The following is a 72089-nucleotide window of genomic DNA, read 5'->3' on the forward strand; positions in this document are numbered from 1 at the left end:
GACAAGGAACGGGACATGGCTAGCTTGGTATCCAACCTTGTGCAAATGGGGAGTTTGCGGTTGTGCAAATGGACTGTTTGCGGTGCGTTAAACGGGGAGTTTGGTCTGTCATTGTGAAGCGGGCGTAACCCTTACACTACCTGATCGATACAACATCATACCTGATGTTTTAAAGCACGTTATTCCAAACAATTTAGGTGTCAGACCTTCCGGCATTCGCTAACCGTGGACTTCCGGGTTCTCGGAGCGCGGCCACTCCCCCTCCTATGACGTGGTCGTTCCCAGGGTTCATAGAGAGTCCGCGTCAACACCACAGTGCTGGATCAACTCGAAAGCTCCCGCGAACTTCAAACTGAATATTTACTTCTACTGTGTATCGGACCCGGACTGTTTAATCATTTACCCTCCTTCTCCTCTCCTACGACCTCGGACTGTTTTTGGATATTCTCTTGCCTGCTGCAACCTCGATTCTCTGTGGAATCTCTATCACCAATTTGGATTATCACTCCTTCATAAGTTAAGTAAACCAGATTGGCTCTAACTTAATATATATCCATCCTAAATCTAAGTGGTTCGCTATCTGCTCCACATCAACTCATAATCTTGTTTCCAACACCTACTTATTAATTATCTGCATCCTAATTTGGAACTTCTCGCTGGTTGTGCTAAATTTACCTTATCCTAAAACAACTTCAAACACCGCTGCTGGTTATAACCTGCCAGGAATTAAAGAGACAGTTCAATTTGATTATCTTTTTTTATTTAAAGTAATAAACATTATCAAACTCAGAAATCTGCAGTTGTTTCCATCTTATCAACAATTGAGCGTTACATTAGGAATGTTAGGTGATTTATGCCCTTTATGGATTAAAACCAGACTCTGCATCAACTATGTAATTTTCCATGGGAGTTTTGCCATGGATCCCCCTCCGGCATGCCACAGTCCAGGTGTTAGTCCCCTTGAAACAACTTTTCCATCACTATTGTGGCCAGAAAGAGTCCCTGTGGGTTTTAAAATTTGCCTGCCTATTGAAGTCTATGGCGGTTCGTCCGGTTCGTGAACATTTGCGGAAATTCGCGTTCACCATTTGCGAACGGAAAATTCTATGTTCGCGACATCTCTACTTATCACTGATATTTTGTCAGGCTGTGGCAATGCTCATGCAAAGAACCATACAAAGAACCAAGTAAAGCAGAACTTTTCCATATACTGTATGGCTCTTTTTAATGTTGCAAGCCAGATGAGTGATCAAGGGACCATTTTGTTAGCTTGAGCACAAATGCGTTTCAACTAGGACGAACTAATCAAATTCCTTTAAATCTCTGCATGAACAAACTGATTGTCTGGGATTTACCTGTAGAGTATTCATTGAGTAAGACTCCACAGGAAAGTCCTGGACAGATCAGTGAAATACATTTGATTCATTCATACCTACCACAATAATTTAAATGGATGCCAATTCCCAATCTAATCTGATGTTCCATACAGAGAGTTCATAGATGACTGAACCTTGCTACATTAATGATTCAGTAGAAGTGGGTGTCTTTAAGTGTATAATCACTGAGTACTAGATACATTGTATGGGATGGGGGGGGGGGGGTACTTCCATCTTAGAGTTTTTAGAGGGGATCTGGTCTCCAACAACAAAAGTTTATAACATTATTATTTCTAAAAATCCCTCATTTATACATTAATATTTCATATACAAATATACAATCTACTGGCAGAGTGAGACTGCGGGGGCATAATCTGCTTTATTAAAGGGACAGCATAGTCACCAAAACAACTAACTTAATGAAGCAGTTTTTGTATGTAGATCATGTCCATGCAGTCTAACTGCTTAATTTTCTGTCATTTAGGAGTTAAATCAAATTTTGTTTCTGTTTATGCAACCCTAGTCACTCCTCCCCTGGCTGTGATTGACATAGCTTGCATGAAAACAAATTTGTTTTATTATGAATCAGATTCAACGTTGTGTCTTCTCCTCTGTGAATTGAACTTTAATTACATACAGGAGGCTCCTGCAGGAACTAGCAATCTATTAACAGAGCAGGAGACATTCTAAGTTATACAGAGTGTGCAGGGCCGTCTTTAACATTGATTGGACCCTGGGCAAGCATTTGTTTGGGGCCCCTGCATCCTGTCATCCCTCGCCCTCCCCCGAAACTTTCACTCTCTGGCATGCAATCACGCCCTCCACCCCAACACAGTGGCAGAACTAATGTAGACAGGGCCCTGGTGCAAGACATTGTTTTGAGCCACCCCTCTAGCGCAGGAGCAGAGAAAAGATAGATCCTCATCTGTTGTACAATTCCCACGATGCTATGCCAGCTGGGGATCTACCATTTGACCATTCTTGCAGGGCTGTATTTGTGAGCAGTGTTTGTGCATTTGAATGTGAGCATGTTGTTGTATACAGTATGTGTGTGCACGTAGGGTGTAGTATTGGTGTTTAAGTGTAGGGATGTGTTTCTATATACTTTTTGAGTTTGAATTCAGGGGTGTGTTTGTATGTAATGTTTGCAGGGGTGTGGTTGCATGTTGTGTTTGATTGCCTTGATGAATGATATACATTGACAGATATACATACACATTAGCACACTGATACATGCAAACATCTGGACACATGCACACACTGACAAAGACTGGCGTATAGACACACAGCCACATACATAAATACACGTGCACACACAGAGATAAAGACACTGGCACATCCACACACAGAGATACACACTTACACACCGACACAGATATATACACAAATACATGTGTATTTGTGTGCAGTGTTGGTGTAGGAATGCTGAGATGTATGCATTGGCACACAGATGCACTCTCACACAAACAGTGATACACACAGGAACACACATACACATGCAGTGGTGTATTTGTGTGCATTGTTAATGTTGGAATGCAGGGTTGTATTTGTGTGCAATGTTAGATGGGATGTATGCATTGCCACACGCACAGATACACACTTACACACACAGCGTCAGATACACACACACATAGTGTCAGATACACACTTACACACACAGTGTCAGATACACACACACAGTGTCAGATACACACACACACACACACACACACACACACAGTCAGATACAAACACTGGCACAAACACAGCCAGATACACACACACAGTGAGATACACACACACACACACACAGTGAGATACACACTCAGATACACACACACACACATACAGTCAGATATACACACAGTCAGATATACACACAGTGAGATATACACACACACAGATACACAGTCAGATACACATACACATACAGTGAGATACACATACATACACACACACAATGAGAAACACACACACAGTCAGATGTACACACACACACAGATACACATACAGTCAGATAAACATACATACACACACAGAGTCAGATACACACACAGCCAGCCAGATACACATACAGCCAGATACACATACACACACACAGTCATATGAATTCACATAGTTTAGTCACCCTCCTTACCTTTACAGAAGTGTGGCTTCCCTGTAGTCCAGTGGGAGCATGATGGCTGAGATTGATGGGAGTCTTCTTCTTGGTCTGTACCTCCTCCTTCTCTCCATGTATGTCTAATCCTCCCCAGCGGCACTCTGTTAAATGGGAGGAAGTGACCTCACAACACTTCCTCCCAGCAGGCCGGAAGACAGGGGCTCGGTCAGGAGCTCTCTTAAAGGGCCGGGGCCCCTGATTACATCACCTGCTGCAGCCCACTGGGATATTTCTCAGTATCCCGGTGGGCTGTTCAGACCTGGCTGCGGACAGGGGGCCCACAGGGCAGCTGCTTTGGGGCCCCCAGGAGCAACTGGGCCCTGGGCAGCTGCCCTGTTTGCCCCTTGTTAAAGACGGCCCTGAGAGTGTGCAATAAAAGAAGTGTAAATATTACATGACTCTTTACAGGAAGTGTTAAGGAAGATTGAGTAAGTCACCTGCAGGGAGGTGTGACTAGGGCTGTATAAACAAAGTGATTTAACTCTCATAAATGGCAGAGATGGCATGTTATCACCTTTATTTTTGCTGCTTCTTCATTCTATTATATAAAGGAACGGATGACGACTTATCCTGAGTAATGTTCAAAACAGTTCCTTGGAAACTCAATTTCTGATTGCCAAGGCATCTTGACAAGAATTTATCAATCTCACCATTCACACTTCCTTTCTACCCATGGTTTTGACTATAATGTAACCAGCGAAACATGTCCACATGTATTAGAACCATTAATGAAATGGCTAGATATGTCAAATGTCATAGTAAATGGAATATTTTCATTTTCTGGAGTGATTTTAGTATTTTTGCGGCCAATGCTTTGCTTGGGTCCATTATCACTGTAATGCAATTGCCTTTTTTTCCCCATGTTTTTACGTTTGCATTCTTCTAAAAGAGGTTCTGTTAAGTGTAATGTTTGGAAACTAGAAGAAAGACTTTTTGCTTTAGTGTCCTCACAATGTATTTTCGTTTCATCTCTGAAGTGGTTGAATTTGCTAAATACACAAAGACGTTGAAGGCGTTGAGCATCATTGTGAGAAGATTCCTTTTTTTGAAGTCCCTCATAAAAATTGTTAGAATAAATGATTTTGTCTACATTTTTTTTTTGTCCTGGCTTAAAAGGCAAAGGATTTATACCCAGTGTCTAGCGCTGTAAAGTCTGTATTTGTGTTAAGGGCTCATGATAGTACAGAAGATACAAACACTGATAAGTGTAGGATGGTATTAAAAGAGCAAGTCGGTTGTGGTGTGCCGGAACCGACGATGAGGTAGGCCTGTAAATAAAGAGGGCCCACCAAGAAGAAATGTAAAGAGAAAAGGAGTTAATAATGAGGAGTGGGTGGGAGGGTGATGCAGCGCTGACCTCGAACGATATGGAGCCAGGTAAGGGGTGTCCCTTAAGTAGGGAAGAGGTGTGTCATACGCCCCTCCCACAATTACAGGCCAAAAGGCCTTAATACTTGTGTTAAGGGCTCATGATAGTACAGAAGATACAAACACTGATAAGTGTAGGATGGTATTAAAAGAGCAAGTCGGTTGTGGTGTGCCGGAACCGACGATGAGGTAGGCCTGTAAATAAAGAGGGCAAAAGTAGAAAATCAAATTTATTACATACCAGCAATATACATACTTTAACCAGACATGTCTTGAAAGGCATTTCTTACTTCTTGTACCGGGTTAGGTATGTATCTAGAGTAAGCCGCCGATGATTTCCAGCGCCCTAGTGACTTGATAACATGAACTGGAATGTTTGCACTGGATGCTGTGGAGGCCGCTCCTATGCGGAAGGAGTGGCCCGAATAGTTAGCTGATTTGAGGCCCAGCTGTGTAAGTAAAGACCTGACGTGTGTCACAAAGGTGGTGGTAGTGAGTACCGAACCTTGTAGACTGAAAGTGGTTGAGAAGGTGGTTCGTTGTTATGCTGGGTATATGAGTCCAGTAGTTTGATGGGGCTCCACCTGTTGTGAGTAGGATAGTACTTAACCTCTACTGAAAGTGCATGTTGACTGGTTTTGGAGTGAGGCAGAGTCAAGATATAATAGTCCATGTGTTTTGTTAAGTGTGAATGAAGTAGGATGTGAGTGGACTGTGTTGTGCTGATGGCGGTAAATTCTCTTGGTCTCAAGAAACCATAAACAAGGCTACGTATATGGCGGTTTTAACGATGAGGTTTGTGTTGTTGGCAAAGGGTTTAAATCTAGTGAATTGTATAAGTCTTTAAAAATATGGAAATCTATGGGTAGCCTCTGGGCCGTACGTGGTGGTTCGGATCTCTGAATACCCCTAAGGATGTTCTTAATTGGTAGGAGGACACTTGATTTGTCTGGTTGTAAAGTTAGCATGTGATGTTGGATGCCTGTCAGATATGGTTTGATTGTGTTGTATGATAGTTTGAGTTTGAGGTGGCAAAAAGAAGCAAAGCCCAACCAGGATGTCACGATGAAAGGTTGTAAGATGTTGTGTTCAGAAAGGAATCTTTAAATCAAATGAAAGCTCTATCGTAAGTTTCCCGGGTATTAGTAGACAGTGCTAATTGGGACAATGTTCTGCTATGTTGCATAATAGCATCTAGTCCATTACTAGATGGTGGAATAGTGGGGTGTTCGTGGCTGTGAGTGCGGCTGACGGGAGTATTTGACGAAAAGCCTGGCAATTAAAGCGAGACAAATTGTCAGCAGCAGTGTTACATACACCTGGAACATGAATACAAAACAAGAGAAAATTATGACATGCAGCCAGCCAAGTGAGTTTCCTCAAGAATCTCATAATAGTCAGTGATTTGGATCGGCCTTGTTTATAATGTGACAAGTTACTTGGTTGTCTGAGTAGCAACGTACAGACGAACCTGCCCATAAATGCACCCATGCCACGGCAACCGTCACGATGGGATATATCTCAAACAGAGCTGAGGTAGTGGAAAAACCCTCCAGGTCCTGAAACTTCTGAAAGCCAGCTGCCCCAAAGCCATTTGTTCCTGAAAAATTGCTGCAAAACCTGTGGTAGACGCCGCGTCTGACCAAATGGTAGGTGAGGAGTCAGACAATTATGGAAGGAACATGCTTTTACCATTCAAGGTGGTTAAAAATTTTCTCCACATAATTACGCCTGCCGTGGCTTGGGTATCCAGGGGTGACCTGTGTCCATCATGTCTAAAAGTGGGAAACATGTAAAGGAGTTGTGAGATGAAAGCCCGGCCTTGAGGTATGATGCGAATGGCAAAATTCAGTGACCCAAGCAGAGACTGTAATTCTTGCGGTTGCAAGTACCGAGTTGTATGTAGAGATTATGTTGATCAGAATGTTTTCTACCTTGGGCGTAGCAGGCTAGCTAGCATGGTGGCTGAGTCTAGTATGATACCCAGGAATGTGATGAAGGTATCTGGTCCTTCAGTCTTGGTGGAGGAGACTGGGACACCCACCTGTTCAAACAGACTGATGGTTTCTTTTAGGCTACTGGGAGGGGAAATATTCTCCTCGACCAGTAAGAAATCATCCAGATAATGTATAACTGTAGGGCATCTGGCTATATTTAATAAAACCAGCATAGGGTTTCGGCGAATACGTCGAAAATGGCCGGACTACTTTGGAACCTAAATGTTAAAACGTGAGCAAAATAGTAGTTCCCTGCCCACTTGATACCATGCAGGTGACACAGTGTAGGGTGGATAGGCAGTAACTTGAAAGCATTGTGATATCAGTCTTACTGAGCCATGCTCTGGCCCCTGCCTGCATGATAGCCGTAATGGCGTGATCTATGGTGGAATATTGCAGTGAAAATTCCTCAGAGGGTATGAGGGAGTTCAGACTAGGAGTGGCAGAGGTATGAGGTGTTGATAGATCAATGATAAGTCTCTGTTTGTGAGAAGATTTCCCCGTGACAATACCGATTGGGTTTGTCCGCTATGTGGTGAACGGAGGGGACTGGAAGGGCCCCCATAGGAAGTCCTCTGCCACTTCCTGGCTATGAGTGTCTCCACCGCTGTAGGGTTTGTTGTGCGGATTGTAAATTGGACATTCCAGGATTCCGGAAGGCATGTGTATGAGGCCTGTGTGAATCCTTCTGATAGACCCGAGATAATGAATTCCACCAAATGTCTAGATGGATGATGTGGCAGTAATGTCGTAAGTACAGAAATGTTTATTGATGTTAAGTATAGTTTTGGGATACATTTTATTTGGACACAGATTTAGCATGTGCCCTGAAACAGATGGCTGGAGAAAGTGATTGCAACTCAACCAGTGCTGGAGGGGTCACAGCGGCCGACCCAGCCATGGTAAGGGGTGTAGTGACCGATTCCCCAGGGGTGATACTGGCAGGCTAACTAGGCCTGAAAGGCGAAAAATTCCTCTTGTTTTGTGACAGGTGAGGCCCTGCTAGTTGCCAAGTGGCTATGAGAGGCTCTGTCTATGAGTTGGCGCGAGGGGTTATTGAGGCCACCCGTCGTAGTGGCAGGAATCGTAGGCCTCTCGGTGATAGTAAAAGAAAACAGGGGGAGGGAGTGACAGGTGAGGCCCTCTCTATAATATTGCGAGGCGGCTAACTCACGTGTGGCCCGATGGCGTTTGCCTCCGAAACGTTGAGGCGGGGTGTTGGCCTCGCGGACCACTAAACGATAGGCAGAAATGCCAAGAAGGGAGGTACCTATTTGGGCCTATACCCCTAACTTGCCAGTACTCTATGGCCTAGAAGAATGAAACGTATGTGAACTACAACGTGAGCAGGCTTACGTACCTGGTAGTATGTATGAAGTTTTGAGATTCGACAGGTATGAAAACCTGGATAAACCTAAAAAGGGATAGAGTGAGAATGGATCCTGTGAGACCTGTGTAATCTGTATAGGCTGGGATTAGGGCTTCTAGCAGTATGTGTGGGAGGTGTAAAATCTATGAGTATGATAGTGACATGACTGCCCATGCTTGGTGACAAGCGTTACGCTGAGTCCGATACCTGGCAGCAGGGGATTGGCCGTGTAATGTGTATATATGGAAGGTGATCAGATGATATGTATGTCACTAAACTGATCTGGGAATGCAAGGGACTTTTTAATGTGAAGTGACAATATGCAGAATCATAAATGTTGCTGTAAAGTGACGTATGAATGTATGAACCAGAACGTGTGATTCAAAAACCGAAAGTCTTGTGAGACGTATATGCCGTGTTCTTGAATACTCGTGTTACGTCGTCTGAGTGTGTCAAGAAAAGGCCTGAGTTTGTAAATGCCATGTGAAATTATGTGAAATGACAATCTATGCAGAAAATGTTGTAACGTGACGTATGAGTGGTTGAACCAATGCGTGTGATTCAACCCGAAACCCTCTGTGGAAGGTAGGACCGTGTTCTTATATACTCGTGGTATATCGTATGAGCATGATAAGAAATGGCCTGAATAGTTAGTGCCATGTAATCGTAATGTACATGGTTGTAATAACATCATATCTCCATTATACTCTTTGAAAATAGGACCGTGTCCTTGAACTCGTGGTATGTCGTACGAGCATGACAGAAAAAGGAGCCGTAATGTAGGCTAACCATAACAGTAATATACATGTAATATCTGCATTGTAAAATAAAATAACTATTATTATTAAAACCATATATATATAATAAGCAAACTGAAACAAAATAGACAACCTAAGATCGTGTAAAATAAGTATTTGAAAGTTTAACCGATTACTGTGCAGGAAACGTATGATTGGTTGGATCAGTACGTGTGATTCAACCCGAGTATGCATGAAAAGGAATTAAATCCTTGTGTCATGGTTAACAACAATGAAATGAGGCCTGTAACGTAGGCTGATTTAATTGTAATGAAATGGATAATTAGATAAAAAAAAAAAACTCCAGTAAGCGTGGGAGTCCAATGTCTATACAGAAATGTTAGCTGGTTTCATACCCTTGATGTAATAAGTGATACCTTAAAAATAGCATGAAAATGGTCTGTCTATTTAACCAAGCAACTTTTTAACCAAATGTAAATACATGAAATGATGAAATGTAACTCACGAAAAAGATCTATGTGAATACATAGCAGAATAACCGAATCTTAGTATGAAGGGAAACAGAAGTTAGCATGAATAGCTTAACCGTATGCATTTTAATGCGAACAGCAATCGTGCATAGAATATACTATGAATAAGTGCGGACCAGAAAACACAAACCGAAATGACAATCGTTTAAATGAAGCAAGGTTGGTTTTTACATTAAAAGCAATAATGTCTGAGAAGCCTGTAGTACACTGAATGACCGGTAGGGATCAGTGTGTAGGCGAAAATGCAGTGGTTCGATGGTTTGTACATGAAATGCAATAATGTCTGAGAAGCCTGTAGTACACCGAATGACCGGTAGGGGTCAGTGTGTAGGCGAAAATGCAGTGGTTCGTTGGTTTGTACATGAAATGCGATAATGTCTAAGAAGCCTGTAGTACACCCAAAGACCGGTAGGGGGTTTAAACGAATGATATGCATGAACATGCAATGGTTTTAGAACAGACTTAGACAAAATGCAGCCGTAAAGTGAGGACCTGACCCGTGCATGGTGCCATGGGACTGATGCCTGGCATAACGGGTAGGTTGGCTTACAGTTTGTGAGTCACTTAGACACCATCCACGGTGATGGATTGAAGAAGGTGGTAGGCCAGAAAAGCCTGTGGCTGGATTCCTGACACAGCTCTGCTTAAAAAACCTCATGGAGTAATCAGGTAAAATGGCGTCTGGATGACCCGGAAGTGGAAATGATGCAGCGCTGACCTCGAACGATATGGAGCCAGGTAAGGGGTGTCCCTTAAGTAGGGAAGAGGTGTGTCATACGCCCCTCCCACAATTACAGGCCAAAAGGCCTTAATACTTACAAGAGAGCATCCCACTGATATTTTCTCATGTTGAACAGTATTGGAATAAAGCTGATATTCGGATACTTCTTCAACAGATACAGGATGTGTGTCTGCTGTATGGTATTGCATCAAATGAAAAGGTTTATTTCTAGTTTGTTATAATCCTTACTAAACTATGTCCGTTCTGCACTCGACACAACATTTGCAAAACTGCTGTATGTTATATCCGTACCCGTATCAGTTTGAATTATATCATTTGAATAGTTTGTGTGAAGGTTTTCTGCTCTCGTGTAGGTTTGATCACAAGAGCCATCATCATGGTGCATCAATTCCGGCCAATCTATTTTTTCTGGAAACATTATTGGTAGACAGGAAATGTCATTACCGAAAAAGCCTGATTCAGAAAGTGTTTTAAACTCACTGTCACATGGATTTCCATTACAGGAAATTAATTTGCGCTGCTGTTCTTCTGCAAAAGATAACCCATCATTTATCATCCTATGGGATTCATTTATCTTCGAGTTTGATGCTTCCTCCACTAATGGCCTTTCTCCTAAAATATCAAGGAATAATTTATGGATTGATGGATTATGGATTACATTCAAGCTGCATTCCTCATCTACTTCATATTCACTTCCGTTGGTATTCTCATCATCTTCCAGAGGTAATATCTCAAAATATCTTTCAACAGATGTGTACTCTGGAGTAAGCACAAATGGTCGCCAATCTTGGCTTCCACAATTGGATTGGAGATTCTTTAAATCTCTGCAGCTGTAAAAAAATAAAATGTAAAGATCAACAAAGCATTAACAAAAATAATGGGTTAAAATAATTTAAGACCATTACGGGTACGTTTCAGACTGATTCCTTGGATTACAGTCCTTGATGGAGATTACATACATATATGATGATTCACATTGATCACCTTCAACGGCCAACATCTGTGAAACCTGTATCCACTGAACAAAATTATAAACGCAACACTTTTGTTTTTGCCCCCATTTTTTTTTCTATGTACACAAAAGGCCCATTTCTCTCAAATATTGTTCACAAATCTGTCTGAATCTGTGTTAGTGAGCACTTCTCCTTTGCCAAGATAATCCATCCACCTCACAGGTGTGGCATATCAAGATGCTGATTAGACAGCATGATTATTGCACAGGTGTGCCTTAGGCTGGCCACAATAAAACACCACGCTAAAATGTGCAGTTTTATAACACAGCACAATGCCACAGATGCCGCAAGTTTTGAGGGAGATTGCAATTGGCATGCTGACTGCAGGAATATCCACCTGAGCTGTTGCCCGTGAATTGAAAGTTAATTTCTCCACCATAAGCCGCCTCCAAAGGCATTTCAGAGAATTTGGCAGTACATCCAACCAGCCTTACAACCGCAGACCACGTGTAACCACACCAGCCCATGACTTCCACATCCAGCATCTTCACCTCCAAGATCGTCTGAGACCAGCCACCTGGACAGCTGCTGCAACAATCGGTTTGCATAACCAAAGAATTTCCGCACAAACTGTTAGAAACCATCTCAGGGAAGCTCATCTGCATGCTCGTTGTCCTCATCGGGGTCTCGACCTGACTGCAGTTCGTCGTCGTAACCGACCGACTTGAGTGGGCAAATGCTCACATTCAAAGGTGTCTGGCACTTTGGAGAGATGTTCCCTTTACGGATGAATACTTATTTTTCACTGTACATGGCAGATGGCAGACAGCTTGTATGGTGTTGTGTGGGTGAGCGGTTCGCTGATTTCAAAGTTGTGGATCGAGTGGCCCATGGTGGCGGTGGGGTTATGGTATGGGCAGGCGTATGTTATTGTCACAGGTGGCGGTACGAAGACAGGGACCCCTAAGTGCCTGATGATGATGATGATGGGAGTGTCAGCGTGGAAAGGACTATCAGGGCCTGGTGCAGGGTAACCACACGGCCCCCTGGTGTTCAGCACCCGCGTTAGTGCGGCCACATACCAGGACCCTTATGTGGCTTCTGCGGTTCCAGGAGCAGATGAAAATATGCAGACCTTCCAGGATATGGATAGGGAGACTCTGCAGCAGATATGTATCCAGTACAGAAACAAGGCAAGACTAGAACAGGCACCAAACAAGATAACAAGACAAGACTAGAAGAACCCAGAACTGGAGCAGGACAGAAAGCAAAACCCAGAACATGTACACAAGACATGAGGGAAACATGAACATGGCAGGACAGGACAGGACTGTACATAAACTGGGAATACAAGACAAAAAATAAAACAAGTCAAGAGATACAAGGCAAAACAAGAGGAGACATAACGAAGTACTATATATGTAAAACATTGGAGATTTAGACATACATAAATGGCCAAGATGTATGCTGCCCACCACTGCGCCAAAGTACTCCAATTACAGTGGGTCCTAACTGCCTGGATATGCATGACTAAATAAACATAAATAAAACACACACACTAGTTACCTGCAAAGAAAGGGGCAGAGGACATGAAACCAATGCCTGCAGGAACCGACTGAAAAAATAGGATTAATGGCAAAGGAACGGGTGTGGCAACAAAAAACTGTATTGTAAAGAATTGTAAAAATAAAGTACTGGATACCAGAGGCCAAGGCCAGATATCTCCGCAGAACAGAAACAGGATGTGACAGTTATGGACGATGAACACAGGTGCATTTTATTGATGGCATTTTGAATGCACAGAGATACAGTGACGAGATCCTGAGGCCCATTGTTGTGCCATTCATCCACAACCATCACCTCATGTTGCAGCATGATAATGCACGGCCCCATGTTGCAAGGATCTGTACACAATTCCTGGAAGCTGAAAATATCCCAGTTCTTGCATGGCCGGCATACTCACCGGACATGTCACCCATTGAGCATGTTTGGGATGCTCTGGATTGGCGTATCCAACAGGATGTTCCAGGTCCTGACAATATCCAGATACTTCCCACAGCCCTTGAAGAGGAGTGGACCAACATTTCACAGGCCACAATCAACAACCTGATCAACTCTAAGAGAAGGAGATGTGTTGCACTGCGTGAGGCAAATGGTGGTCACTCCAGATACTGACTGGTTTTCGGACCCTCCCAATACAGTAAAACTGCACATTTAAGAGTGGATTTTTATTGTGGCCAGCCTAAGGCACACCTGTGCAAAAATTATGCAGTCTAATCAGCATCTTGGGAAAAAAAAATATGGCTACAAAGTGTTGCGTTTATAATATTTTCTACAAAGTCATGTTTCAGATTATTACGATCTCTGTAACTCTTCTACTAACTTGCTTTTATTGTTTGAAGCAATATAAAAAGTTCTATTAGGGATACATGATAGTAAGTGCTTCAACAGGGCTCCGTAAGTTCTTCTATTTTGTGTGCCTGACACGTATACTTAATGCCCCCAACTTTTAGACAGGACTGCCCATTATGGTTGTTGTCAAGGATGTTCTAATCTTAATCTCATACCTCATGTGAGTTCCACGAATTATTAAAGTCTATTATTGAAAATTAATCTAGTTTCTTGCATTATTTTATAATAAATCACCAGATATTTATCCAGATAGACATGGATAGATGAATGGATCAATAGCAATATGATATCAAATGAAACCCTATATCTCTTTAAAACAATATATATAACAACATGTGGGTGCACTAACTGAGCAATTGGGAAATTATGGCTGAACAAACCCATGGCCAAAAAAAAACAATTGCTTTTGTCCTTAAAGGGTACCTGTCATGCCACTGTGCACTTTCCAGAATTAAATTCTTCATTACATTTCCTCTATACCTTATGCTAGCGAAATCACTAGCAAATGTATAGGTTTCTTCAGAAAACACTTAAAAACGCACACGATCCTAGCTTTCCTCCAGACAGATTATCATCATAGACTATATGACAATGTCTGTCTGCAAAAGAACGCATCTCTTAGCGTTGTTAGGCCTTGCTTCAGTGGTTTCTGCACGTGGCTTTCCACACAGTGGCAGTCCAGAGCGAAGGATTTATACCCACGAAAGGGGATTAATGGAACCACTAAGAAGGAGGTGAGTATGCCAAAAACTGTAACAAGCTCCATAGAAGGTGAATGATAAACTGCAATGTTTGGTAAGAACACAGCACAAGGAAAAAGGGTCTAAATAAAGTAAACATTTCAAACACAGGTACACTGTAAATAGAAAACAAACAAAAATATACTGTGTCCCTCAGGGATAAATCATTATAGAATGTAAGAATTCTAATTACTTTTAAACTAGTTCTTACCAAAATGGATTTGCATCTTGTTCTTTTCTTGTTTGTGCAAAGGCAACAGGACCAATGTTTGAAAATGCAAGCTAGAGATCACGAGATAAGATAAAGCAGAAATTAGCATTGGACTGGAGTGACCTGCAAATACTTTATTCAACAGCAAATCTCTAATCTAACTCCAATGGTTCATCAAAAATGACAAATGATCTCCTAGAAAAACAATGTTTATATTATAAAGATGATACCACACAATGGGCACCATCCCTACAAGAAAATTGTAAATTATTTATCATGCTACAATTGCAGTGACCTGCCAAGTTTGTTGTAGTATGTTCTAATAATGTAAATTGAAAAATCAATAGCTGAATTATATATTGCGTTTACAGTTGGCCAACTTATCTTTGTTAACATACATTTGCAAAAAGTGACATTATCTCAGGTATGAAATGGGCAGATTTCACAGACATGAAGTGAGATAAAGTGCTGACAAAAATGGGATTGAAGTTATATGGATGGATGTGTACAAACCTGCCCTATGTATGGGTGTGTACAAACCTGCGATGTGAATATGTTCGTGCCCAGTTTACTTTTTTTGGGATCCGGAACGCTATCCCACCATCGTTTTTTATATCTGTAAATGAAGAAGTTAAGATGATATAAAGAAAAACCAAAAAATTATATATTTTAGAAGGAAAAATGAATACTGTATGCCTCATCGGAAAAAAGAAAACCCTTAAATTCTCTAAGAAAATAAATCAACTCTGTACTGAGTTACCCAGCTAACAGCATGTATGCCACTCTGGAAGAGAATATTATATAAACACATTAATTATTGATAAATAGAGCCAGTCCTGGCATGATTAGACTTGCACACAAACGCGTTTTAACTGGTACGAACGAATCAAATGACTTAACACATGCACGAATGAATCGATCCATCTGGGATGTATCGTGGAGTCCTATTCAATTAATGAGACTTCACAGGTAAATCCTGGAAGGATCAATTTGTTCTAGTGCAGATTAAAAGGCCTTTAATTTATACATACCAGCTGTAACACATTTGTGCAGAAGTCTGTTGATTAACTCACATGCTAATTTAGGCAATCAATAGCAGCTGCAATCCATGTTTACTTATTCCTAAATGTAACAAACAGGTATTTGAGAGGTATAAAAAATAAAATGAAATGTATAAATCCACATCTCTTTATCCTGGAGCTGGGTACCTCCATCTTAGGTCCCTGTCAATCATTGATCGTTATAAACTCGGTCCTGTGCACCTGGCAGTCAGCATAGAGAAAACGAGAAAAAATAAATGTTTCTATTTATCGTCCTCATTGTGATTGTGATGACATTTTCTATCGTTAAAGTAGCACTCCAGGCACCATAACCACAGCCTATTTGAGAATTGACAACTTACAGCTTCCTGTGTAGCCAGAACCTCTTGCGCTGAATTCTACTGAGCTAAGCTTTGCCATGCCGGGTTGGCACATTGACTGAGATCATCAGCTCAGCACTCTCAGCACAAGGTTGGTTGGGAAATAATTTACAAATTAAGTAGTGGTTATAGTGGTTGGAGTCTTCCTTTCCTTTAATATGAATTAAACAACAAACAAACAAACAAACAAACAAAACAGGGCATCTAATGAAAAATGGTTAACACAAGTTTAGGTGACATTCCAAATTTCCATTCAATGGTATAAATTTCACCGAAGTGACAGATCCCTTTTATGAAAGACCCTGTGTCACTTATTAACACAGAGTTTCCACAATGGATAAATCTTTATTGGATTCATTACTGGTGGTGGATTCATTATGCAATTATTTTGAGGATTGTTTCAGAAAAAAAAAAGAAATGCCAATCAATTTTGTTACGTATAGGCATTAGAATTATCTGGTTTAATTTCAAATTACAGTAATTCCTGGTAAAATATTTTTCTAAATAATCTTTTTCCCTATCTCGTCACATAACTGTAAACATACATAAATATGAAATATGATTATGACGATTAAATTCAGCAACAATTATTTTCTGCCGGTCTTCTTACTAGAGAACTTAGGTTTCATAAAATAACTTACATCTGGAAAGATAAATATAAGTATTTTATAGGATATACTTACCTGGAAATGCAAAAAAAGCTCAACAAAATTGTCAGGAAAATCGCAACACTGGGACCTACAGCAACCATGACTTCTTTTTGATATATAGGTAAACTGTAATCTGTAGACAAAAAATTAATTTCTGTTATAATCTGACAGACTAATATTCAGTACATATATATAAAGTTTCAAGGATTCCTTGCACTCTATGCTCCATGCTATTATGCCGGATGCTGCAAGTCAAGGGCTTCAATATCCAGATAGTTCAAATATATATAGGCTAGCACTCACGGTCTTTCAAAGATAAAAATTCCTTACTTTATTGAAAAACTTTATTGAAAGTTCAGGACTTTCTTCAGGATCAAAGACAAACTAGTGACATAAAAAACATATATTTATAGCAAAAATAATTAGAACAATTGATCTTACCACCTGGACCGTGCAGTTTTTGCGGCGATCGCCCGTGTGCAGTGTGCATGCGTGAACGTCGTCTGTGTGCGGACCGTGATGACGTACCCAGTGTTATTATTATTATGATATTTATAGAGCGCCGTCAAATTCTGCAGCGCTTTACAATGGGTGGACCAACAGACATGTAGTTGTAACCAGACAAGTTGGACACACAGGAACAGAGGGGTTAAGGGCCCTGCTCAATGAGCTTACATGCTAGAGGGAGTGGGGTAAAATTACACAAAAAGGTAAGGATAGTGTTGCCGTGGTTACTACTAATACAAGCCATCACCAGGGAAACCCATGTATACCAGAGGCTGAAGATTAATAAAAGTGCATATTATACTCAATGCATATTATGCTCAATCAGCTTAATGTTACAAAGTGCAAATGTGCCCATACAGTATATGTCCATAAACACTTTTAGACTTAATACCGTGCATGGAAAATAGTAATTGCCATGTAAGTGATAAGTGCCATGTGCAATATGGTTCAGGTAGGGGATGGATAAGGATAGTGAGTAATAAAGTGACATATTCATTTAAGACATAAAGTGTATCAAATGCCTAAACTCGCTAATTATGGCGATCATATATGATAAGTAATAATCACATAGGGATGTGCATAATATTATTAAAAAGTGATCTTGCTGGCAAAATTAAGTGAATTACAAAAAAAACAAAAAACTAACGTGTTAAGTGAAAATGAATAAGTGATAAAAAAATGTATGATATATCCCAGTAAAGTGATGGGTATCAAAGTGGCAAAATGCTAAACTTGTACAAATATACATTATTAATAATTAAAAACAAATGAAGCAAGAGGTTAGAGAAATGAATGATATGATAGGCTCTCATTCGGTCCTTTAGGAGCCATTGTGTCCAACTCGAATATCCAAAATGTCTCTGTTGAGCAATATTTTCCCCCGATCCCCGCCACGCTTAGGTGGTGGTATATAGTCAATAGTGACAAATTTAAGTGAAGATAATGGATGTTGTTTTTCTAAAAAGTGCTTCGTCCCCAGTTTGTCGGTGTGGCCGTCCCTATAGGCTGTTCTTATGCTCAACCTATGGCCCTGGATTCTTTCATATAGGGGAGTTTTGCCAATGTAGGTTAAGTCACATGGGCATGAGATTTTATAAATCACATAGGGCGTTTTGCATGTAATTGTATGTCTAATGTCGTATTTCTTATTTTTGTGGAGATGGGGGAATGTTCGGGCCGGCGCCATATGGCCGCACATTACACACCCATCTTACACTGCCCCTGTTACGTGTCCAGGTATGATCTTCATAACTGTTTACTGGATCCATGTGTACCAATAAATCACACAGGCTTTTATTTCTCCTATGACAAATCAATGGAGGTTCTTTAAAAACCTTTGGCGATGTGTCATCACATGACAAAATTTTCCAGCTAATTTTTACTATAGTGGACACCTTTGGGGTAGTTTGGTTGTAGGTCATTGGAAAAACCATCCTTGGTGTATCCTTTGCCTTCCTAGGGGCGCCCGCATTCTTTGCTTCTTGTAGCGCTCTTTCTAAAAGTTGGCTGTTGTATCCATGTTTAAGGAATTTCTCTGTCATTTGTTAAAGCTGGTTTTCCATTGCTTTTTAATTTCATAACCCAAAGATATTGTGCTTTTGGTAATGAGTTCTTGAGTGCAACCGGATGTGCAATATGGTGTTACGGCCAGTTGGCTCGGTAAAAAGACTGTATGTGACCACCTGTTCCACCACCGATATTTCTAGATCCAGGTATTGTATTTTGTCCATACTAATTTGAGTCATCATCCTAATAGGGGTTGGGAGGTGGTTGACATACTCTACCATGGCATGTGCTTCCAATTGGCTTCCTCTCCAGAATATCAAGAGGTCATCTATATACCTGTAATATCTGAATATATTTTGTTTAAATTTGGTTAGTATGTGCTGCCCCCATTGATGTACCGGAGATCGGTAAGAACCACTGTTGTTCAAATCGGAAATAACTGTTATTCAATGTAAGAGCCAACATCTCCAATACAAATTCTATTGGTGGACCTTTATATACTGTAGATGTTGTCAGTATGCTTCTCATTGTCTTTATTCCCTGTTCATTGGGGATGACTGTATAGAGGCTGTTGACGTCCATGGTGATGAGGACAGGTGTGGCAATTCCAAATTCCAACTGTGTCATTTTGGATATGAGTGTAGAAGTATCCTTTACGCACGTATATAAGCTTTCTATCGATTCTTTGAACAGATGGTCCAGCCATTTTGCAAGGGGTTCAAGTATTCCTCCAATTGCTAATACTATTGGACGGCCTGGGGGTGTGTGGAATTTTTGTGGAGTTTTGGTATACTATATATCATTAGGGTACGTGTTTTTTTCTTTGATAAATACTGATACAACTGTGTGTCAATATATCCTGCTTGTACTCCTATAGCTAGTACATCCTCTATCTTCCATTCAATTTCCCTGGTAGGGTCTCCCGGTAGTGGCTGGTATGTATTCACATCTTGTAGTTGAGTCCTCAATTCATGTACATAATTGGAATAATCCATGATTACATTGCCTACACCTTTATCCACCTGAGTTTACACTGTTGTTTGGAGATATAAGGGGATTATTACTTATTATCACATTATCTTATATGATCGCTATAATTAGGGAGTTTAGGCATTTGATACACTTTATGTCTTAAATGCATACAGTTGCAAGAAAAAGTATGTGAACCCTTTGGAATGATATGGATTTCTGCACAAATTGGTCATAAAATGTGATCTGATCATCATCTAAGTCACAACAATAGACAATCACCTTCTTCTTAAACTAATAACACACAAAAAATGAAATGTTGCCATGTTTTTTTTGAACACACATGTAAACATTCACAGTGCAGGTGGAAAAAGTATGTGAACCCCTAGACTAATAACATCTCCAAGAGCTGATTGGAGTGAGATGTCAGCCAACTGGAGTCCAATCAATGAGATGAGATTGGATGTGTTGGTTACAGCTGCCTTGCCCTATAAAAACACACACCAGTTCTGGGTTTGCTTTTCACAAGAAGCATTGCCTGATGTGAATCATGCCTCGCACAAAAGAGCTCTCAGAAGACCTACGATTAAGAATTGTTGACTTGCATAAAGCTGGAAAGGGTTATACAAATATCTCCAAAAGCCTTGCTGTTCATCAGTCCACGGTAAGACACATTGTCTATAAATGGAGAAAGTTCAGCACTGCTACTACTCTCCCTAGGAATGGCCGTCCTGTAAAGATGACTGCAAGAGCACAGTGCAGACTGCTCAATGAGGTGAAGAAGAATCCTAGAGTGTCAGCTAAAGACTTACAAAGGTCACTGGCAAATTTCAACATCCCTGTTAGCGAATCTACAATACGTAAAACACTAAACAAGAATGGATTTCATGGGAGGATACCACAGAGGAAGCCACTGCTGTCCCAAAAAAACATTGCTGCACGTTTACAGTTTGCACAAGAGCACCTGGATGTTCCACAGCAGTACTGGCAAAATATTCTGTGGACAGATGAAACCAAAGTTGAGTTGTTTGGAAGAAACACACAACACTATGTGTGGCAAAAAAGAGGCACAGCACACCAACATCAAAACCTCATCCCAACTGTGAAGTATGGTGGTGGGGGCATCATGGTTTGGGGCTGCTTTGCTGCGTCAGGGCCTGGACGGATTGCTATCATCGAAGGAAAAATGAATTCCCAAGTTTATCAAGACATTTTGCAGGAGAACTTAAGGCCATCTGTCTACCAGCTGAAGCTCAACAGAAGATGGGTGTTGCAACAGGACAATGACCCAAAGCATAGAAGTGAATCAACAACAGAATGGCTTAAATAGAAGAAAATATGCCTTCTGAAGTGGCCCAGTCAGAGTCCTGACCTCAACCCGATTGAGATGCTGTGGCATGACCTCAAGAAAGCGATTCACACCAGACATCCCAAGAATATTGCTGAACTGAAACAGTTCTGTAAAGAGAAATGGTCAAGAATTACTCCTGACCGTTGTGCACATCTGATCTGCAACTACAGGAAATGTTTGGTTGAAGTTATTGCTGCCAAAGGAGGTTCAACCAGTTATTAAATCCAGGGGTTCACATACTTTTTCCACCTGCACTGTGAATGTTTACATGGTGTGTTCAATAAAAACATGGCAACATTTCATTCTTTGTGTGTTATTAGTTTAAGCAGACTGTGATTGTCTATTGTTGTGACTTAGATGATGATCAGATCACATTTTATGACCAATTTGTGCAGAAATCCATATCATTCCAAAGGGTTCACATACTTTTTCTTGCAACTGCATATCACTTTATTACTCTCTATCCTCATCCATCCCCTACCTGAACCATATTGCACACGGCACTTATCACTTTCACGACAATTACTATTTTCCATGCACGGTATTAAGTCTAAAGGTGTTTATGGACATATACTGTATGGGCATATTTGCACTTTGTAACATTAAGCCGAATCAGTATAAAATGCACATCTTTAGCCTCTTGTATACACGGGTTTCCCTGGTGATGGCTTGTAATACAAGTTACCACGACAACACTGGGTACATTATCACGGGACACACACAGACGGCGTTAACGCATGAAGACTACATGTGAATCAGAATAGCTGCCTTAAAAAAACCCCTCAAAAGCAGGTGATAAAAAAGCTTTTGGAAATCCTGTTTTTGATTCTATATGAATTCAAGAACCACAAACATTCTAAACACCAGATGTCTTAAAGGGATTAACCCTTAATATTACAAAAATTAAATGAAAGAAAAACTTTAAATGAAAAAATTACTTTTAAAGTGTTTGCTCATTTCAAATATGCCCATAAATATAGTCATAATCAGAGACAGATCAGCTATATCCCTAAAACTGAACATAATCAGAGACAGATAAAAGTGCTGATGATAGACATATGAATAATGTATATAATCCAAATAAAAAATAATCAAAATTATAAAAAATAAAAAATGTTTAATGCATCTAAAAATAAACATAAAAATAAAAATGTATTGGAGATTAAATAAATGTTAAAAAAAAAAACAAATATAATTTTTGGGATATAACCATAAACTGTCTCTTGGTTCTTATTTAAATATTTTTATGGGTATCCAACCTAGAGTCCGTTTTGGCCTTATCATTCACTTCGACTGGAAGCATAATACAGATGACAACTCTATCATAAGCAAATGTGATTATTACATAGTAATTCGATAAGTATCACTAACGTAAAACAGACAATATTTATTTTTAAGTCAGATGGTCTGCCATTATGTAGAATGGCTAGCCTGTGTTCTCTGAATCTACATTTCAGTGGTCTGATGGTTTGTCCCACATACTGCAATCCACAAGTGCATGTCATCAAATATACGACAAACGAAGAGTTACAATTGATCCGGTCAGTGACCGTAATAACCTCCTCACTACTATCAGGTTTAAATGCAGAGATATTATGACACAGAAAACCACATGTTAGACATCTACCATGGCCACAACGGAAATTTCCAATGATGGAATCCTTCTTTGCTGCACACATGGTGCCAGACTTAAATTTGGAGGGAGCTAGTATGATGCTAAATTTAAGCCAGGGATCAAGTTTAAGGATCGGCCAATATTTATGAAGGATGGTGATAATATCATCGTACCTTTGATTGAAGTTGGTCGAAAAAATGGGAGATATGCCAGAGCCAACTTCCTTCGTACTGATAGTGTACTTAGCCCTCTTGTTACAGGAAACTCTAGATTTCAATAATAAGCTGAAAATGGCTTCATGGTATCTGGTATGACAAATTGGTTCGGGTATGCATGGCTCAGATCTAGTTTGGGTAGGATTAATGAGATCCTCTCTCTGCATCATCCCAGCTTTCAAATATGCTCTGTGGATGGGCCCTGATGGATATGCTTTCTCCACAAAATGCTGGCAGAGCGAGAAGGAATCTCTCTCATAATCTGCCAGGGTGTGAAGAGTGAACATTTTCGACGTATCCTGATGAACTGCCTCAAAGGTACGTTTGTAATCCATGTTGGGTGGTGTCCACTTCCTGCGTGAAGAAAGCCATTTACATCTACTTTCTTTTGATACGTTTTGGTGTAAATGCCTCCTACGACCCCCCTCAAAGGGAGATCCAGAAAGTCCATCTCACTTTTGTGCTTTCTGAACGTGAAGGACAAGCCCTATTCATTGCGATTTAGGAAGGAGATAAATTAATCTATTTCCTCCCATTCCCCCTTTCAGATAATAAATATGTTGCCGATAAACCTACGATAGAAGGTGAGTCACTCCATCCAATACGGGTTATCCAAAATCACTATCATCGTGTTCCCCTTAGTATGCAGATAAAAAATTTCATTAAAGGGAAAATAATTGTGTTTCAAAATAAAATCAGTAAATCTCAAAATAAAATCAGCTTGCTGTTCTGGAGGTAGGGGGGTCTGATGAGAGGTAATAGTCAAGGGCCCGCAGACCTAGCCAGCCTATATCCTGAATTAAAGTTAGAACATGCCCTGTATCCCTAATATAGGAAGGCAAATGAGGGACATACCTCTGTAGATGGAAGTCCACCCATTTAGAGATAGGGGATGTGAGAGAACATATACAGGAGATAATGGGGAGGCCAGGAGGGTTTTCCAGGGATTTGTGAACCTTGGGGAGGTAGTAAAAAATGGGAATATCACCAGGGACAGACAACAATTTTCCTTTTTATTTGTCCAGAGAGCCACTATTAAAGACCAAATCAATCAAATCTCTTTGGTTTTTTCTTCTTCACATTTTCTTGTGGGGTCAGTGTTTAAAACCTGATAATACTCCACATTCCCCAGAATATTCAACGCCTCCTTCAAGTAATCTTCTTTATTAAGTATTACGATTCCACCTCCTTTGTCCGCCACTTTGATGACTAAATCATTATTATTCTTTATTGGATCCGCATTCTTTAGTCTTCTCCAGATTATTACATAGAATTCTCAAATCTCTCAGGACCAACTCATAAAATGTTTGTATATAATGCCCCTTATCTGCTTGTGGGTAATATGTGGATGGTGGTTTTAGGCCTGAAGAGATATTGGCATTTACTACATCATACGCATCTACTTCGAATTTGGCTTTGTCTTGTTCATCTAGGAGGGAAATAAGATGAAAAAATCATGCGGGTTAAGGAATAACTTAGGGCAATCCTCGTTGCCATTAGTATCCTTTATATTGAACGATCTAGTCACTGTGAGTGTTCTCACTAAGTTATTTAAATCTTTAAAGAGTTCTTATCAGATGCAAATTTCAATCCTTTATTTAATAAGGATATTTCACCTGACTTCAATGTATATGAGGAAAGATTAAAAATGCCCTTGGTTAAACACACCTCATTTTGGATGGGTTGTTTACCTCGTCCTCGTTTTCCCCTATGAGCGCTTCCCTCTTTCTGTTGATGATTTTCGTAAAAAGCGGGAATGTTTTGGAAGTTTGGGCTATAGTTGCCCCTAAAAAATCCTCATTATCTTCCAAAGTATGTTTGTTCCAAGATTTTCTCAACTTAGGTCTAGCCCCAAGCTCCGAAAAGGATTCATCCACATCATTATGGGTAGAATTCTGTTGGTTTATGGGTTAATGGATGGGAATAAGATAAGGGTTATCTCTAACGTCTCTGTTAGAGCGAACATTGGGGGATCTCAGCTAATCTCTAACATATTTGTTAGAGTGAGCAGTGGGGAGTCTCATTTTTTGTTTGTATTGAGGTTCTCATCTTTTATTTTGTATTGAGGTATACATATATTCACACTTTTTTAATATATATATATATTTTATTTATTTTTTTATATATATATATATATATTTTTTTTTTTTATTATTTATTTTTTTTTTTTTTTTTTTCATTCCCTCCCAACTTGCATTTTCAGTCAATCACTTTCTGGATTGATAAGAACGCACTTGCATGAACTTCAGATGTCTGTCTTTTTTTAGAAAATATTTTTAATTCGTACATTTTTATTGCACTACATACATAATACCTTTACAATGGGTTAAATCCAGCATGGAGTGTCCTTTTAAATTCAGATTCACTGCAATCCAAATCCAAACCAATATTCAGAATGTGACATTTTGAACTGCTCTGTTATGAACATTCTTAAAATGTTAATTCTTGGAATGAATTTACATAGCTGTTATTTCTGTTTCCCAGCTGATCACACCAATTATGAAACTAATTGAAAATGGAAATATTTTGCATTTCAATGTGGCTACAATTCTCATAATAATCCATCAAGGACCAATTCCATTAAATATAATAATCTAACAATTAATTTTCATACGTAATGTGAATAAGTATGTGCACCTGTATGCTCATTACAGGGATTTAGAACAATTTAGAACAATGCTAACTGGTGTCAAAATAAACCCCACAAATTACATCAATTCACAAGTACAACTTGATGCAAACACAACATATTTTGATACATTTTAAAATGAGTAAACTCTCAGACTTTTAGTTAACCATGTTTTATGTGAACCTCCTGTAAGGTAGACAGGTCCACCATGTTTTCTGAGATGTATATGATGTCTTGTCTTTTAAGGGACATTCCAGACCCCTAAAGCACTTTAGTTTACTGGAAAGCTTTGTGTGTGAAGAGTGTGTCTTATCTTTTTAATTTAGCAAAAAGTGCAGATTTCAGTAGAAAATTACACTTTTATAAATTAAACTCGTAACACCCCCCTGGCTTTCAAGCAGACAACGGGTCATGTTACTTCCTGGTTTGGTTGGCTCAGTGGAGCTAAAGTCAAGAGGCAGCAATTGAACAGAGCATCTGCCTTGCAAAGACAGCGCTGCATTGGGAAGTCTGTGATTGGACAATCACAGAAAATCTGGGCAGGGTTAGAAGGGAAGTCATACCGAAGCAGTAGATATTAGATTTGCAGCTATTGCGAGTCAAGATTGCATAGAACGCCAAAGAACAGATTTGAAAACCAAATAGAATGCATATTTTCCTTGGGGTATATGGTTACTTAACTCTTATTTATTTATTAACTTTTTTTTTTTAATCTCTAAGTTATCTATGCTTTCAGTTTGGTTACTCTGTCTTTAAATTTCAAATTCACTTTAAATTCTGTCTTTAGTATTAGACTTGTGCATTCAGCGATAAATGAACCACAGTTTTTTTGAATTGCGGGCAATCGGCAGTTGTCAAAATATCTTAATTACAAAGCGCCATGAGCTAAATGAACAGTAGACAACAGTTTTATTTAATTTGTGATTGTGTACGGCACATACCGAGGACGTACGGAACAATAATAAATGAAGCAGAAGTAATAAGAGCAAAGTCAGTTGAGGTGTGCCGAAACTGACGTGAGGTTAGACCTGTAAAAGAGGGCAAAAATATAAGAAGCGATTCTTAAAAGTCAGATACATTTATAAAGCAGATCATTATATAGACATTCCACAGGAAACCAGTGTTACTTCTATCTCATGAGTGGGTATGAATCTGTTGTATGCGGATGATTTCCACTGACCCATATTTCTAATGATGTGAGTAGGTGCGTGATTTCCAGAGGCAGCTGTGGCTGCTCCAAATGCGGAATGAACGACCCGAGAAGGAATGTGGGTTATGTCCTAGTCAGAGTGATATCATACAAATGTAAAGGATGAAATGTATAGTGGTTAGGGGTTTCCCTTGAATAGCTAATAGTGGGGAATCAGGGATGGAAGTGAGTTGAGATTCCACTAGATTATCCAAAACGTGGATAGGACAAGATTTGGTAGAGGTAGGCTAATATTTAATCTGTACTGTTGGACCAGTTATGCTCGTTTTGGTATGAGAATAGATAAACGTGTATGCCTGTCAAGTAAGGTTTCATAGTATTGTAAACTAATTTAAGAGAAAAGTGGCAAAAGTTGTGAATGCGACCAGTTTCAAAATGGAAAGCATTAATTACGCAATAATCACGAACAAAACTTTAAACTCATACGTTCTCTGGAAAAGGCTTTCTGAAATTAAGGAATAACCAGCCTATGCGAGCGACCTACTATGGAGCAACCGAGTATTTAACGCATAATTGGGACTGTGAAGCTTTGAGGCTCCCAGGGTTGCGAGTTTCTAATGGATGAACTGAAAAATTCCTGCAAATTAGAGCGTGAGAGAGCGTCAGCTGCGTTATTCTGAATACCCGGAACGTGAACACAAGTTATGCAGAATTGAAGATTTGCCGCCAGCCAGGTAAGACTCCTTACCAAGTTCATAATCGAGAGGGATTGAGAGCAGCCTTCATTGACGATATTACATGTCGCCAAGATATTGAAAAGCTTCTGACCGATTGCCCTGTCCACTCTTTGCCCCATATGTGTGTAGCTGCTACGATTGGGTAGATTTCCACTAGCGCTGAGGCGGTATTTAAATTTATAAGCGAGATAAACTCAATTGGCCAAGAGACGTGTATCCATTAGTTACCAAAATCGCTGCATAATCTACGGTACCTGATGCGTCAGTCTGAACCACAGGGGAATTGTCATAAATGGGGGGAAGAAATAGCGACCTGCCATTCCAAAAGGACAGGAACAGAAGCCACATTTTAAGATCAGCTCTAGCTGGATGGTCTACGAGAGCTGTGGAGTCGACATCTGGGAGACCATGCAAGAGAGTGCGGAATCATGGAAATTAAAACCTGCCTTGTGGAATTATTCTCATCACAAAAGTTGAGTGAACCGCGTAGTGACTGTAGCTGATTCCTGGTGTAAGTGCCTTGTGACGTGCAGATGTTGATGTAAGAAATACATCTATCTACTGTCTCTTGTGGCAGGCTGGCCTGCATAGAAATAGAACTGAGCGTAACCCCCAGAAATGTAATGTCGGTGTTGGGACCTACTGTTTTGTCCGGAAACTTCTAAATCTTTGAACAGAGTGAACATGTGATTAAGGCTGTGTGGTGTGGTGTGGTGCGATGGTGAGGAAGTTGTCTAAGTAGTGTATGACTATTGGACATCTGCATATGGTGCATCGGATGTTGTACTGATAATCCGCGTTAGCGTTACTGGTAGAGGGAATTTGCTAAGTTTCCCGTACGAAATTTGATCGTATGAGCTGCTGTTGAACAAATGGCGCAGGAAGGTGTTTTGAGACCCGAAAAAATGCGCTAGAAACAGTTCTGTATGTAACTGACCCCAAACGGTGTTTGTATTGTATTCTCTCCGAGCCTGACCTGAGAGGGGTGCTAGTAACTGACAGAACATCTCCTAGTATAGAAGCGTTAGACATGCTAAGGAAGTGAAGCAGATGCTTGGTTAGTATAGTACCATATAGACCTGCAGTGACCCAGCTTACTAGAGCAGTGCCTACAGGCAAAATTGTATCAACTAGCTTATGTTGGTGACAGGTGACGCCCTGACTACTTGCCAAGTGGCTTTGAGAGGCTCTACCTATGATTTGGCTCGTGGGGCCTTTGTGCCACTGAGGTGGGTGGCGGGGTGTTGGCCTCTCAGTGACCATAACAGAATGTAATATCGATTGGCCGTCACGGGTGAGGTCCTAACTATGATTTGATGCAAGGCTATAACTATGCGTTGGGCCGATTGGGCATGAACCTCTGAACGGAAGGGCTGATTGTATGCCTTGCGGGACCACTTTGACTAATAGGCGGAGAGGCCTACGGGACCATACCTAATTGGCGAGAGTTTAAACTTACTCCTGATCCCACCTGGTTTTATTAGTTACCGCACCTGCTGATTGTCCTGAGCAACGTATACTGTAGTTGAAAATTAACCTACATGACCCGTATATGTAGACTAATGTTAAGAAGATTTGACTTGTCCTGGTTGGGTGATAACTAGAACTCTTTAACTGCTGCATTTGCGGTTTAACCGAGAAGGATGGAATATCTCATAACAGGAGAAAATAAAACCCAATTAATTGTCATCTTAATTATATAGCGTAGCTTAGTTAGCAATAAGTAATGCCCCAGACAGAAGCTGAGCATGATATTAACCATAGTTTAACATGCTTATATACTCAAAAACACACAATTGCTTTAAGGAAAAATACTTTAGTAAGTTAATGACCCTGTCATTGTACACGTTAAATTTGTGTATGTATATGGACAAAAGTACAGGAAAAGAACATAATAATGAAGGATTATATCAGCGCTGTTTAAACAGAATAAACTACTATTGCTATGACAGAGCGAAAAAACAGCGTGGTACTACTTAATAGTTTATATGATACCACAAGAAACATAACGATGAAGGTTCATTTGAAAATAAAGCTGATTTTAAAGAAAGATTCATATGTATAGGAATAGTAAGCATAGAAATTTAGGCAAACGGACAACTAAACATTCATAAATGGTACTGTGCTGACGACAGTTAACCGAAAGCCAGACCACACGAATTGCAGTGGTACATAACGACCGATTAACGTGAGTGTCATAGCATTATATGAAAGTTTAGACGAAGATGTGAAAGAAGATAAGTACAGGGAAACGTGCGAATGACAGAGTATAACTAACGGTGTAGCCGTATGATTGCTGGCTGTTTAGTCATACTCCCCAGACAGATTAGTGTATATTAAAAGGCGTATACATATAACTGTACTAAGAAAAACACAGTAGGTGACAACAATAGTACAAAACCTTATTGACGGCCAAATGAAGAATCTTTGACAATTATATACTATAAGATAATATCAAAAGCAGACAGCTGCTGCTGTATAAATGTACATAAGAGCATGGAGAGCGTGTGTGCATGCTTTCATTACCACAACTAAATTTGTCAGGGGGATACAGTTGCAAATAATTGCCACACCATAAAAAAGACTAAATACTTTGTAAAACTCTCCTGAAATTTAACCAGAACCGTATAAATACCATGAAGACGTGCTGAAACTTAACTTTTAATGTATACAGAGCGCAACGAAGGTGCCTGGAATACACGGACGTTTACTCAATACTGAAAGAAGGCATGAATGTGTTTACTCACCAACGGCTGTCATGTCAAGGAGTAATAATCAAAGGAATTTAAAAGTAAATAACCTGTATAACATACTAATAAACAAAGTAAAATCACGCAATTAAGCTTTAACCATATGAAAGTAACGAACAGAGCAATGAAGGTACATTTGCAAATAAACACAAGTTTGCCATACATTTAGATGAAAGTTACCAAACAATATTGTAAAACCGCAAGGTGGCAATATTTGCCAAAACAATCTATCTGGTATACGAAAAGCGGAAACAAGTCTAAATGAGGGGAATAGCATTGCTATGAATGAAATTGCTGAATGCAGCGCGAAATAGGGAGGTGTCCACGAAATGGCCCGCACGTAAGTAGAAGGGTTAATCTAAAGAACCGTATGTTCGGCTAAACGAGGCCGGTACGTGGCAATTATCAAAGAGGAACCTTTACACGCCGCGTACCCTGTGAGTACGTGGGGGGCGAATATGCTTGTAACACGTTGCCGGAGACCCCGGAGAGTCGGAGGGTTCACCTAGTGAACAGTACATATGGCGTGTTTGATGCACCCGTTTAGTCATGTAACCCACCGCCACCAGATGGTGATAACCACAACTGGAACTGAGCTGTCAGTGTAGAGGTTAATGAAGAAAGCCTGTGACGACAGTTGGAAGTGAAATTGGCTCTGAAGAGTTGCAAATTTGTTCGGGCAGCATATGAATAGGTAAGGAACTGTGCCTGGCTCTATCTCCTGTAACAAATGTACAGGGTGATCCTGGATGCAGCGGTTTACCCTTAAAATGCTGACATCAATAAGTTAGTACTAAGGCAACCGATGTGACATGTACAGTATGTATTAACAAGCGCCCAAACTTCCCTCTCTCTTACTGAACTTATCGATTAACCATCGATGAACTATTATCGATTAACTATTACAAACACCCTCCTCCCCCAACGAGTGACTTGTTCGCATGAGCGTAATGACGAGCATGGCATGAGTGACTCCCCCTCACTGGCTTCCATGTGGTGATTCCCGCAGAGAGATACGCAGCCGGGCAGGGGGAACCAGGAAGGTATCATGTGTGTACCTGACCCTGGATGTAAAATGAGCTGGGGTAACGGTACCGCAGCGTGACCTACGTTTAGAAACCGGAAACCGGGAACGTGGAGCCACGAGTATGCTTCCAGTAGAGGGGACGCTTGACCCCGTCGGGTATGACTGGAACACACATGAAGATCATCAGGCCTAACACAAAGCAACTGCTGGCGGGCAGGAAATGACGTCGGGATCACATGAACCGGAAGTAAAGCGAATCACTTCCGAGATCGTCGACGACAGGTAAGCAGGGGCTCACTGGGTTTAAATAGGGATGATAGTGCCTCCCACAATTACAGGCCAAGCCTTCTATATCGAATAAACAGCAAAACAATATGAATTCACCTGTGTGCAGACAGCAAACACACTTAGTGGGTATTAGGTGAAACAAACACACAAATTACCCTTAGGTAGCTGTATTGTAGATAAAGGATTCCTCTTATATCCTCAAGGCAATAACAACAAAACACCAAAAAATTGGCAACATACAATACAGAAATAATAGAGACGGACATAGCGCAATATTGTCACAGAGAATAGAAATAAGTAATATAGATAATTGCATTCACAAACATAGTTTGATTGAAGGCATATCAAATATAATGATGTGGAAGCCTTCTATATATATAAAACAAATTTGTGCGATATAGGTGCTTCTGTGGTGGTTTGGTTAATATTAGTAAAATCACCCACCAATACAGAAAATTGTGAAAACACAGTGACAATCCCCTAAAACACAAAGTGCAAGTAGTGCAGCGATTAAAAGTGTATTAGGATATAATAAACTGGAACTCACCGCTCAATTCACAGGGTGAAGGTAGAAGTCACATGTAACAGAAAAGCATAAAGATACATATAGTGCAAAATTGTAACACAATTGGGGAGATCTGTAGGAGGGTGAGTGGAATTAAACTCACATGTTACAGAGCCTTTTAAAGTATAGGCTCTAAACTTTGTGGCTTGTGTGCTTTAAGGTGGCATACACACCCCTCTCTTCTGGATCTACAGGTCAATTGTTCTCCGTGTGATGTACAGAAAAGGGAGAGAAAATGGAGAAATATCTCCTAAGTGCAATATGTTGGCTTAGGGTGATGTAATAAAGCACAATAATGTGAGAGTGCTAGCCTCGTGAGGAGGTGTTTAAAACTGGCTCCAAGTTGCAACACCTTAGTGTTTGTTTAGGGTGAGACATGTGCCCACTTTTTTTTTCTTCTCTTTTTTCTGTACCTAGGCTTTGGTTCTAACTTACGCATATATGAGGGAAGTATGGACTTTTTGATTCCTATTCTCCTTACCTATATTTAGGTTATTTCTATAGGGAATTGTTGGCTCTCGATAATCCAGCTCTGTCCTGTACCTATTTGTTTGGTGGATACCATCTACCTCCGAGTCTTTTCCTGTACCTTTACCGCTACTCTCGCCTTTTTCAGCCAGACCCAAGAGACGTTACATGTGTGGTGGATTTCTGTTTTTCTTTTTGGTCTCAGTAATTATTATCTAGTTATTAATAAAGGTTAATTTTTTCTCTTTTAGATGATATAGTCTGAGCTCTCTATTCCACTACCCGCCCTTTGATCTCAGCGGAGGAGTAGTTGGGATTCTGTAATTCTTTTGAACTGGGAGAGTTGGTTGCACATGGACACAAGTGGAGGAGACTGGACTGGCGTTGCGTAGCAATGTTGTCCGCAAAACCCAGACAAAGTACGAAATCCCTTCCGGACATACAAATAGTCCTCAAAAAGAGGACATGTCCGGACATATGGTAAGCCTACACTATAGTTACCAGAACCACTACAGAATAATGTAGCGCTTCTGATGTCTATAGCCTGTCCATGCAGCTTTAGCACTGGACAAGCTGCCTAGTAACACCTCTAGAGATGTGGAGATGGTGAAAGTTGGACATGCAAGCTTTGCTTGGCTGAACCTAGGAAGTCCCTCTAGTGACTGTCTGACTGTCCAACTTTTACCATCTCCACAGGAGATGCTGATTGGTGCAGTGTGGTGGTTTGCATAAACTTTCTGTGAATACACTCTTTGTAGTAAATTTATGGATTATTTTGGATTTTCTAAGATTTATTGTAGTCTTTTATATAATGTAAAGTAATCATTTACATAGTGTTCTCCTGTATAGTATTATTTTCAGTGTATTAATTAAATAACCTTAACAGAGTACATTGGACAGTTATCAATGTATATTACTTATTTTTATTGTATTTTATTTATTTATTTTTACAGATCTCGCCAACACCAACAAGGGAATTCAGTGAAAATTTAATTTTTTGCCCATCTAATCTATAAGAAGGAAAGTTATCTTTTGCAGGCAAAGCTTAATTTACACATTCAGATAACAATTCATTCCAATTGTATATTCAAGAAACCAGACAATTAATTTAGATGCAATGCAAATAGATGTTTTCATATTTAACAAAATAGAAGTCAATTAGCAAACCGTTAATTCATGATTAGCAATGCTAATTACATTGCAGACACAGTGAGTGCTTAACAGATGCATGGTAATAAGACGTCTGTGTCTATCTATTAAACTGAGCACTGTAAAGAATTCAGTAGACTATTGTACATTTAAGTGCAAAACAGATGACCTAAAAATGTTCAAAGACAGCTGTCATTCCGAAGGATGTTATGGTTCTACATGTAGCTTGCACTACAGTGTATTATAGTTTCTGCAAAGTAATAAATATAGTAAATATTACTGCTATAATGATGTAATAAAGCAGTAAAACCGAACAAGGCTGCCACGTAATAAAGATCTTAGAGGGACATTGTGAACACTTGGAATATATTGCTACAATATTAAAGCCATTTATAATTAATGTACTTAATCCTATCCCATTAAAAAAAAAAAAGTTCTAATCAAATTTACAAAATTGGAACATTTTTTTAAGGTGGATATGGTTCAACAGGATAAGATACAGATAAAAGACTGGGCGACAATGTGCTATGTCCAACAGGAGCAACTACCCAAAGAGGCTAGTTTGGCAAGGAGCGTGGGGGACTGGGGCCACCCAATTCTCTCACTCATCTCACTTTCTCTAATTTCCAAATCTTGTTGGGTTTCTTAAAGGGACAGAGTAATAAGTACTGAGCAATCGGGAGGGTTTGAAGTCCCATGTGCAATCTTCTTCTGACTGAGCGTATTAACTTTTTGGTTACTGAAAGCTAATAAGGATTTGTAGGTACATTAGAGTCTAGAGACTCTAGAGTAAACATGATATATATTGCACATGAAATGACTCCCATTACGCAGGGATGAGTGGGTTTCTATATGGTCAAACAACCACAAATATTTTTCAAATTATATACAAGACATGAGCACAACCATTAAAAACTCTGGAGACGAGGATGACCGTAACTGATTGCGGAATACTGGAAACTCTCTGATTTAAGACAAATGTATAAGAACACAGCACATTTGATCTTATGTGTCATTTTATGACTTGTTCTCACTCTCGTTGTCTAACTATGTATGATAGTTTTAAGATATTGATTTAAAAAAACAAAAACCATGTGCCATATCAGTCAGCAGCTTCAAAGGCTAGTAAGGTACTGCCATGTATAAAATGGTCATTAATATGCTGAACATATCATTTTGCTATCTGGCTTAGTAAACATGGGTCTCTGGAGACCTATTCATTAACAGGACTGTACAAACAGCGAGCAGTCAGTGAATCTTGAAAAGGGAGATTTTAATATGGAGTTAGTTACAGAAAGAACAAAAATAAATTGAAATTCTTTGCTTCCAGGATTTTTTTATCGGATTCTGTAGACATTATTTAAAAGGACTGAATGTATTTTTGAAAAATGTAATAGTTAATATATGTGGTATCATCACATATCACTTAGTTTGCCTCTGGAATCAAGGGGGGATGTTTTTCCTTATTGTGGAACAATTAGAAATTGGTTTAAATTGGTCCTCTTTCTTCTTCAGGATCAACATAATAAAACAGAAATATATTAAATGATGGACATCAGAGTTTTTTCAAACTATATTGCTATGATTGCAACATTTTTAGAACTCTGCTCTAGAATTACTCTCTATAAATACAGCCTTTGTCTCAAGCTAACCAATTTTTAAGATCTTACCATTGTGCCACTCAGCTGCGGAGCTCCACTCACTCCAGACCCCGTTATAGCCTTTGAAGGCTTTGGATCGAACTTTAACCTCGTAATCGTACCTTCTACTCAATTGTCTTTTATTCATTGTATAGTATGGCTCTATTTGTTTGAGGGTAATATTTCTAACCTGAAAAGATAAACGCATCAAATCAGAATACACAGAATGGAGCAATCCGTTTAATGCTATAAGCACCACTTGTTACCAAGCCGATATCTTAAATATATATACTCATGCTTGCCTTCTCATGGAAGAACTTCTCATAAAGTCTGCTGTAACACTTCATAGAACATCATGGTTATTAGACCTTGGAGATTTGTTTTTAACATCATGGATATAAGACCTTGGAGATTTGTTTTGAACATCATGGATATTAGACCTTGGAGATTTGTTTTGAACATCATGGATATTAGACCTTGGAGATTTGTTTTGAACATCATGGCTATTAGACCTTGGAGATTTGTTTTGGGCCAAACTTAAATTCAGCCTAATTTGGGCTGATCTGGGGATAAGTTGAATTCACGAACTCAGACCCAAAATGTGCCCGAATCATGAACCTACTGAGCCGTGCATTACCGGTCATGCTTGGTTCAGGGTTGTGATTTTGAATTCAGCTTGTGGTGTCATAAAAAGAGATCATTGATGGGGAAAAAAGATGATGGCTAGGGGACAGTCACTAAATCTTGATTTTATTTACAGGTCAAGTGTGTAATAGATGGAAACATAGAGCAGTAAAAAAAAAATCTATATTTCTATATTATATGTTTAATAAATATATAATATATCATATATATTATATAAATATAGCTTTTTTTTCTGCTCCTCCTGTTCTTCTGTCGATTGTTTACTTTTTCTCACTTGATCTGTGAACTAAATGGTAGGAAAATGCCCCCATCAGCGTACTGTAAAATATATACATAATATTATATATTCAATATATTTTGCAGCACACGGATTGACCCTTTTTCACACCCTCTTCTTTTGTTCTCTTGATTTGGTTTTTGAAATTTTGCCGAGCCACAGTGACATATGAACATAATTTGGCTGTCCCGTGAGCTGACATTACACAATGCTAGACTGTTAACTTACTCCCATGTCGTGCCTCTATATATTTCCAGACTATTGTCCACATATATTGAGGTTTGGGGTTTTTGACTAATCCTGTATCTCTTACTGTCTCAATACTGTCTTTCGATGTTGAGGGTTTATATTTAATAGTTTAACTTCAGGCACAAGTGAGCTATAACCCATCTGTGATATTTTTGGGAATCTAACTATCCATAAGGCAAGTTGTCACCTTTATTCCCATTCTCTGTGTGTTTCTGTAAGCTATTAAAATAGTTATCATGTCTCCATTGAAAAATTATTGCATAATGAGTTAAACAAGTGTACACACATTTACCTGTGTTGGATCACTCTTGCAGGTTATTTGAATAGAGAAGTACAGCATATTGTACAGGTAGTTTTCCTCTGAATATCCAGGGTCCCACCATATAATTACAGTGTCTAATTCACTGAGATCAACAGTCACATTGGTAGGAGCTCTTGGTTTCACTATGAAGAGTATATAAAAGAAAAATGTAACTGTGTAATTATTACAGTGATGAGGCAGCAAGTCCATTATTACAGAATAATGTTGAGTCAAATTATATAATGTTTAGAGAAATTAATGGTGGCTTTGTCTTCAGACGAAAGAAACATACCATTGTATAAAACTTTGTAAAAAAGTCTATTCTTTGTTCTGGTCATTTTACTAAAATAGTTTTAATAATTTTAGAAGATTCTGTCATCCTATACTGTTCAACTACTGTCCCTTTTCTCCTGTCTGCAGTTCAATTGTGGCAGCTACTCAACTCAACTGAGGAGGTCTCACGTTCTGGATGGACCTGACCATGATTTGCTCCAGCAGACCAGTTTAATTTTAAAGGACAATTATCATCAATATTTCACTCCTTATTTTTTTTTTAAGTGTTTTACATTTAATGAAATAATAAAAAAATGTTTTAAAGGGTGTGTATTAATTTTTTTAGAATTTCTTTTTTATTTTGTTTTGTCTGGCTGAGCATCCATCTACTTAGCTTGCTTGCAGCTAGAGGTTCACACAGAGCAATCATAGCAGCAGGTAAGTTAGGTTGAGCAGCAGTTGGCCAGATAACAGCAGTTTAGGTAAAGTAAAATCTGAGTGTTACCTGTTTGTGAAAGACGGGCAGTTGAATTCTTAAGAGATTTCCCATTTGACTTAACCTCTACTGTGTAGACCAAAGCAGCTACAATATCAGAGACATTAATATGGCAGATACATTTAGCAGCCAAACTGATTCCATCCAATGGCATGTTTTTGGGGACACACGGTAAATCACTGGAATCCAAAGGAAGCATTTTTGATAAATGTTTAAGGGATACACATACATACAAACAAATGAGGTATAACACACCCCTACATCAAATAAGTATTGAGTGTGATATTAACACAAGTACTTCACTTAATATTGTATAGCTTCCCAAGAGCGCTCCTTTATAGACAAATATATATAAATATATGTATACACAAATATGGGATACAGTTCAGTCACTATAAAAAAGAAATGAAACAGCACATAGTGATGTATTGTAATACAAAGTGAATGCAGTTGTTAATGATTACACTCACAAGATGTAAGATTAATCAGCACCGTGAGGACCTCCAAAGGGCTATAATGATCCACTCTCCTGCCTCGGCTGGAATTAGTAACCATTCAAGGAACAGGAATCTCAAAAGATGAAGTCAGGAACAAATGAAAAATTATTTGGGCATTAATAAGCCTCCACTGGTAACACAGATAAAAACAATAAATGGTCAAATATAAATATATTTAAAGATAAAAACAATAAATGGTAAAATATAAATATATTTATATTTTACCATTTATTGTTTTTTATCTTTAAATATATTTATATTTTACCATTTATTGTTTTTAGCTTTAAATATATTTATATTTTACCATTTATTGTTTTTAGCTTTATTACATTTATTTTTTATAGTGACTGAGCTAAATCCCATATTTGTGTATACATATACAAAACAAGTGAAGCAAGTAGAAAGACTTCATTCCTTGTAAAATAGTACTAAGATCGTTATTAATCTATTGTTTAGTGTATCTCGATACAACAACCCCAAAAAATGCTCAAGCCATTTAAATGGATGTTTATCATGTGTTTATAAAGTGTTCACGGTATATTTGTATGGTGAAGCACTGATTGTTGCTACCAATTTAGCTAATGTTCAGGGGATAATACTTTTTTTTTGTTTTATACTTTCGTACACTTTCTTAATACATTATAACCATATCTGTAAACATTAACTAAATGATGTAATATAAGTCAGATCCTTACAACCCAAACCTCATTCAATATCTTTACTTTGGGATGTGCAGGATGCAGTGTTAATTTTGTCAACTAACAATCTTAGTAAAATTGTCGAGATTTAGTCGACTAAAACGAAAACAATTCAGATGACTAAAATACGACTAAAACTAAAATGTCGTTTTAATTAAAAGACTATGACTAAAACTATATTGAAATTTGCCGCTAGAATTAACACTGCACAGAGGGGCTGTTAAAGGGGCAAAAGGAGGCAGACCAGGACTTGGGAGAGAGACACCTAATGGGGCTGGTAGGACACAAAGAGACACAGAGGGGCTGGGGAAAGGGCAAAATATGACGAAAACTAACATGGCTTTTTAGTCAAAAGACTATGACTAAAACTAATTGAAATGTGCTGCCAAAATTAACACTGGTGTGATGGTGTCAGGGGTATTAACAGTTCCTCCTGGTGACAGGATGGGGGATAGGACTGATGCTTCTACACATCATTGTGCACCACTATAATAATAATAATAATAATAATAATTGCCACTAGTGATGTTGCGAACATAAAATTTTCGGTTTGCGAACAGCGAACGCGAATTTCCGCAAATGTTCGCGAACCGGGCGAACCGGGCGAACCGCCATAGATTTCAATAGGCAGGCGAATTTTAAAACCCACAGGGACTCTTTCTGGCCACAATAGTGATTGAAGGGGGGGGGGGGATCTACTCTCCCCCCCCCGGCCCCACACCTGGGCGGCGGGTGGGGGCCATAAAGATAATGAGGGGGGGAATCCTACTGTCCTCCCCCCCAGGCTCCCACCCCTGTGTGGCGGGTGGGGGCCATAATGATAATGAGGGGGGGGACCTACTGTCCTCCCCCCTGGCCCCCACCCTTGGGCAGCGGGTGGGGGCCATAAAGATAATGAGGGGGGACCTACTGTCCTCCCCCTCTCCGGCCCCCACCCCTGGGCGGCGGGTGGGGGCCCTAAAAAAACAATAAGGGGGGACCTACTGGCCCCCCCTGGCCCCCACCCCTGAGCAGTGGGTGGGGGCCCTAAATACTAATAAGGGGGGGGACCTAATGTCCTCCCCCCTAGCCCCCACCCCTGAGCGGCAGGTGGGGGCCCTAAATACAAATGGTCCCCCCTAGTACCCTAGTCCCCCCTCCCCCCCCAAAAAAATAAAGTATCCCCCTACCTACCCCCCTCACCCTTAAAATAATGTGGGGTAAGTTTTACTAAAAACATGTAAAAAAAATTAGAAAAAAACAACTTACCATTCGATGGTTTCTTTCTTCTAAAATCTTCTTTTTTCAGCCCCAAAAAAGGCCAAATAAAAAACCATAATAACTGACACAATTAAAAAAAAAAAAAACGAGGGCAAAATAAAAAAATCCATCTTGACCCATGGAGGGCTCCACGCAGACTGAGCTCTGCAGGGCGGGGGAAGGCTCATAAAGCCTTGCCACGCCCTGCAATTAGGCTAGGAACGCTCTGATTAGCTGGTTTAAGCCAATCAGAGTGCTCTTTGTCATTTTACACAGCGTGGGGAAATTCCAAAGAACTTTCCCACGCTGTGTAAAATGACACAGTGTCATTTTAAACAGCGTGGGAAAGTTCTTTGGAATGACACAGAGCACTGTGATGGATGGATTTCAAGCCCACCAATCAGAGTGCTCTCTCTCATTTTACACAGCGTGGGAAAGTTATTTGGAATTTCCCCACGCTGTGTAAAATGACAAAGAGCACTCTGATTGGCTTAAACCAGCCAATCACAGTGTTCTTAGCCTAATTGCAGGGCGTGGCAAGGCTTGATAAGCCTTCCCCCGCCCTGCAGAGCTCAGTCTGCGCGGAGCCCTCCATGGGTGAAGATGGATTATTTTTTTTGCGGTCGTTTTTTTTTTTTTATTGCGTTGGTTATTATGGTTTTTTATTTGGCCTTTTTTGGGGCTGAAAAAAGATTTTAGAAGAAAGAAAACATCGAATGGTAAATTGTTTTATTCTAATTTTTTTTTTACAGGTTCTTAGGTAAAGGTCCCCCCCTCATTATTTTTAGGGTGAGGGGGGTAGGTAGGGGATAATTTTTTTGGGGGGGGAGGGGGTGACTAGGGTACTTATTAGTATTTAGGGCCACCACCCACCGCTCAGGGGTGGGGGCTGGGGGGGACATTAGGTCCCCCCTATTGTTTTTTTAGGGCCCCCACCCACCGCTCAGGGGTAGGGGCTGGGGGGGGACAGTAGGTCCCCCCTTATTGTTTTTTTAGGGCCCCCACCCACCGCTCAGGGGTGGGGACTGGGGGTGGGACAGTAGGTCCCCCCATTGTGATTTATGGCCCCTGCCCACCGCGCAGGGGTGGGGGCGGATGGGGGAGGACAGTAGGTCCCCCCCTCATTATTTTTATGGCCCCCACCCAACGCTCATGGGTGGGAGCGGAGGGGAGGACAGTAGGTCCCCCCATTGTGATTTATGGCCCACACCCACCATGCAGGGGTGAGGGCCGGAGGGAGGACAGTAGGTCCCCCCTTATTGTTTACTCAATGAAGACGAATAGGGGCGGATCGAACATCGCATGTGTTCGTACGCGGTGGCGAACGCGAACATACTATGTTCGCCGGGAACTATTTGCCAGCGAATAGTTCAGGACATCTTCAGGACTATTGCCACTCATTGTAGCCACCATCACCCAGAGCTTAAGATGGACAATTCAGTTAGGTATCTGGTTGATTCCTATGTTTAAGTCACCCTGTGTCCATTGGATACAGGGTGTGTGTGTAATGTGGTTGTTTGGGGTTAAATGTTACTGTGCTCTCTTGTATTGCTAATGCTTGCAATCAATATTGTAGATTTGGCTGTTGAGCCCGTACAGCACCACCTGTTGGTTGCAAGGATCTAGCAACAGCTATATTCACTACCTGAATAGCAAGGCTTGCCAGTTTGAATATTAGGGTAGATTTGCATATTGCTAATTCTGCAGGTAGTAGAGATATTTTTGTTAATTATCCTCTTTCCCACCCCTTTATAAATATGTAATTATGTTATTATAAGTTCCTGTATGTTGTCTAATGTGATTTGACTGCTTGTACTGTTATTGAGTTGTCACAGTAATCTAATGTAATGAACATATGGGCTATTCTTAAGAAAAATAAAGCTTTTTATATTAGTATCTTGTGGGACTTTTTTCCTGGGTGGATTTGTAGTAATCCCAGGGACAGAATCTTCGGAACCTGGTTGCAGGATCCCTCTAGCCCTGGGATCAAGAGAGCTAGGCCTGAGAGCCCTTAAGTATTCCAAGAGAAATAGGCAGAGGGGACAATACCTGCCTGTAAGAAAAGCTGCAGATAAATAGGCAGAAGGGACGATCCCTGCCTGGAAGGAGGGCTGTAGATAAATAGGTAGAAGGGAAGATCCCTGCCTGGAAGGAGGGCTGCGGCAGAATAGGCAGAGGGGGCGATACCTGCCTGGAAGGAGAGCTGCAGCCTTGTCGGTAGGACCAGGCTGGGGCTGAAGCGTTCCAGGGTCCCTGCAAGCAGCTAGGAAGTGGCCTGGGCAGAGGTACTCGGTCGGAGTACGGGAGCTCCGTCACAGCAATAACCCTCACAGGTTTTTTTTACAAGGCATATGTCACTATTTTCTTTGTAGCCCTTTAAATACACTATTTTGCCACCTGTTTTATATTACAAGATTTCAAAGACCTGATACTCACTTGCTGTCCAAATCAGGAGGTTCGAAGGTGTAGTCCAGCAGGAAATTACTACTGCAACTTATTATTGGATCACTTACTTCCAAAAAACAGTACATTTCAGATTCATAGTCATTGAAACACTTCAAGTTGGTGACATGAAGTTCTGGATGAGAAACAAATTAATTACAAGCAGAACATCATCAACATATTTATCTACATCATCAAGGTTGCCGAGAGATGAAATAAAAAAAATAATGATTTTCTTTTACTATTAGCTCTTGTACATACTAATAGCAGTTACAGCAAATTACTTTTTTTTCATAATATTTTCTGTCGTCCCTCTTTGTGATATAGTTGATGGATTTGTTCCTGTTGTCTTGACTTAGCCTCAAAGTATGGAGAGAAAGTATAGCAAAATAAGTTGAAAATAGTAAAGAAAATAGACACCATTCTTGCATTCTAACAAACCTGTGTCTTATCTGCACTCATGTTGCTTTGACCCTGTATCACAACTCAACTTTGAATTCTATGTGTCGTCTTACTCAGAAATGCTTTATACTTGAGAAAGGGAGGTTCTCCCGAAAGTTTGTCATTACAAAATTCTGTTAGTCCAATAAAAAAGGTATTACAAGATACACATTTCATCTGTTTTTTACAGCTACATCACTGAACTAATACGGCTACAATCTCTACTTATTAGTGATGTTGCGAACATAAAATTTTCGGTTCGCGAACGGCGAACGCGAATTTCCGCAAATGTTCGCGAATGGGCGAACCGCGCGAACCGCCATAGACTTCAATAGGCAGGCGAATTTTAAAACCCACAGGGACTCTTTCTGGCTACAATAGTGATGGAAATGTTGTTTCAAGGGGACTAACACCTGGACTGTGGCATGCCGGAGGGGGATCCATGGCAAAACTCCCATGGAAAATTACATAGTTGATGCAGAGTCTGGTTTTAATCCATAAAGGGCATAAATCACCTAAAATTCCTAAATTGTTTGGAATAATGTGCTTTTTAATGTGCTTTTTCGATCAGGTAGTGTTAGGGTTACGCCGCTTCACAGTGACAGACCAAACTCCCCGTTTAACGCACCGCAAACAACCGCAAATAGTCCATTTGCACAACCGCAAACTCCCCATTTGCACAAGGTTGGATACCAAGCTAGCCATGTTCCGTTCCTTGTCCTCACTGATGTCATTGAAGGTCTCTTCCTCCACCCAGCCACGTACAACACCAAGGGTCCCCGAAAGGTGACAACAAGTCTCCTGTATTTTTTTTTTTTAAATGTTCACTACTGTTACACCAGATATGAGTTGCACTGGTGTGACACTGTGCCCTGGCAGGCCCTGAAACGCACACGTGTGAAGGAAACTGACTGCTATTATTTCAGTCAAATTTCTAGTTTTTTTTCTTAATGTACACTACTGTTACACCAGTGATTGGCCCACGTCATGCCTACGCCCCCAAAACGTTCATGTGTGGGGGTGCTGGAATGACGTGGGCCAATGGGAGCCTTGTAGCGGAGCGGCAGGGGTTAATCCAAGGGCTCTCCGCTGGTACTCAGGATTCATCATACGGAAGGCAGGACACACAGAGCATAATTCCCATTCCCAAGGACCACAAGACACATAGCCTGGGAGTCAACTGACAATTTTTATTCACGGCTCCAGGAGTTAACTGTCAACTGTCAACTTTTAAATGTTCTGCAATGCAGTAATAGCAAGACATACACAAGGGAAAACCATCACAGTACATATTGGAGACACAAAATAAAAAAAACAAACCTCTGAATACTCAGGGGACATGGCACTTAGTTGCGATGTCCCGCCACATATCTCCCCCTTGTCCACTCCCGGCAGCCCCAGCCTGACTCACACGGGTCAGCTGGCTGCTGCCCGGAGTGGACACAGTATTTTAGTGCCATGTCCCTCTCCATGTCTTCCTCCATTAATTCTATTATATTACATTTACTGCCCCCCTCTCCATGTCTTCCTACCTTAATTCTATTATATTACATTTACTGCCCCCCTCTCCATGTCTTCCTCCCTTAATATTACATTTACTGCCCCTCTCCAATAGTCCTTGTATTACACACTGTATCTCTGTATTACACACAGTATCCCTGTATTACACTCAGTATCCCTGTATTACACACTGTATCCCTGTATTACACTCAGTATCTCTATATTACACACTGTATCCCTGTATTACACACAGTATCTCTGTATTACACACAGTATCTCTGTATTACACTCAGGTTACTGGCTATGGGAGGATAATGTATAATAAACACAGGTTACTGGCTATGGGAGGATAATGTATAGTAAACACAGGTTACTGACTATGGGAGGGATAATGTATAGTAAACACAGGTTACTGGCTATGGAGGATAATGTATAATAAACACAAACACAAAAAAAAATACAAAAAAAAGAATGCAGCTTCAGAATTAATCTAAATTGTATGCTGTCTAGGAGGTGGGAGGGTCTGGGAGGGAGGGTCTGCTGCTGATTGGCTGGAATGTGTCTGCTGACTGTGAGGTACAGGGTCAAAGTTTACTCAATGATGACAATAGGGGGCGGACCGAACATCGCATATGTTCGCCATCTGTGGCGAACAAGCTATGTTCGCCAGGAACTATTCGCCAGCGAACCGTTCGGGACATCACTACTACATATATATATATATATTTTAACATTTTCAATAACTGAAAGCTCAGCTTTTGTATTTCTAAGCTTTTTTATATTAGTTTCCCAGGAGACAGTTTTTGGGTGACACATAACAGATAGATAGGCGAATGCAAAGGGGAGCAGTAATAACATCTCAAACATTTTTTATAGAAGTGTTGAAACAGGAGAAAAACTGACATACTGGGTGGTATATCAATTGTAAAAAGATACTAAGCTGGATCACGCAAAGCAGATTACTATCCACATTTCACTTCAATAAATTAAATAATGACTTTTACTTCTTAATGACATCATTGTGAAAGTTACTCACGTTGTAGCTGTATTTTACTTAAAGAAGCAAAAAAATAATTAAATCACTTAATGGCAATGTTATGGGTGTGTCCAATTTCTCATTTTACAAAAAGTGCAGATTTCGATAGAAATTGGTACTTTTATAAATGAACCTTGTTACACCCCTCCGGCTGTCAATCAGACTACTAGTCCTGCTACTTCCTGGTTTGGTTGGCTCAGTGGAGCTAAACTCAAGAGGCAGCAATTTCCCAGAATTCCTGCCTTGCAAAGACTTCTCATTGAGCTGCATTGCGCAGTCTGTGATTGGACAGCCACAGAAAGCCTTTGCTGAGGAAAAGGGGAAGGTTTGCAAAAGCTACAGACAGCAGATCTGCAGCTTTGCAAGCTGTTTTTTTTTATTAATATACCCCAATGAAAAATGCATAATTAAACTCATGCATGTTTTTATTGGGCATATGTCAACTATATACTTAAAAAATACAATAAACATGTTTCCAGTGCTGATTTAATCTCCAAAGTGGAATTTGCTGTGTTGTCACCTTGGTACTCCCGCCAGGCCCTTTTTAAGCTTACTTTACCCACTACCACCTTAAATCCTTGCCACCAGCTAACCTCCTCGTAGTCCAGATAGTGGAGGGATTAACCTGTGTTTTCAAACAAACCTAATATGTAACGCAAGACGTACCTTGACAATGTGTGCATGACAAGACGAGGAGACATAGAAAACGTATCCTTCCCACAGTCAGCAAACACTTCATTCTTGCCATTTTGTTCGATATATAATGAGGTCTGTGGATCAGAACCAATGTATTTAACAACAATCGTTCTTTTGGGTGGATAAAGAGTGATCCTATTTTATTATTTATTAAACACTGAGTTGTCATTACAGCGATATTTTAACATTTACTCTAGAGGTGTGCATGGGGAAAAAATGCTTAAAAATGATTAATTTCTGAAATTCCAATGCCCATTACCCCCTATGGGGAGTGAATGAAGGTGGTAATCACAAAGCACCAATTTAGGGAGTCATCTGCTAAGCTGTTCAAAGATCAAAATTAAGAAAAGTTCTTTACTTAGTTTTGCAGTTGTAGTTGTTTATTAGATAATTCCCTAATTTTATATCCTTATCAAAATGAATAGATCATAAACAAATCAATTCGATTTTCTTTCAGATCCGTTAATTTCATTACTTTTTTCTACTGCGATGATTCAGAATTTCAGACACTTCCGAATTTGGCCAAATCGGCCAAAATCAGGACGAAATTCGATTTGTACTAAAATGAAGTACACAAGTCTAATTTAAAAAAAATATTGTTAATCTGGAGAATGTTTCCAACTTCCTCATTTAGGATAACAATTCACTGTGAATAAACACAAATTGTCTTTGTTTTAGTCAAAATCTACATTTCCATCAAAATAATAGATCACATGAAAAAAAACAGGTTAATTTGTTTTCTATTTGGGTTTAGGTGAAAGACGCAAGAATTATTTAAAATAAAAGAAATACATACATAGGTTAGGAGTCTGTTGGAGAAGCAAACAGAGTACTTAGAAAGAAACAAAAAAAATCTTATTTTTTTTTCATTCTTTCAATTTTGTAAATCACAAAGAAATGATAGTTTATGGCTTGATGAAGGCTTGTGAAGTGCTGAAACATTGTTGATGTAAAGAAACAATAAAACTGATTTTATTTTTTTTTTTAGAGAGAGAGAGAGGGAGACTTGTGGACCATCTTCTGCTCTTATCTGAATGTCTGGCTGGTTGGGTGGGACCTTGGCACATCTTAAAGGAACACTCCAAACACTGTAACCACCACAGTGTGCTTTGCTATGGGACTTGTAGTGTTCCTTTAAGTTTGCAGCAATGTGTTGGTTTAGCCTTGTCTTTTCTATCTTTCTTCTATTGTCATTCCATTTAGACTTAGCTCATTTACTTGTTCAGCTAGTTCAGTCCTCTATTGGTCTAGGTTGTGAAAGGAAAATTGTTTATCACATAACCATTTATCATTTATACCTAGTCAGTACTTAACATGTTCAGCATCTTGTCTGCAACTAAATGTGTCTTTATCACGCTCCTCGACATGTTTGTTTAACCTGATTGCTCTTGTTATATGTTCTTCTAAACTGAGGCTGACTCTCAATCCAAGTATCCAGCTAGTCCTAAACGTGTCTGGGTATGGTATTTGGTTTTTAGACCAGGCTCAAAAATAAGTCCTGCGCTCAAACTCCCACTACTCCTGGGCAGCAGGGACGACCATAGCACACATCAACTACAATACATACAAAAACAAGCAAAGAAAAAAGTTACCTGTGCACTAGCCCAAATACCTATGCATATTCATTGGGGTGCGCACCCTAAAGCACAAACACACACTGCGTGTATATGCATGTATGTATGTATATATATATATATATATATATATATATATACACACCCTGTTCCAAATTATTATGCAAATTATATTTCTCATTTACCTAAATAATTGATGTAAATAACAGTCAGCATAATTCTCATGTTATCAACTATTAAGAGTACAATTCAAATTTGAACAAACCTCCTAATGATAACAGCATTTTTTTTTAAACATAAAAAACTTACAATGCACTGTTCCAAATTATTACACACAGTAAGTTTCAAAACACTTTATAGGTTGTAAACAACTGAAAATTGTCATTTGTTGTGTTTGCAGCATATTTACTGAAACCAAAAGCTATTTCAAACAAACTTATAACAACATTTTAACTTTTTAGACATTTTAACATGTCACGTTACATTTTAACATAGGACCCCTTATTTGATAGCAGCTTCACAAGTCTTGCATCCATTGAAGGAACACTATAGTCACCTAAATTACTTTAGCTAAATAAAGCCGTTTTAGTGTATAGATCATTCCCCTGCAATTTCATTGCTCAATTCACTGTCATTTAGGAGTTAAATCACTTTGTTTCTGTTTTTGCAGCCCTAGCCACACCTCCCCTGGCTATGATTGACAGAGCCTGCATGAAAAAAAAACTGGTTTCACTTTCAAACAGATGTAATTTACCTTAAATAATTGTATCTCAATCTCTAAATTGAACTTTAATCACATACAGGAGGCTCTTGCAGGGTCTAGCAAGCTATTAACATAGCAGGGGATAAGAAAATCTTAATTAAACAGAACTTGCAATAAAGAAAGCCTAAATAGGGCTCTCTTTACAGGAAGTGTTTATGGAAGGCTGTGCAAGTCACATGCAGGGAGGTGTGACTAGGGTTCATAAACAAAGGGATTTAACTCCTAAATGGCAGAGGAATGAGCAGTGAGGCTGCAGGGGCATGTTCTATACACCAAAACTGCTTCATTAAGCTAAAGTTGTTCAGGTGACTATAGTGTCCCTTTGAACTTGTGAGTTTTTGGACAGTTTCTGCTTGAATTTGTTTGCAAGATCTCAGAATAGCCTCCCAGAGCTGCAGTTTGGATGTAAACTGCCTCCCACCCTCATATATCTTTTGCTTGAGGATTCTCCAAAGGTTCTCAATAGGATTGAGGTTAGGGGAGGAGGGAGGCCACACCATGACTTTCTCTCCTTTTATCCCCATAGCAGCCATTGATGCAGAGGTATTCTTTGCAGCATGAGATGGTGCATTGTTTATCATGAAGATGATTTTATTACTGAAAGCATTGTTCTTCCTTCTGTACCAAGGAAGAAAGTGGCCAGTCAGAAACTCCACATACTTTGCAGAGGTCATCTTTACACCTTCGGGGACCCTAAAGGGTCCGACCAGCTCTCTTCCCATGATTCCGGACCAAAACATGACCACCACCGCCTTGCTGACGTCGCAGCCTTGTTGGAACAGGGTGGCCCTCCACCAACCATCCACTACTCCATCCATCTGGACCATCCAGGGTTGCACGGCACTCATCAGTGAACAGGACTGTTTGAAAATTAGTCTTCATGTATTTTTCTGCCCAATGCAGCCGTTTCTGCTTGTGAGCATTGGTTAGTGGTGGCCGAATAGAAGGTTTATGCACAGTTGCAAGACTCTGAAGGACACTACACCTTGATGTCCGTGGGACTCCAGAGGCACCAGCAGCTTCACATATCTGTTTGCTGCTATGTCATGGTATTTTAGCAGCTGCTCTCTTGATCCGATGCATGGATCTGGTAGAAATCTTCCTCAATGTGCCTTTATCTGCACGAACCCATCTGTGCTCTGAATCAGCCAAAAATCTCTTAATAGTGCGATGATCACTCTTAAGTTTTCGTGAAATATCTAATGTTTTCATACCTCGTCCAAGGCATTGAATTATTTCACTCTTTTCGGCAGCAGAGAGATCCTTTTTCTTCCCCATATTGCATGAAAATGGTGCTCTGCTTAATAATGTGGAACACCTTCCTTTAGTAGTTTTTCCTTAAATTGGGCTCACCTGGCAATCTAATTATCACAGGTGTCCGAGATTGTTTTCAGTGATCAAAAGAGCCCTGAGACACAATGCCATCCATGAGTTAAACTGAAAAGCAAAATATGTCATCTTTGTGACGCTCAAATAGAATTTGCGTAATAATTTGGAACAGGGTGTAATCTTCACCTGTCTTGCCAAAAGTCCTTGCACCGGCCCATTAGTAACTAGCGTAGAGTCATCTGGTATGATCTCTTCTCATGATACTGTCTATCTGCTCCTTTGCATCAATTTAGAGTTAGCTATATGAAGTTAAAGATCCACAAATTTTATTGAATATTTAAGTTAAACTTAATTTAGTAATTTTCCTATAAATTAAAGTAGTTCTGTTGTTTTAATGTGTCAATTAAACAAATTATGTATGATTATTCAATAAATATATGCACTTGAAAATAATCCTTCTTGTACATCCTAATGAGAAGTGCTGTGAATGTTACAATTACATAATTTATCTCGACCTGGTCACATTGCTGTATGTTTATACAAAATATACATATACACAACAAGACACACTATCTAAATATATAAAAGTTAAAACCCTTTCCTGAAATATGATTTTCCATCAAGGATTTTCTTTGGACCTGTCCTGTACTCCTGCATTCTCCCATTGTGGGAGTAGTTGTTTCTTTGTACCCCATCAGGAAGTGTGTTTTATAGAAGTAGTTTTTATAATTGCATTTTGTGATTTTAAAAAGGCAGTGAGACACCACTACACAGTAAATCTTTAAAAAAAAAAAAAAAAACATATTTTAAACAACCCCCCTTCTTTTAATTGACCTTTAAAGATGAAAAATAAATGTAGAAAACTTACGTTGTGGCATGTATCTCTTTAAATCTTGTTTTGTTGCGTTGCGTGCTAGCTGTTTGTTTCTAAATCCCTTGGCAAATTCTGTTAAATGATCTGCCTGCAAATAGTTTCTCTTCGCTTTCTAAGTAACTGAAGCCCTGCCCACTAAATGTGCTTCTTTCTTTGTCTAGGTAGTGTTAGCCAATACTTTTGTTATATACATATCAGTTCCCTAATCATTCGTGTGTCAGGAAATTAACACACATTAAATGCACTATAAAAATGAACATGAAACACATTGTCAGTTTCTAGAACACTTAGAGTATCTGTGACCTCAAGTGGAAAATTTAAGGGCTGATTGATTAATTGATAGACTGTTTTATAGCACATTGTTTTAAAATCAGAGGTAATGCAAGGATTTTTGGCAACATAGATGCATTCCCCCTTTCCCTCCCCCCCAACACACACACAATTTTCCATGCTTCTCAACTTTCGGCAGGACAGTCACAATTTCAGGGTCCTATCCCACCATCCCGCTTCAGTTCCCTGGTGTCCCCAGATGCGGGACTGTCCACAGGTGGCACAGCTGTGAAGTGGGCACTAGGACCATGCAGAAAGTGCTTCATTGGCACATGGTCCAGAAGCCTAGCAGACTGGCAGTGGTGGGTTGGCCCACAGGGTATCAGTGATGGGTGTGGTATGACCCAGGCCTACACCTCACATCTTTTTCAAATGAGCCCACCTATTATGGGCGCAGCTCGTGACACACACCGCATCACTGGTGATGCCCCTTCAAGATTCTGCACACATATTGGAAGGTATGTGTCATGGCAAGGGTGAATAATTTATTATTACACTATGAAATATTATCCTTTGATGTAATTTGTGTAGTAAATGGCACAAATTACAGAGATCCTGTTGCTGAGGTCAACAGGGGTTACATCTTTTGAAGCTGGAACCCCCACAGAGGTCAGATGACAGAAGGGGTAGTATGAATGGCATAGCAATGTGAAAAGGATTTTACTATATGGATGGAAAGTAATTAAGGCTCTGCAAGGTGTGAGGTTCTACACTTGGAAAAAGTCTGAATGTCTCTTCATCCATTTGGCATGTACCTTGTAAAGGATAGTTCAATCCTTTTGATATGGTAACGTGATTAGTTTCATGAAGATCCTTGTGTTCCAATATCTTATCCAAGTGAAACATTAATACTTACCCACAGGTTAATAATTAAGCCTCATTTTTATAATATTTGGAATGGGACAAGCCCAATCTCTTAATTGAGCCTAAACATGAGTTGCACAACGTAAACCGTGTGGCAGGAGTTGTGATGTCTGTCCTATTGGATCGTGGGCGGGGCGTGCAACATGTCTATGGAATGGGAAAACAATAACAAATTCATAGATGCAATTATTATTTCTGTGGCAAGTACAGTAGAGGAGATAAAACCAAAAGTTTATATTTGGCTTGTTGTTTCTGGAACAAAGGAGGTGGTCACTTAGAGTCACTATAGGTACGCCTTGGCTCCACCCCTGGGTGAGGTGTGATAATCCACAGGGCATATCTCCTGTGATCCTGAATAGTGGTGGTGTACTTGCTTGGGGCCAAGATCTAATTTTGTGTGAGTCACCATCTTTCCTTGCCAGAGACCCCCTGGACAGAAGTTGTACTTTGAAAAACCTAAGTGAGTAATTAGGACTTCTGTATTTTATCCTTTTTGTTTTTATCTGTTGTTGGTGTAAATAATTTGTTCATCATATATTGTTATATGCACTGTGACCATTTTTTGCTCATAATAAACATTCATTTATTAAGTTCTTCCTTTGTCTGGTTAAGAATCACATTACCTGAAGAGACTAGTTAGTATTTTTGTAATTCCGTGAATATTGTTCTAAGTAATATTTGGTGGGTTTTATTGTTGATTTACCTGGTGGACCAAGGCACCCCATTTATAAATTGTCTTGGTGGTGGCAGCGTTAAAATAGTAATAGTTATATTATTATGTTTAAGTGTGGGTGGTGTTAAAAGGGGGATTTTGTCATTATTTCCAGTCTAGTGCAGACAAATAGTGAACTTTAACCCTTTCACCACCACGACTACGTCACGCACACTCTTGGAGTAGGGTGCGTTCGTGACAGTATGTTCTTCATACTTCTCACACTACTCTCATGCAGTAATTTCTTGCATGTATTTTCCTGTTCAATGTATAAGGAGTTAGCTGTTTTTATATTTTATGCTCCAGGCAGGAGGCTGGTCTTAATTCACCGAAATTCCAACTCAGTCAAAAGATATATTGAGACAAAGTAGGGACTACTTTGACTCAATATTTTTCCTATGCCTGATACTTAACACAACCACCGTCAAGAACTGTCAGTCCCCCAGCCATCACCAGTAATGGCTACTAGGAATTGGCTCTATCTATGGTGTATCCCGAGGTCTCACGGTATCCTCCATGCCAAATGTTATTGTCCCTTTGAACAATATATATCCGCATGTAATGTTCTTTTTGGCTAAAGATTGTGTCTTATTACTACAGTGATCAACTGAAGAATGTAATTTTACTTGTTTTCTAAAAATGAAGGATAAGTTATGTGTACATTTTACCAGTTAGCATCAAAGAAAATTTAAGAAAAACAAAGGCTTCATGCTTATGGAAATCCAGTGACCTGTTCTTGGTTTCTTAATTGCAGAACACTCCATTATTGACTACCAGCAGATGTTTCAACATGTTCATATAAATTATTTAAAGAAATTTGCAGAATGGATTTTTCCTGGATTCACCTGTTGTTGCCAATTCTGGTAGGTGAGTCGCCTTAACATGGCTGTTTAAAATGCAATATCCCCAGTTTACTATTCATCAGAGTTTTACTTTGTTTCTGGAGGGTGTCAATGGCCAAACTAGGGGACTAAATGAATACACCATTCACACTGCAGTTCCTTGATTTGACTAAACAAAGAGTTGTGATATACCATCACTAACTCAACTGTTGTGTGGTCAATCCACTGCCCATTGCATTTTAATGATAAGAGATTGTAATAAATATATGAATGTAAGTTACTTCTTTTTTTAATGCTTTATGAATAGTTCAATATTCTGCAAAGTTGCTAAATATAAATAATAACCCTGGCTTTAATCCTAACCCAAACCCTAGTCTAACTTTATATATCTAATCTTAGCCTGATATCTAACCTCAGCCCCAAGCCTAGCATTCACACTAAACCTAACCCAAAACCTAGCCCCAACCCAAACCTTAGCTATTCTAACCATATAGCCCTAGCACTTACAGTGACCCTAACCCTAAACTTAGCACAAACTCACTGACCCCTAACCTAGCCCAGATTCTAACCCAACCCTTTGCTGTAGACTTAACCATGCAACCCAAACAGTACTCCTACTTTAGCCCAAGCAATAACACTACCCTTAGCCCTGACACTAATTCTAGCACTAACCATAGTGCTAACATTATTTATTTCCCTAGCTCAAACAATAACCCTAACTCTAACCTTAGCTCTAGCACTAATCCTAACTACAACACCAGCCCTAACCATCGTCATGTTCCTAACCCCACCCTGCGTAAACCCTAACCCAATCACTAACCCTAGCACTAACCCTATCCCCTAACCTAGCCCTAAACCCAGCAATTACCTTTAGTATTACATTTAACTCTAATCCTAATCCAGATGCTTGATCTAATCTAATGTTTAGTCTTAGTAATGCAATCTATAGTCTGAGTCCTTATACTAACTCTAGCACTTTAACCCCTTAAGGACCAAACTTCTGGAATAAAAGGAAATCATGACATGTCACACATGTCATGTGTCCTGAAGGGGTTAAACTTACAAGTTGAAATCCTAGACAAATACAAAATACAAACTCTAGCAATAATACTAACCCTAGTCAAACTCTAATCCTAATTCTAACTATACAAACCAAACCCTTCCACCAGGCTTAATCATAGCACGACCCCATCCCAAACCCTAGCCTAAACCTATCACTAACCATACCTTAATCCTACTTCAAGCATTAAACTCAACACTGTAACCTAACTTCTAACCCTTCACAAACTCTAAACATAGTACCCACTCTACGAATCTAATCCGTACTCCTAACACAATGGTTGGCATATGGCAGTTCCATCTTAAAATTACATTACAAATGCATTAAAATAAATCTACAACATATATAGCCAATGAGAAATGGCAGTCAAAGCACAAAAAATACAGTTGCAAGAAAAAGTATGTGAACCCTTTGGAATGATATGGATTTCTGCACAAATTGGTCATAAAATGTGATCTGATCATCATCTAAGTCACAACAATAGACAATCACAGTCTGCTTAAACTAATAACACACAAAGAATGAAATGTTGCCATGTTTTTATTGAACACACCATGTAAACATTCACAGTGCAGGTGGAAAAAGTATGTGAACCCTTGGATTTAATAACTGGTTGAACCTCCTTTGGTAGCAATAACGTCAACCAAATGTTTCCTGTAGTTGCAGATCAGACGTGCACAACGGTCAGGAGTAATTCTTGACCATTCCTCTTTACAGAACTGTTTCAGTTCAGCAATGTTCTTGGGATGTCTGGTGTGAATCGCTTTCTTGAGGTCATGCCAAAGCATCTCAATCGGATTGAGGTCAGGACTCTGACTGAGCCACTTCAGAAGGCGTATTTTCTTCTGTTTAAGCCATTCTGTTGTTGATTTACTTCTATGCCTTGGGTCATTGTCCTGTTGCAACACCCATCTTCTGTTGAGCTTCATCTGGTAGACAGATAGCCCTAAGTTCTCCTGCAAAATGTCTTGATAAACTTGGGAAATAATTTTTCCTTCGATGATAGCAATTCGTCCAGGCCCTGACGCAGCAAAGCAGCCCCAAACCATGATGCCTCCGCCACAATACTTCACAGTTGGGATGAGGTTTTGATGTTGGTTTGCTATGCCTCTTTTTCGCGACACATAGTGTTGTGTGTTTCTTCCAAACAACTTACTTTGGTTTCATCTGTCCACAGAATATTTTGCCAGTACTGCTGTGGAACATCCAGGTGCTCTTGTGCAAACTGTAAACGTGCAGCAATGTTTTGTTTGGACAGCAGTGGCTTCCTCTGTGGTATCCTCCCATGAAATCCATTCTTGTTTAGTGTTTTACGTATTGTAGATTCGCTAACAGGGATGTTAGCATTTGCCAGTGATTTTTGTAAGTCTTTAGCTGACACTCTAGGATTCTTCTTCACCTCATTGAGCAGTCTGCGCTGTGCTCTTGCAGTCATCTTTACAGGACGGCCACTCCTAGGGAGAGTAGCAGCAGTGCTGAACTTTCTCCATTTATAGACAATTTGTCTTACTGTGGACTGATGAACAGCAAGGCTTTTGGAGATACTTTTATAACCCTTTCAGACTTTATGCAAGTCAACAATTCTTAATCGTAGGTCTTCTGAGAGCTCTTTTGTGCGAGGCATCATTCACATCAGGCAATGCTTCTTGTGAAAAGCAAACCCAGAACTGGTGTGTGTTTTTTATAGGGCAGGGCAGCTGTAACCAACACCTCCAATCTCATCTCATTGATTGGACTCCAGTTGGCTGACATCTCACTCCAATTAGCTCTTGGAGATGTAATTAGTCTAGGGGTTCACATACTTTTTCCACCTGCACTGTGAATGTTCAATAAAAACATGCCAACATTTCATTCTTTGTGTGTTATTAGTTTAAGCAGACTGTGATTGTCTATTGTTGTGACTTAGATGATGATCAGATCACATTTTATGACCAATTTGTGCAGACATCCATATCATTCCAAAGGGTTCACATACTTTTTCTTGCAACTGTAATGGCAGTCACAAAAAAGTTAGTGTCATTCACATGACACATATTAATTGTTTGCCACAGCATGGATTAAATGCCCGACACAGTACACAGATTAAATGCCAATTACATCACACAGTTTAAATTGTGGTCTGGTTGTCTTAGCACAGATTATACCAGTCACAACACACAGATTAAATGTTTGTCAAAAAACACATTAAATGCCAGTCACTATACACAGATTAAATGTTTGTCCACGAACACAGATTATACCAGTCACAACACACAGATTCAATGTTTTTCAAATAACACATTAAATGCCAGTCACTGTAAACAAGTTAAATGTCAGTCACAACACAAAGATTAAATGTTTGTCAAATAACACATTAAATGTCAGTCACTATAAACAGGTTAAATGTCAGTCACAACACACAGATTCAATGTTTTTCAAATAACACATTAAAGGACCACTTGTCACGGTAATATACCCCAACACGCAGGAATAGTCCAGATAGTCAAGAGACGAGAAAACAGGATTCGTCTTACCGGACCTTAGAATGGCCGGACTTAGACGAGTACGAGAAAAGACAGAGTCCAGAACAAGCCGAGGTCAAGGGAACGGAGAGACAGCGTAAAGTAGAACAAGCCAGGGACTGGTACACAGGAGAGCAAACCGGCGGAGATACAAGCAAGGATAAAGAGAAAGCGGAGTCAGGAACAAAGCCAAGGTCAAGCACCAAAAAACCAACTGAACGATACAAGCACTAAAGGGAACTGAACAGAAACCACGATAGGGCAAGGTACAAAGGAAACAGGTGAGTATAAATACCCTAGTGTTCACTTTGATTGGCCCCTGTTATATCCACGCCCCAAAACGTGAGTGTATGGGGAACGTGGCATGACAGGGGCCAATGGGAGACTGATTCTAATTTTGTCTCCCACTGTCCCCTTAAGAGCGCGCCCGAGACACGCAGCGCGCTCTTAGTGTCAGGCGGGACACGTGACCGCTTCTCGCGGTCACTGCCCGCCTTCCTGCTCTTGTCGACGGATGAGCCGCGCGCGGCTCGTGCCGGAGCAGGACCGCGCGCGGCGAGAAGAGAGGACCCCGGCCGGCCCCTGGAGAGGGTAAGTACTGCTACAGTACCCCTCCCTGAAGACACGCCCTCCGGGCGGGGAGGAGCAGGCCTGGCAGGAAAGCGAGAGTGGAAAGAACGCACAAGGCGAGGAGCGTGAACAGCGTCAGCGGAAATCCAACTGCGTTCCTCAGGCCCATAGCCCTTCCAATGTACCAGATATTGGAGGCGACCCCGAAGAAAACGAGAGTCGAGTATAGTGGCCACTTCAAATTCCTCATGGCCCTCCACAGAAACTGGAGGGGGAGGAGGAACATGCCGGGTATAACGGTTGCACAGGAGGGGTTTTAACAAGGAGGTATGAAATACGTTAGGAATGCGTAGATTCCTAGGAAGATCCAAGGCATACGAAACAGGATTAACCACATGCAAGATACGAAAAGGACCAATAAAACGAGGAGCCAACTTCATAGAAGGCACACGAAGGCGAATATTGCGAGTAGAAAGCCAAACCCGGTCCCCCACGGCATAGGATGGAGCCGCCCTGCGATGCTTGTCTGCCTGAACCTTCTGGCGAGCAGCGGAATCCACCAAAGAACACTGAACCTGCTCCCAAGTATTACGTAAACCAGCCAAATGTTCATCCAGAGCTGGCATGCCCTGTAAGGAGAATGCAGCTGGAAGAACCACGGGATGCCGGCCATAAATAACGTAAAAAGGGCTTTTACCGGAGGATTCATGAGCAGCGTTATTACGAGCAAACTCAGCCCAAGGAAGAAGGTCAGCCCAATTGTTCTGATGGTGGGATACAAAACAACGAAGATACTGCTCTAGAGATTGGTTGGCACGTTCAGCAGCTCCATTAGACTGGGGGTGGTAAGCGGAAGAAAACGAGAGGGAAATACCCATCTCTGAACAAAATGCTTTCCAGAATCTGGAAATAAACTGGCTACCCCTATCGGACACGATTGAAGTGGGAATACCATGCAACCAAAACACCTCCCTGGCGAAGACAGAGGCAAGTTTCTTGGACGAGGGCAACTTGACAAGAGACACAAAATGAGCCATCTTAGAAAAACGATCCACTATCATCAGGATGACAGTTTTACCATTCGAAGGGGGCAATTCAACAATAAAATCCATGGATAGATTGGACCAAGGCCTCTCGGGTATGGGCAACGGATTCAACAACCCACAAGGAACTCTGTGGGAGGACTTCATACTGGCACAAGTAGTACAAGCATTAACGTAATCGGTGACGTCCTTGCGTAAGGAAGCCCACCAGAAATATCTAGAAACTGCTGATAACGTTTTAGAAATACCAGGGTGTCCTGCAGTTTTTGTGTCATGATACAATGACATAATGTCCCGTCTCTCGGGGATATCAACGAACAGTTTATCAGCAGGCCTCTCTCCAGGTGCCATGTTTTGTTTAGCCTGTATAGCTTGCAAGAGGGAAGAAGAAATAGATGGAACAGTAGTAGCTATTATTCTGTCGGGAGGAATGACAGGGGTAACATCAATTTCTAGTTTGTCAGCAGTTTCGAATTGTCTGGACAGAGCATCTGCTTTAGTGTTACGATCACCTGGTCTGTATGTGATTATGTAATTGAAACGAGACAAAAACAGAGATCACCTGGCCTGCCTAGAAGACAATCTTTTAGCTTCACTAAGGTAGGAGAGGTTTTTGTGATCCGTAAAAATGAGAATGGGATCCCTAGTACCTTCTAGTAGATGTCTCCATTCCTTGAGTGCCAAAATGATAGCAAGGAGTTCGCGATTGCCTACATCATAATTATTTTCTGCTTAGGACATCTGTCTGGAAAAGAAGCCACAAGGGTGCAACGGCTTTTCAGGTGAATCTCTTTGAGACAAGACAGCACCTACCCCAATATCAGAAGCATCAACTTCAAGAATAAAGGGTAGGGAAGGGACAGGATGCTGTAAAATAGGAGCAGAAGCGAATGAAGCTTTCAGGAATTCAAAGGCCTCAAGTGCTTCTGGTGTCCAGACATGAGTATTACCATACTTTTTGGTCATTCTGGTTATAGGTGCTACAACGGCAGAAAACCCTTTAATAAAGCGCCTATAATAATTTGAAAAACCCAGAAAACGCTGAATGGCTTTCAAACCCTGAGGTAGAGGTCATTCCATGATGGCAGAACGTTTCTTGGGATCCATACGAAAACCCTTAGCAGAGATTATATAACCCAAGAATTGGACTTCTGATTGATCAAATGAACATTTTTCGAGTTTACAATATAGGCCGTTAACAAGAAGAGTCCTCAACACTAATTTAACATGCATGTGATGAGTCTGTAAATCAGTTGAATAAATTAATATGTCGTCCAAGTATACTATTACGAATGTGTGTATGTACTGACGTAGGACATCATTAATAAATTCTTGAAAAACCGCTGGGGCGTTACAAAGACCAAAGGGCATCACAGTGTATTCGTAATGACCACTCCTGGTATTGAATGCGGTCTTCCATTCGTGATCCTTTTTGATGCGTATGAGATTGTAAGCACCCCTAAGGTCCAATTTAGTAAAAACCGTGGCATGTTTAAGCCTATCAAATAGTTCCGTGATCAAAGGTATAGGGTACGCATTTTTGACGGTGATTTTATTTAGGCCCCTATAGTCAATACAAGGCCTTAATTCGCCATCTTTCTTGGATACAAAGAATAAACCAGCCCCTGCCGGGGAAGAGGATCTTCTTATAAATCCCTTTTGTAAAGATTCCTTAATATATTCCTCCATAACAAGATTCTCCTGAGGAGACAAAGGATATATTCTCCCTTTGGGAGGCATAGCACCAGGTAGTAAATCAATAGCGCAGTTGTAAGGTCTGTGAGGTGGCAACTTTTCAGCCTCCCTTTTATCAAAAACAGATTTAACCCCTTAAGGACACAACTTCTGGAATAAAAGGGAATCATGACGGAATACATCCGTCATCTGTCATTAAGGGGTTAAGAGACAAGTACTGAGGGGGTATAACAGTAGACACGGGAGGAATATTAGTAGAATTCAAAGGGGTGATTTTAACAATACAAGACTCTTGGCAAGCATCACTCCAAGATACTATTTGTCCTGACTCCCAGTCAATAGTGGGATTATGAGTACGCAACCAAGGATACCCTAACACGAGGTGAGAGGAAGGAGAAGTAATGATCTGAAACCGAATGGTTTCAGAGTGTAACACCCCTGTAGACCTATGTAGTGGTACAGTTTCATGTGTGATAACTGGAGAGCATAATGGTCTACCAGAGGCGGCTCTAGACTTTATGAGGCCTTAGGCGAAACGCAAACATGAGGCCCCACTAACAAAAAAGTGTCACATATACACATTGATGCGCTGTCTACCTGTGTATGTGCCTGAGAGTGTGTCTGACAGAGAGTATCCTTGTGTGTCTGAATGTATGTCTCTGTGAGCATGTTTGCGTTTTTGTCTGAGACCCTATGTGTATGGGGTAGCTGCTTGAAGTGTGTTGTGTGTATAGGGGGGGGGGTGATGGTGAGAGGGAGAAGGGGTGCGATGGTGAGAGGGAGCGGGGGTGCGATGGTGAGAGGGAGCGGGGGTGCGATGGTGAGAGGGAGCGGGGGGTGATGGTAATGTGAGAGGGAGGGGGGTGATGGTAATGTGAGAGGGGGTAATGTGAGAGTGAGGGGGGGTAATGTGAGAGTGAGGGGGGTAAAGTGAGAGTGAGGGGGGTAAAGTGAGAGTGAGGGGGGTAAAGTGAGAGTGAGAGGGGGTAATGTGAGAGGGGGTGATGTGAGAAGGAGGGGGTGATGGTGAGTGGGGTGAGGCTGAGGGTGGTGACGGAGGGTTATGCTGAGGGTGGTGGGGGGTGATGCTGAGGGTGGTGATGCTGAGGGTGGCGGGGGGGTGATGCTGAGGGTGGCGGGGGGAGTGATGCTGAGGGTGGTGGGGGTGGTGAGGCTCAGGGTGGTGGGGGGTGATGGTGAGGGTAGGAGGGGTGAGGCTGAGGGTGGTGGGGGGTGATGGTGAGGGTGGGGTGGTGAGGCTGAGGGTGGTGGGGGGTGATGGTGAGGGTGGTGGGGGTGGTGATGCTGAGGGTGGTGGGGGGTGAGGCTGAGGGTGGTGGGGGTGAGGCTGAGGGTGGTGGGTGAGGCTGAGGGTGGTGGGGGTGATGGTGAGGGGTGAGGGTGGTGGGGGTGAGGCTGAGGGTGGTGGGGGGTGAGGCTGAGGGTGGTGGGGGTTGAGGCTGAGGGTGGTGGGGGGTGAGGCTGAGGGTGGTGGGGGTGATGGTGAGGGTGGGGTGGTGAGGCTGAGGGTGGTGGGGGGTGATGGTGAGGGTGGTGGGGGTGGTGATGCTGAGGGTGGTGGGGGGTGAGGCTGAGGGTGGTGGGGTGAGGCTGAGGGTGGTGGGTGAGGCTGAGGGTGGTGGGGGTGATGGTGAGGGGTGAGGGTGGTGGGGGTGAGGCTGAGGGTGGTGGGGGGTGAGGCTGAGGGTGGTGGGGGGTGAGGCTGAGGGTGGTGGGGGTTGAGGCTGAGGGTGGTGGGGGGTGAGGCTGAGGGTGGGGGGTGATGGTGAGTGAGGCTGAGGGTGGTGGGGGTGATGGTGAGGCTGGTGGGGGGTGATGGTGAGTGAGGCTGAGGGTGGTGATGGTGAGGGGGGGTGAGGCTGAGGGTGGTGGAGGCTGAGGGTGGTGGGGGGTGATGGTGAGGGTGGGGGGGTGAGGCTGAGGGTGGTGGGGGGTGAGGCTGAGGGTGGTGGGGGGTGAGGCTGAGGGTGGTGGGGGGTGAGGCTGAGGGTGGTGGGTGAGGCTGAGGGTGGTGGGGGGTGAGGGTGAGGGGGGTGGGGGTGAGGCTGAGGGGGGTGGGGGTGAGGCTGAGGGTGGTGAGGCTGAGGGTGGTGGGGGGTGAGGCTGAGGGTGGGGGGGGGGTGAGGCTGAGGGGGGGTGATGGTGAGTGAGGCTGAGGGTGGTGGGGGTGATGTTGAGGGTGGTGGGGGGTGAGGGTGAGGCTGAGGGTGGTAGGAGAGGCTGAGGGTGGTGGGGGGTGAGGCTGAGGGTGGGGGGTGATGGTGAGTGAGGCTGAGGGTGGTGGGGGTGATGGTGAGGCTGGTGGGGGGTGATGGTGAGTGAGGCTGAGGGTGGTGATGGTGAGGGGGGGTGATGGTGAGGGTGGTGGGGGGTGATGGTGAGGGTGGGGGGGTGATGGTGAGGGTGGTGGGGGGTGAGGCTGAGGCTGAGGGTGGGGGGGGTGATGGTGAGGGTAGGGGGGGTGAGGCTGAGGGTGGTGGGGGGTGGTGGTGAGGCTGAGGGTGGTGGGGGGTGATGGTGATGGGGGTGAGGCTGAGGGTGGTGGGGGGTGATGGTGAGTGAGTCTGAGGGTGATGGGGTGGTGAGGCTGTGGGGGGTACGGCTGGGGGTGGTGATGGTGGTGGGGGGTGATGGGGAGGGAGAGCCTACCTTTCCCTGGTGGTCCAGTGGGCTCCCTGGTGGTCCGGTGGCCATTACTTCCGGTCTGCAGCTCCGCAGAGCTGCAGACCGTGTAATCTCGCGAGATTTCAGAGCGTTGCCGTGGTAACCCGCGGCAACGCTCTGATTGGCCAATTCTCGCGAGTCACATGGTCTGCAGCTCTGCGCACTGCGGAGCTGCAGACCAGTGTCTGCGGTGGCCGGCCTGGCAGCCAGGAGGGGCCTCGCACCCGGCGGCATACCGGGCAAGCCGCCGGGCCCCCTCCTGGTGTCAGGTCCTCGGTCACTGACCGAGGACCTGACACACTCTGCCCACAGGCGGTTTAGGCGGCCGCGAGGCCCCAGCCAGCGCGAGGCCTTAGGCGGCCGCCTAAACCGCCTAATTAGAGAGCCGCCTCTGTGGTCTACCATCTATGGCCTCAACGGCCAAGGGTGTCTTCTTCTCTCTAGTGGGTATGTTATTCTCCTTAACAAAACCGGAATCTATAAAGTTTTGGGCCGCTCCGGAATCAACCAGGGCTAGTATATTCCCTGCTATGCAGTTACTACCAAGGTGCAGGGAAACAGGGAGAAGCAATTTATTAAATGTGAGGACTCTGATGTCACACCCAAGGCCTGTCCTCTATACGGTCTTAGGTGCGATAGTTTTCCGGACGCACGGGACATTCTTGTCTCATATGGCCCCTCCTACCACAATAAAGACAAAGTCCCTCCTTTCTCCTATAAAGTTTTTCGGCGTCAGTAAGTTTAGCAACCCCTAACTGCATGGGTTCCTCCTCTGACCCTTTAGATCCCTCGGGAGTCTCAGCTCTAGGTGAATTAACGGGGACAAAGCGTCTATTTCTGGACTTGGTATATAACCTGTCACGGATCCTGTTATCTATATCGATGAGATAGTCAATAAGGTCCTCTAGGGGTACAGGAAGGTCCTTAGCTGCTACCTCATCCAACATAGTTTCAGATAGGCCTTCCATGAACGCAGTAGTAAGCCCATTGTTAGTCCAATCTACCTGTGAAGCAAGGGTACGGAACTGAATAGCATAATCGGCTACAGATTTAGATCCTTGCTTAATTCTCATTAACGCCCTGGCGGCATTCTTTGACCTTTTAGTCGTGTCAAATGTTCTACGAAAAGCCGTGAGGAAGCTATTGAAATCATGTACCATAGGTCCATTAGCCTCCCAAATAGGATTTGCCCATTCAAGTGCTTTATCAGTAAGCTGGTGCATAAGAAAACCCACCTTAGATCTATCAGTGGGAAATGAACGTGGGTACATTTCAAAGTGGAATTCCACTTGATTAAGGAATCCCCTACATGTCTTAGCATCCCCTCCATACCTAGGTGGCGGGGTTAGATGTGCTGAAGCATTAGGCATGATCCTGTTCTGCAAATCTAGCCTCATGAGTGGCCATCTGTTGTCCTAAACCTGCGGGGTCCATGGCTCTATCGTAATGTCACGGTAATATACCCCAACACGCAGGAATAGTCCAGATAGTCAAGAGACGAGAAAACAGGATTCGTCTTACCGGACCTTAGATTGGCCGGACTTAGACGAGTACGAGAAAAGACAGAGTCCAGAACAAACCGAGGTCAAGGGAACGGAGAGACAGCGTAAAGTAGAACAAGCCAGGGGCTGGTACACAGGAGAGCAAACCGGCGGAGATACAAGCAAGGATAAAGAGAAAGCGGAGTCAGGAACAAAGCCAAGGTCAAGCACCAAAAAACCAACTGAACGATACAAGCACTAAAGGGAACTGAACAGAAACCACGATAGGACAAGGTACAAAGGAAACAGATGAGTATAAATACCCTAGTGTTCACTTTGATTGGCCCCTGCCATATCCACGCCCCCAAAACGTGAGTGTATGGGGAACGTGGCATGACAGGGGCCAATGGGAGACTGATTCTAATTTTGTCTCCCACTGTCCCCTTAAGAGCGCGCCCGAGACACGCAGCGCGCTCTTAGTGTCAGGCGGGACACGTGACCGCTTCTCGCGGTCACTGCCCGCCTTCCTGCTCTTGTCGACGGATGAGCCGCGCGCGGCTCGTGCCGGAGCAGGACCGCGCGCGGCGAGAAGAGAGGACCCCGGCCGGCCCCTGGAGAGGGTAAGTACTGCTACAGTACCCCTCCCTGAAGACACGCCCTCCGGGCGGGGAGGAGCAGGCCTGGCAGGAAAGCGAGAGTGGAAAGAACGCACAAGGCGAGGAGCGTGAACAGCGTCAGCGGAAATCCAACTGCGTTCCTCAGGCCCATAGCCCTTCCAATGTACCAGATATTGGAGGCGACCCCGAAGAAAACGAGAGTCGAGTATAGTGGCCACTTCAAATTCCTCATGGCCCTCCACAGAAACTGGAGGGGGAGGAGGAACATGCCGGGTATAACGGTTGCACAGGAGGGGTTTTAACAAGGAGGTATGAAATACGTTAGGAATGCGTAGATTCCTAGGAAGATCCAAGGCATACGAAACAGGATTAACCACATGCAAGATACGAAAAGGACCAATAAAACGAGGAGCCAACTTCATAGAAGGCACACGAAGGCGAATATTGCGAGTAGAAAGCCAAACCCGGTCCCCCACGGCATAGGATGGAGCCGCCCTGCGATGCTTGTCTGCCTGAACCTTCTGGCGAGCAGCGGAATCCACCAAAGAACACTGAACCTGCTCCCAAGTATTACGTAAACCAGCCAAATGTTCATCCAGAGCTGGCATGCCCTGTAAGGAGAATGCAGCTGGAAGAACCACGGGATGCCGGCCATAAATAACGTAAAAAGGGCTTTTACCGGAGGATTCATGAGCAGCGTTATTACGAGCAAACTCAGCCCAAGGAAGAAGGTCAGCCCAATTGTTCTGATGGTGGGATACAAAACAACGAAGATACTGCTCTAGAGATTGGTTGGCACGTTCAGCAGCTCCATTAGACTGGGGGTGGTAAGCGGAAGAAAACGAGAGGGAAATACCCATCTCTGAACAAAATGCTTTCCAGAATCTGGAAATAAACTGGCTACCCCTATCGGACACGATTGAAGTGGGAATACCATGCAACCAAAACACCTCCCTGGCGAAGACAGAGGCAAGTTTCTTGGACGAGGGCAACTTGACAAGAGACACAAAATGAGCCATCTTAGAAAAACGATCCACTATCATCAGGATGACAGTTTTACCATTCGAAGGGGGCAATTCAACAATAAAATCCATGGATAGATTGGACCAAGGCCTCTCGGGTATGGGCAACGGATTCAACAACCCACAAGGAACTCTGTGGGAGGACTTCATACTGGCACAAGTAGTACAAGCATTAACGTAATCGGTGACGTCCTTGCGTAAGGAAGCCCACCAGAAATATCTAGAAACTGCTGATAACGTTTTAGAAATACCAGGGTGTCCTGCAGTTTTTGTGTCATGATACAATGACATAATGTCCCGTCTCTCGGGGATATCAACGAACAGTTTATCAGCAGGCCTCTCTCCAGGTGCCATGTTTTGTTTAGCCTGTATAGCTTGCAAGAGGGAAGAAGAAATAGATGGAACAGTAGTAGCTATTATTCTGTCGGGAGGAATGACAGGGGTAACATCAATTTCTAGTTTGTCAGCAGTTTCGAATTGTCTGGACAGAGCATCTGCTTTAGTGTTACGATCACCTGGTCTGTATGTGATTATGTAATTGAAACGAGACAAAAACAGAGATCACCTGGCCTGCCTAGAAGACAATCTTTTAGCTTCACTAAGGTAGGAGAGGTTTTTGTGATCCGTAAAAATGAGAATGGGATCCCTAGTACCTTCTAGTAGATGTCTCCATTCCTTGAGTGCCAAAATGATAGCAAGGAGTTCGCGATTGCCTACATCATAATTATTTTCTGCTTAGGACATCTGTCTGGAAAAGAAGCCACAAGGGTGCAACGGCTTTTCAGGTGAATCTCTTTGAGACAAGACAGCACCTACCCCAATATCAGAAGCATCAACTTCAAGAATAAAGGGTAGGGAAGGGACAGGATGCTGTAAAATAGGAGCAGAAGCGAATGAAGCTTTCAGGAATTCAAAGGCCTCAAGTGCTTCTGGTGTCCAGACATGAGTATTACCATACTTTTTGGTCATTCTGGTTATAGGTGCTACAACGGCAGAAAACCCTTTAATAAAGCGCCTATAATAATTTGAAAAACCCAGAAAACGCTGAATGGCTTTCAAACCCTGAGGTAGAGGTCATTCCATGATGGCAGAACGTTTCTTGGGATCCATACGAAAACCCTTAGCAGAGATTATATAACCCAAGAATTGGACTTCTGATTGATCAAATGAACATTTTTCGAGTTTACAATATAGGCCGTTAACAAGAAGAGTCCTCAACACTAATTTAACATGCATGTGATGAGTCTGTAAATCAGTTGAATAAATTAATATGTCGTCCAAGTATACTATTACGAATGTGTGTATGTACTGACGTAGGACATCATTAATAAATTCTTGAAAAACCGCTGGGGCGTTACAAAGACCAAAGGGCATCACAGTGTATTCGTAATGACCACTCCTGGTATTGAATGCGGTCTTCCATTCGTGATCCTTTTTGATGCGTATGAGATTGTAAGCACCCCTAAGGTCCAATTTAGTAAAAACCGTGGCATGTTTAAGCCTATCAAATAGTTCCGTGATCAAAGGTATGGGGTACGCATTTTTGACGGTGATTTTATTTAGGCCCCTATAGTCAATACAAGGCCTTAATTCGCCATCTTTCTTGGATACAAAGAATAAACCAGCCCCTGCCGGGGAAGAGGATCTTCTTATAAATCCCTTTTGTAAAGATTCCTTAATATATTCCTCCATAACAAGATTCTCCTGAGGAGACAAAGGATATATTCTCCCTTTGGGAGGCATAGCACCAGGTAGTAAATCAATAGCGCAGTTGTAAGGTCTGTGAGGTGGCAACTTTTCAGCCTCCCTTTTATCAAAAACAGATTTAACCCCTTAAGGACACAACTTCTGGAATAAAAGGGAATCATGACGGAATACATCCGTCATCTGTCATTAAGGGGTTAAGAGACAAGTACTGAGGGGGTATAACAGTAGACACGGGAGGAATATTAGTAGAATTCAAAGGGGTGATTTTAACAATACAAGACTCTTGGCAAGCATCACTCCAAGATACTATTTGTCCTGACTCCCAGTCAATAGTGGGATTATGAGTACGCAACCAAGGATACCCTAACACGAGGTGAGAGGAAGGAGAAGTAATGATCTGAAACCGAATGGTTTCAGAGTGTAACACCCCTGTAGACCTATGTAGTGGTACAGTTTCATGTGTGATAACTGGAGAGCATAATGGTCTACCAGAGGCGGCTCTAGACTTTATGAGGCCTTAGGCGAAACGCAAACATGAGGCCCCACTAACAAAAAAGTGTCACATATACACATTGATGCGCTGTCTACCTGTGTATGTGCCTGAGAGTGTGTCTGACAGAGAGTATCCTTGTGTGTCTGAATGTATGTCTCTGTGAGCATGTTTGCGTTTTTGTCTGAGACCCTATGTGTATGGGGTAGCTGCTTGAAGTGTGTTGTGTGTATAGGGGGGGGGGTGATGGTGAGAGGGAGAAGGGGTGCGATGGTGAGAGGGAGCGGGGGTGCGATGGTGAGAGGGAGCGGGGGTGCGATGGTGAGAGGGAGCGGGGGGTGATGGTAATGTGAGAGGGAGGGGGGTGATGGTAATGTGAGAGGGGGTAATGTGAGAGTGAGGGGGGGTAATGTGAGAGTGAGGGGGGTAAAGTGAGAGTGAGGGGGGTAAAGTGAGAGTGAGGGGGGTAAAGTGAGAGTGAGAGGGGGTAATGTGAGAGGGGGTGATGTGAGAAGGAGGGGGTGATGGTGAGTGGGGTGAGGCTGAGGGTGGTGACGGAGGGTTATGCTGAGGGTGGTGGGGGGTGATGCTGAGGGTGGTGATGCTGAGGGTGGCGGGGGGGTGATGCTGAGGGTGGCGGGGGGAGTGATGCTGAGGGTGGTGGGGGTGGTGAGGCTCAGGGTGGTGGGGGGTGATGGTGAGGGTAGGAGGGGTGAGGCTGAGGGTGGTGGGGGGTGATGGTGAGGGTGGGGTGGTGAGGCTGAGGGTGGTGGGGGGTGATGGTGAGGGTGGTGGGGGTGGTGATGCTGAGGGTGGTGGGGGGTGAGGCTGAGGGTGGTGGGGGTGAGGCTGAGGGTGGTGGGTGAGGCTGAGGGTGGTGGGGGTGATGGTGAGGGGTGAGGGTGGTGGGGGTGAGGCTGAGGGTGGTGGGGGGTGAGGCTGAGGGTGGTGGGGGTTGAGGCTGAGGGTGGTGGGGGGTGAGGCTGAGGGTGGTGGGGGTGATGGTGAGGGTGGGGTGGTGAGGCTGAGGGTGGTGGGGGGTGATGGTGAGGGTGGTGGGGGTGGTGATGCTGAGGGTGGTGGGGGGTGAGGCTGAGGGTGGTGGGGTGAGGCTGAGGGTGGTGGGTGAGGCTGAGGGTGGTGGGGGTGATGGTGAGGGGTGAGGGTGGTGGGGGTGAGGCTGAGGGTGGTGGGGGGTGAGGCTGAGGGTGGTGGGGGGTGAGGCTGAGGGTGGTGGGGGTTGAGGCTGAGGGTGGTGGGGGGTGAGGCTGAGGGTGGGGGGTGATGGTGAGTGAGGCTGAGGGTGGTGGGGGTGATGGTGAGGCTGGTGGGGGGTGATGGTGAGTGAGGCTGAGGGTGGTGATGGTGAGGGGGGGTGAGGCTGAGGGTGGTGGAGGCTGAGGGTGGTGGGGGGTGATGGTGAGGGTGGGGGGGTGAGGCTGAGGGTGGTGGGGGGTGAGGCTGAGGGTGGTGGGGGGTGAGGCTGAGGGTGGTGGGGGGTGAGGCTGAGGGTGGTGGGTGAGGCTGAGGGTGGTGGGGGGTGAGGGTGAGGGGGGTGGGGGTGAGGCTGAGGGGGTGGGGGTGAGGCTGAGGGTGGTGAGGCTGAGGGTGGTGGGGGGTGAGGCTGAGGGTGGGGGGGGGTGAGGCTGAGGGGGGGGTGATGGTGAGTGAGGCTGAGGGTGGTGGGGGTGATGTTGAGGGTGGTGGGGGGTGAGGGTGAGGCTGAGGGTGGTAGGAGAGGCTGAGGGTGGTGGGGGGTGAGGCTGAGGGTGGGGGGTGATGGTGAGTGAGGCTGAGGGTGGTGGGGGTGATGGTGAGGCTGGTGGGGGGTGATGGTGAGTGAGGCTGAGGGTGGTGATGGTGAGGGGGGGTGATGGTGAGGGTGGTGGGGGGTGATGGTGAGGGTGGGGGGGTGATGGTGAGGGTGGTGGGGGGTGAGGCTGAGGCTGAGGGTGGGGGGGGTGATGGTGAGGGTAGGGGGGGTGAGGCTGAGGGTGGTGGGGGGTGGTGGTGAGGCTGAGGGTGGTGGGGGGTGATGGTGATGGGGGTGAGGCTGAGGGTGGTGGGGGGTGATGGTGAGTGAGTCTGAGGGTGATGGGGTGGTGAGGCTGTGGGGGGTACGGCTGGGGGTGGTGATGGTGGTGGGGGGTGATGGGGAGGGAGAGCCTACCTTTCCCTGGTGGTCCAGTGGGCTCCCTGGTGGTCCGGTGGCCATTACTTCCGGTCTGCAGCTCCGCAGAGCTGCAGACCGTGTAATCTCGCGAGATTTCAGAGCGTTGCCGTGGTAACCCGCGGCAACGCTCTGATTGGCCAATTCTCGCGAGTCACATGGTCTGCAGCTCTGCGCACTGCGGAGCTGCAGACCAGTGTCTGCGGTGGCCGGCCTGGCAGCCAGGAGGGGCCTCGCACCCGGCGGCATACCGGGCAAGCCGCCGGGCCCCCTCCTGGTGTCAGGTCCTCGGTCACTGACCGAGGACCTGACACACTCTGCCCACAGGCGGTTTAGGCGGCCGCGAGGCCCCAGCCAGCGCGAGGCCTTAGGCGGCCGCCTAAACCGCCTAATTAGAGAGCCGCCTCTGTGGTCTACCATCTATGGCCTCAACGGCCAAGGGTGTCTTCTTCTCTCTAGTGGGTATGTTATTCTCCTTAACAAAACCGGAATCTATAAAGTTTTGGGCCGCTCCGGAATCAACCAGGGCTAGTATATTCCCTGCTATGCAGTTACTACCAAGGTGCAGGGAAACAGGGAGAAGCAATTTATTAAATGTGAGGACTCTGATGTCACACCCAAGGCCTGTCCTCTATACGGTCTTAGGTGCGATAGTTTTCCGGACGCACGGGACATTCTTGTCTCATATGGCCCCTCCTACCACAATAAAGACAAAGTCCCTCCTTTCTCCTATAAAGTTTTTCGGCGTCAGTAAGTTTAGCAACTCCTAACTGCATGGGTTCCTCCTCTGACCCTTTAGATCCCTCGGGAGTCTCAGCTCTAGGTGAATTAACGGGGACAAAGCGTCTATTTCTGGACTTGGTATATAACCTGTCACGGATCCTGTTATCTATATCGATGAGATAGTCAATAAGGTCCTCTAGGGGTACAGGAAGGTCCTTAGCTGCTACCTCATCCAACATAGTTTCAGATAGGCCTTCCATGAACGCAGTAGTAAGCCCATTGTTAGTCCAATCTACCTGTGAAGCAAGGGTACGGAACTGAATAGCATAATCGGCTACAGATTTAGATCCTTGCTTAATTCTCATTAACGCCCTGGCGGCATTCTTTGACCTTTTAGTCGTGTCAAATGTTCTACGAAAAGCCGTGAGGAAGCTATTGAAATCATGTACCATAGGTCCATTAGCCTCCCAAATAGGATTTGCCCATTCAAGTGCTTTATCAGTAAGCTGGTGCATAAGAAAACCCACCTTAGATCTATCAGTGGGAAATGAACGTGGGTACATTTCAAAGTGGAATTCCACTTGATTAAGGAATCCCCTACATGTCTTAGCATCCCCTCCATACCTAGGTGGCGGGGTTAGATGTGCTGAAGCATTAGGCATGATCCTGTTCTGCAAATCTAGCCTCATGAGTGGCCATCTGTTGTCCTAAACCTGCGGGGTCCATGGCTCTATCGTAATGTCACGGTAATATACCCCAACACGCAGGAATAGTCCAGATAGTCAAGAGACGAGAAAACAGGATTCGTCTTACCGGACCTTAGATTGGCCGGACTTAGACGAGTACGAGAAAAGACAGAGTCCAGAACAAACCGAGGTCAAGGGAACGGAGAGACAGCGTAAAGTAGAACAAGCCAGGGGCTGGTACACAGGAGAGCAAACCGGCGGAGATACAAGCAAGGATAAAGAGAAAGCGGAGTCAGGAACAAAGCCAAGGTCAAGCACCAAAAAACCAA

The 72089-nt window shown here is 42.5% G+C and overlaps 1 protein-coding gene across 1 annotated transcript; it reads right to left on the reverse strand.

Moving 5' to 3' along the window:
• Positions 1–10356: 10356 nt before the first annotated feature.
• Positions 10357–50615, reverse strand: IL4R (interleukin 4 receptor). The gene is made up of 10 exons (XM_063430420.1): positions 50557–50615; positions 45993–46096; positions 42344–42485; positions 37483–37652; positions 36696–36847; positions 35263–35422; positions 16700–16799; positions 15137–15212; positions 14597–14667; positions 10357–11110 (listed from the first exon to the last, which is right to left on the reverse strand). The coding sequence occupies exons 2-10, from the start codon at positions 46072–46074 to the stop codon at positions 10513–10515; spliced, it is 1551 nt and encodes a 516-aa protein (XP_063286490.1). The 5' UTR covers positions 46075–46096; positions 50557–50615; the 3' UTR covers positions 10357–10512.
• Between the last annotated feature and the right edge of the window lie 21474 nt (positions 50616–72089).

The sequence above is a fragment of the Pelobates fuscus genome, chromosome 8 (assembly GCF_036172605.1).
Source record: "Pelobates fuscus isolate aPelFus1 chromosome 8, aPelFus1.pri, whole genome shotgun sequence".
Taxonomy (NCBI): Eukaryota; Metazoa; Chordata; class Amphibia; order Anura; family Pelobatidae; genus Pelobates; species Pelobates fuscus.

Bases quoted from the DNA above. Each gene is read 5' to 3' on its own strand.
- IL4R (XM_063430420.1), bottom strand. From the start codon at position 46,074: ATGGCAAGAATGAAGTGTTTGCTGACTGTGGGAAGGATACGTTTTCTA. The intron at 36,848-37,482 runs GTAACACTCAGA...TACTCTTCATAG, and splicing joins TGCCCGTCTTTCACAAACAG to TGAAACCAAGAGCTCCTACC. The intron at 35,423-36,695 runs GTAAATGTGTGT...TTATCTTTTCAG, and splicing joins GCAAGAGTGATCCAACACAG to GTTAGAAATATTACCCTCAA.